Raw genomic sequence first — 72,089 nt, 5'->3', positions numbered from 1 at the left:
ATTGTTCCTTAATTAAATAATAACAGGTGGATAAAAATGGAGGTAAAAAATATAGCCTTTCAAGATTATTTAGAAATCTGAACCTACATGGCATCCTGTAGCTCAGCCAGGAAGTGTGCTGGTTGGTTATTTTAAGGCTCAGGGCTTTAGGCAATGCAGCTACTGACAAAGAGGGATTATATAGCATTGATGGAAATACAGTTGCAAAAATAGGATACAACTTGTTAATAAGAAAGGCCTGTTAAAAATGCTTTATGTTACCCTTCATGGAGTAGATAACCAATTACAAAAAAAGTATAAAAATAAAATATGTCAGACAAGAAATTCACTAAGCTCTTTGACCTGCTATATCTTTTCCACCCCAGAATTAAACATCCTGCTAATTAAACCACAATCTAAAACACTGTACAGCAATAAAGCCTGTCTTCTGCCTTTTAGATAATCATCTGCGTAACTAGCCATTTTGAAATATATTAATCTGTAACTGTCACAATACAAGTGAAAGCTGTGTATGAGTTCTAGGCAAGAAATGACACAGTAATTAATATTGTTGGACATTTTCTAGTGAATTTCTTGTAGGTCAATAGGAGTTTGCTATCAAGCTACAAATGTCAGCAGAATTAATGAACATGCATTTATTTGGAGAAATGCATTCCAAGAGATAGTTAATGATGCCTTGCTTTTGGCCTATGTCAATAAATTGGTGATGGTATATGGATATGTGCCGTTAGTAAAATAATCAGACAGAGGTTATTGGATTGCATATATCAATACATGTCATCCATAACTATTTTGCATTCCTTGTAGCCTTTCCTTAAAAAGATAAAAGACTTTTTTTTTCAAGACACAAATACTGAGATGTATTGAGTCAGTCAGCTGAGGCATAAAAGGCTAACATTCTGTTAGTACAAAATCGAAGGTTTCTTTCTGCTATTTGGAAAGGTTGATGTCAAAATAGGATCTGAAACTTAAAATGTTAATTGGGCTTCAATGGGTTAGTTTAGAAAGTAATTTAAATCATCAAGGGTTAAGAGAATTGTCCCCATCATCATAAATACTGGCATCATGCATGCATTCCCACGTTTTATCTTTTAAGCTGAAACAATCTTTAATGCAAAGACATTACTTCTCTGACACTACAATGAAGCCTATCTCTGCATTACACAGTCAATAGCATGCAGTGGTTTAAAAAGATTTTAAAAGGGAAAATGCACCTTATTATTTTCTGTTTTAGCTTGAATATTCTCTTTTCCCTTTACTTCTGGATACCTCCAATACACTATGACCCACCAACAAGGCATAAACATATTAAATTTTCATACAGAGCAGATCTGTAATCCAATAGTTACCAAAAACAGTCAAAACTATCCAAACCTACGTACATATAGCCAGCTTAAAGTCCTCAACACCCTTCATACAGTAGTAGCCTTCTTTGCTTTAACGGTTGACCATTCTAAACAAAGTATTTGTTTTAAAGCGAACACACATGTAAGATCCCATTAAATTATACGTGGATGTATAAAATACTCTTTCATATTTTGGGGTTTCATACAGCTGAATCCCAGCACTATTTGCAGGATTCGTAATCAGACAAATTATAAAATTACAAAACACAAGCATAATTGTGTCTGGGTGCAGCCACAATTACACTGCAGTTATGGTGAGTATGCTGCATTATGGGTAATAAATATGATGATTTGCGTTGCATGTTGCACACTGCCCTTGCATTTATAAACGGTCCCATATATCTGCATTTATAGTAGCCTCAAGAAACATGCATGATAAAAATACTTAACAAAAGATGATGTTTCAATACAGAGAAAACTATAAATATATATATAATGCCTGCAGCCTAATATATTTTTTACAAGTCATCAACCGGTCCCTTCCTTCATCTATGTTTGCTAAGCCATCTTTCCCTTTTGCCCAATAATCATCTATGTGCCAAAAAGTTCAAGAGACAAATATTGCTTTTTCAAAGACCAAAAAGGAAAACAAATAATAGTCCAGCAAAATGATGTACTGCTTAAACAAGCTCAATAGCTCATCCCTGAAATGCAGTGGCAGAAGTTATATTAGCAAACCAGTACAACAGCCTTTTCACAGAAAATGTGCAAAGCTATAACAAAAAAAAAAAATCCATACTTTTTATAGTTTTCTACGAATGTATTAGATGTAAAGGTCTGAAAGCACTTAAACTTTCTGGGAAAAAAAAGTTTTTTTTTTTACCCTCTCTACTTTGCTTTTGTTCAATTGCAAATGTTGTAACCCCTAGGGAAGGCAGTAAGGACAGAAATGCATTAGTCCGGCTAGCTCTGCACCTCATGCCAGATTATTAATCAAGGGCAAGATGTAGATTATAGATATACACCAAAGTGCTCCCTGAATGAGCATAAAGGGGCATGCTTTTTGCTTTTCATTTGCAGGGGAGGCACTGAAAAATGGCTCCTTGATTATTACTAAAAGGTGTCTTTTAGGTATAGTAGAGGCATGGATAGATCTGGGAAGAAAAAATTATTTGTTGGAACTAAGGCAGAAGCTGCCAAGGATAGTTAGTAGCAGACAGACCAAATCTACTTTTTCTTTCATTTGCCTTTTGTCCTGTAGACAACACGCATTACACATGTTAGAATTTGAACACCTTAATAAGCCAGTTGCATGTACTTGCTGAAGTTGAGTTTCCCCCAGGGTTGAAAAAGATATAAAGTTAGTCTAAAGGCGAGTTAATTTATCTTGTAGGGTGAATGCTTATTTTCTGTCTTATATATTCCTAAAATCCCAGCCTGAACATCAGAAAAGGTGATATTATAATGAGTTTAAAATAAATGGTAAACTATGACCCAAAGGGTCAACATGGGGTTGGGGCTAATAGTTTTCAAAATATGTTTAATAATCCATAACTGTATAAAATCACTTGGGAGGAGCCATCTGCCAAAATGATGTAGACAGAAGACCAACATAACAACAAAGAAGGTGTTGTTAACAAATTAGTAAACCAAAAAACTATGATGGTAAGTAAAATGGAACATTTCTTGGCACCAACAACAAACTGGGACACTGGGGCAGTCTTAAAGGAACAGTAACACAAAAAAATACCTTATAAGTCACAAAACATCTCTAATATTAGGTCTAACCTTCCCCCCCTTGCCTTTTATAAATGCTTTGTGTAGAATTTTAGTGACGAACTGCCCCATAGCAGCAGGGCGAAAAGGCTACGGGTGCTTGAATTCCTGTGTGCACTGACCCGGAAGTTGTCTTCTTGTAGGAGGACCTTCGGCACTTAAGCTTTTTATTAGCTTATGTAGTTTAAATTTATGATCGCAACATTACCTCCCAAACTGTCTGAAGATACAGAAACATAAATTTAAACTGCATACACTGATAAAAAGCTTAAGTGCCGAAGGTCATCCGACAGAAAGACAACTTCCAGGTCAGTGCACACAAGAATTCAAGCACCAGTCGCCTTTTCGCCATGCTGCTATGGAGCAGTTTGTCACTAAAATTCTACACGAAGCATTTAAAATAGGCAAGGGGGGAAAGGCTAGACCTAATGTTAGAGATGTTTTGTGACATAAGGTATTTAAATATTTTTGTGTTACTGTTCCTTTAAAAAGGTTCAAAATCACAACAATAATGGGAAGTACAGGCAAACTAGGCCTGAACTACGAAAAAAAATCCCAGGAAGTTGCAGACATTTCTATTAATTCTGTGGGACTATTGAACTGGCGTATATGTCAAAACAGGAAATTATTTGCTGATAAACATGTGGATTCATTAAACCATGTTCGAGACTGTCAGATGAAAGGCTTATTGAAAGCAATACAGAATGCACCTAGGTAGTATGCAACAGTGATTAAGGTATATCAGGACAAAATTGTACACAGACATTGAAATCAAATAATAAATTAATATTATTTATTAATTATTAATATTATTAATATTATTTAGAAGTGAACTAATGGCAGCTGTGCAGCACATGTGTTTGTCTATTCAGAAAAGGTTAGCATCCAGTGTCTTGTCAGTTGGGAGAAAAACAAACACATTTTTTTTAACGTGGGTGACAATTTTTTTAACACGCAGCAAATTTTGTCACCTGTTTCAGTGAAAAAATCAGCCAATGGTGAAATGTGGGAATTCACTGTGAATCCATGCCTGCCGAATGATTTTGCCCATCACTAATAACAATGTTATAATAGATGTAAAAAAAAGTTTTAATTTCCAGTGTTAATATCTCTTTAAAGTGCAGACTTATCTGATTCCCTATCTCCACAAAGTTCATAATAGAAAAAAGAATTGTTAAGGCATACTTCTGCAATAAAGTATAAACAAAGTAGTGCAAACAAAGCCCCAGAATCAAATGGGGTACTATAACAAAGTTTAAAAAATATATAACACTGTAAGGGGCCGATTCACTAAAGGTTGATAATGCTTATCGCATGCTTTTTTGCGTTAAAAAGCATGCGATAAATAAGTACCGATTCATCAAAGTAATTTTGCATGCGTTAATCCGCATATTGCATGCGCAAAAAAAGTCATCGGTACATAACGCAGGGAACATCGCTTCTTAATTATGACACGTCCTTTTAGTGAATCGAGCGTTGTCGCAAAAAATAAGAAGCGATAACATTTTTAACGCATGCTATAAACAGCGCTCGTTTTATCAACCTTTATTGAATCGGCCCCTAAATGTTTTAGATAAATAATCCTTTTTATCCTTAGGATAATCCTTAGTCCTAATTAATCCATCATCTAAAATAGGGGTCCTCAAACGTTTTAAACAGGGGGCCAGTTCACGGCACCTCAGACTGTTGGGGGGCCAGACTATAGTTAGTCTTCAAATTACGGACCGTAGCGTCGGCAAGTGGGTCACGGTGACATGACTCACTGGGGCCAAGGACCACGCTGATGACCTGGGGGGGCCGTGGTTTGAGGACTCCTTCTCTAAAACATACTAGCCCCATGCTTCTTAGGTTAAGAAGGTGTGGGGCTAAGAAGGGGGAACTAAGGCTGAGAAGCATAGGGCTGATATGTTTTAGATGATGGATTAATAAAGATTTGTTTTATTTTAATATATTTTTGTAGTATTATATATTTTTGATGTAAAAAAGTCTATTAAAAAATCCTTATTCTAGCTTTCAGGGCTTATTTTTTCTCTTCTCTCTTTTGCCACTTCCTTTCTGGACTTAATTAAATCTCTTAACAAATGTAAAAGTTGATATCATATAACAAATATATCTTGCAGAAAAGTTAATCTGGTTCATATATTCATTTGTTTTTGAAAACTACAATTCAAACAAACTGCATTATACAGGGTTTGCAATTCTCAAAGATGGAAAAATTAAATTTAATGAAACTCCCATTTAATATAAAAAAAACCTAATTTTTTATGTGATTCACAGTAGAAATGAATAGGAAAAAATGAAACAAACAAAATTAAACTGCTAAAGTTGCTCACGCTTGCAAATTACTGAAGTGGCTGAATTAAAGAGTGCTCATTATTCATGCTTGCCAGTGAAGTTGTAAATAATGTGTGCACCCACAAACAGCCACATAACTGTTATTAGTCGGATTGCTAATGAGCACATTCCACTATAAGTTAATTGCGCCAGAAATTGATTAATTGAATATTGTGTTGTGCTCAGCTGCATTATATATTTATAAAAGTCCCATAAAATGTAGCTTTTCTTCAAAGTAAGAATAGTTTTCAAGCTAAATATGGTGAAGACATGAAAATACAGGTTGGGTATTTGTGTATGACCTTAAAGAGTTTGGCAAACAAAAATGTAATTTTGTTAAGGAAAGGAAAATGTCATTCTAAACAACTTTCCACTATACATTTTAAGATTTTAAGTTACAGGTATAGGATCTGTTGTTTGGGAACCCGTTATCCAGGAAGTTGTGAATTATGGGAAGGCCATTTCCCATAAGCTCAATTTTAAGCAAGAAATCTAATGTTAAGAAATTATTTCCTTTGTAATATTAAAACAGCACCTTGTACTTGACCCCAACTGAGATATCATTAATCCTCAATGAAGGCAAAACAATTTGATTGGCTTTTATTAATGTTTTAATTATTTTTTAGTGGACTTAAGATATGGGGATCCAAATTATGGAAAAACCCCATGTTCTGAGCATTGTGGATAACAGGTCCAATACCTGTATTTGTAAATGTAATTGCTGTTGAAAACAGTATATGTTTGGCACATGTTTTTCTCTGCACTGCTGGTTCTGGCTACTAAAACAAGGTAGTAGAAGCCATCTGACTAATAGACCTATAAAGAGGAATGCATGCTTCTGTTACAGAACATTGTTTTAATAGTTAGAATCAGCAGTGAGTGCAAAGAATAGCTAAGCAGAAAATAATGAAGATTTAGACAGTTTTTGCCACCATTTGCTATATAATCCTATATACATTCATTTTCAGTTATCCAATTGGAAGTCTTTTTTTGGCAGCCTCCCCAAACCAAAGGTTTTTCATTGATACTATCTAGAAAGTTTCTTATTTACATGAGATCAATTATATACCATTTTTCATGATAGTTGCTGTTTAAATTTGCACTCTTCACAAAACATACTTTGCCTTGTACGTTAGTAGCGGATTAGTAGCTAGACTAGTACCCAGCTAGAAAAAAGTGTCATTCCTTCTTTTTGTACATAATTGGCTAATGAAACCTATTAAGTAACTGCAACTAATTTTCTAGAGTGACATGAGTTCAATGTTTCAAGCCAAGCTTGTGGGGTCATTTATAAAGTTGGCGCAGCGCATCATTTTTACAAATGGTTGTTTGCGCATGTTTTCCCCAAAATGCTTAAATTTTGCATTGCTGTGCCCGTCGTCTTTCCTTTCTTTGCGAATTTCAGTGGAATGTGAATTGCGCACACAAATTTGCAAATAAGATTGCGATTTGCATGAGCATGGCCTCTGTGCATGTTTATTATGCATGAATATATTGCAGATTTTCTCTTTGCGAAAATAAATCTGCAATTTGCGAAAACCATTTAGCCACTAAAGTTTTGGCATAACTCGGACGCAGAGTGTGCACAGAGTATGCCATATTTAAAAAGCTTTAAAGGACAACTAAAGCCTAAAAAAGAATATGGCTAGAAATGCTTAGCTATGTGTTTTGGGCCCTTCTACTAGCCCAAAGTCACCAACACTCTATAGAAATTAAGATCCATGCCCTGAAAGATGCCCACAGTAGTTCTCCATCTTTTGTCTTGCCCAACTACTGCACATGCTCAGTCTGCTCTTGGCTAATGTCAGTGACCTGGGATTAGGGATCGACTCACAATATTCCCCTTTCCTATGTCACTGCCTGTTCCCTATTAAACATGCATACAGGCCAACCAATCACAGTCCTGTCTGGCTGCTCCCTAAAAAACTCAAGTCCTGCTCTGGCACTTTGAGCTTGGGGCGAGACTTTAGCTGAATCCTTATTGGATGTGACTTTTCTTTCCACCTTGTTAGAAAGGATGGACATATTGACTGAACTTAGAGAAACTGAATCCAGCGCAATTATTTTAAAACATAAAAATAGTTTGCTATCACTTATAAACACCCTATACCCCTCCCACATAGGGGACAAACATAACATAAAAACACAACTTATTGTATACAAAGCAAAGTCAATGGAGATTCATGCACTGAGCGGTTATTATATAGAGAACACAAGCTGTGGCTAAAGTTTTAGTCACTTTGCTTATACAGAACAGCCCCTCTGGGAATAAACTGCCCCATTGCAAATGCTTTTCTATAAGTAACATATTGATTCGCAACTTATGATCTCCCCCATGCCCAATGTACAGAGCATTACTGGCTTTAGTTGTGGGGATACAAACCAATAACTTCTCTCAAAGTGTTTATGAAGCAGTTGCATGTGGGTTTGTGTGCATTACACACGGGGAGAGGCCAAACTGTGCCAGTAGGTGTATAGGCAGAACAACATGATATGTACAGGAGAACCTCTGCACAAACACTATGTTCCTTCCCAGGCATGCTGATTTGCATATGCAAAGTGACTGACACTGAGCTCAGAGTTTGTGTCTCACTATTATAAACAGGTTGTGTATGGAACCCCCAGTCTGCTCAGCAAACTCTTACTTTAAAAAGTGCTTTGGTTGAGTTATAACTCTCAGCTTGATATGAATGTCAATGTAAGATATTTGTAGAAGGATAGTATCCAGAAGCTTTTTTTTTGTTTAGAAAGTACAATAATTTTCTGCTAGGTTGAGGAAAGTATGTATATGATGTGCTATAATCCACTGTGTATAATAGGGCAGCGCTAGTTTATATGTACCTGTACCCATGATGCACCTGTGTCTCTGTGCCAATGGGATCATTTGGCCAGTATCATTTATGGGAATCCCCCTAGTACTCTATAGAGGTTGAAGTAAATATTATAGATGTAAGAGAATTGACCAATGAGAATGCTAATTAGGTTCCCAGCACTATATCAGCCATTTTTTATATTAACTTACATATAGAGATAATTATGTCATTTTTCCCGTCATTATATGGCACAGGCATCAGACATGGGGATAAAGGGGCAGACTTGTTCAGTGCTGGGAAACTGTTCTTATTGCTCCCAACTCCAATTGCAGGAACAGAGAACAGGGAGCCGGATTTACTCACATCAGCTGGGATTCTCATTGGAGGATTTTTTTGCATATTTATACAGCCACTGGCTTTGTGCTGTTGTTTTGATAATTTACTACGTTCCCTAAGCTTAGCCTCCCAACAGCAGCCCAGAGCAAACTGAGCATGTGCAGGAGCCAGATCTTATAGAAGATGGTCTAACAAAGTAACAAGATGGCGGCCCCCTGTGGACAACTTTGAAAGCATAAATCATTATTTTAATTAGGCTTCTCAACCTCTGGGCTTGTGCAGTAAGTTCATAATGTTTATGTTTAGTATACAAAATACAGCATTTCTAATTTTAGACTTTAGTTGTCCTTTAAGGACATTTACACTGTGAATAAAAATTTCCCAATTATGTTTGCACATTAAATGCACCAGTCTTGTCCAGCTTTATACACAGGCAGGGCAAATATGTTTACTGTGCGAATAATTCTGCGATGCATGAATTTTATAAATGACCCCCTGTATGTTCTATGACCATCTATACTGCACTGAATGTAATTAGAGGCTGTATAAAGAAAACAAAACGATGATATTTTTGCCAGAACCTTGTTAGGTTTATTGTCAGTATGGAAACAGATAACACACAATATATTTATGAAAATATATATTTCCTACTATCCAGTTATGATTTTTCCAGTATATCTTATCCTTCAGGTATCAACAGGAATCTGAAGTGTAATTGTAAAGCAGCCAGTAATCGTATTTACACAAAAGCTGTCTAGAAAAAAGTTATGACGACAGATTAAACAAGGTATATGGAATAAATCTCTCTGCCGCATAGAAAGAACTGTTTGGTGAGCACAAATAGTTAAGAAAATCTATTGGCAACATTTCCATTGTCATTCATCAAACTATGGTGTTAAGAGGGACAGCAAAGATAAGCCTGCAGAGGATGCAAAATAGAATTTGATGAGCATAATGTACAATACTGTGTGACATCCCAATCTGATATGAACCATCACGGAAATGTTATTCCTGGATACCAGCCAAGTAATTACCACAACGCTACCCTAGATGCATTTACCTAGTAGTAACATCCTCTTCTTTCTTTCTTGTCTTTATACTGAGGACTAAAGGCCTCTTCAAGCATATGGATTGAATGTGACCTTTGCTATGATCTTGCTTTCTCAGCTGACCGTATGTGACTTTACAGAGCAAGCATTGATATAGGTCTGCAGCCAATTAAAAGAAGTAGGGCAATATTAGAGGAAACATGGTCTCAAAGGGAACATTTCCCATTTATAGGTTGCATTGTTATTATTCTTTGTTAATACAGCCACATGCAGGTTCATATCTTTTCAGCATAGACAGTTATACGGGGAATGTATCACAGCCAGACTTTTTTCCCTCTAGACCTATTTAAAGCACTTTTGTATTACATTATACCATTATTGTCATTGTTAAAATCAGCTGACACCCTTTCTTTTGGTTTGCTTAGATGTCATCTTACACCCTCTGATTATTTTGACCACTGCTTAACCAGTCAGGACACTGTACTACAGGCCTGTCTGGTATCTGCTCTTGTAATGCCTTCCAACAGTTTTTTTCACTTTTTTGTAACATACAGTATATTATCGAAGGGTATATTATCGAAGGGTTTCAATGTTTTACAAAACAACATCAATGTAGCTCAGTCTATAAAAGAGAGAAAACATAAACTATCAAAAGCAAACAATAAGAATAATGGGAGGACAATCTTATAGAAAGGAATTAGGCATAAGGAAAAGTCCTTGAATAATGATTCAAAGGGATCAGAACTTTACAAAAAGATATAAGTAAGAAAATACCAAGAGAGATATAAAATAACAACATAGAGATGTAATCTACTTAATAATATAATGTGGTTTAATATACTTAGGGGCACATTTACTAAGCCACGAACGAGTCGAATGCGTCCGATTGCGTTTTTTTTCGTAATGATCGGTATTTTGCGATTTTTTCGGAAAAATGTTGCGACTTTTTCGTTACTAATACGATTTGTGCGAAAAAACGCGAGTTTTTCGTAGCCATTCCGAAAGTTGCGCAAGATCTGGCGATTTTTCGTAGCGTTAAAACTTGCGCAAAAAGTTGCGCTTTTTTCATAGCGTTAAAACTTGCGCGAAACGTTGCACCTTTTAAGTTTTAACGCTACGAAAAAGGCGCAACTTTTCGCGCAAGTTTTAACGCTACGAAAAAATCGGGCGATTTTGCGCAACTTTCGGAATGGCTACGAAAAACTTGCGTCTTTTCGCGCAAATCGTATTGGTAGCGAAAAAGTCGTAAAGACGCAGAAAAATCGCAAAAAATACGAAAAAGTCGCAAAATGTTCGTTTTCAAATCGGAATTTTTCCAATTCGGTTCAGATTCGTGTCTTAGTAAATGTGCCCCTAAGAGAGATCCATATCTTAAACCTTAAATAGCAAGGCATTTTGTGAAGAAAAAATTCAGGTCTTTAAAAATCCTATTTAGCACCTTTAAAATAGTAAATTTAGTAGAGTCAGCTTTTTTCTTCAGATAGATAGATAGATAACAGTCCTACCTAGACTATATTATTCCCCATATAGTTCCCCATGGCCTAGCATTCATGCAATCCATCTCTTTCCTGTCTTTTACCTGATATATGCCTTCTAATATAGCGAGACTCCTGGGGCTTTTCAGTGGTAGGTAATAGGTAAGCCAGAGGCTGTAAGAAATATAATTCTAAAGTCTCTGTTTAAATATGAGATATAATCTGGGTTTGCCCAGAAGGGCAACAAGATTATTTAAAGAAATATATTTCTAAAGAAAATAAAAATCTATGCCTTCTAGTCCAAACTTCTTTTAGCATAAATTAGAGTTATTGGGGCATATTTTGTTTGTTACTATTTCAGAAATATTCCAAGCGCAATCTCAAAGAAAAATATAGTATATGCTCTCTCATTTGAACTATGGATTTACAATGCCATTACCAAATCTGAACATCCATTGGTGAAAACTACTGTTTGTTTTCCTGAAGTGTTGAGCATTCCATGTTTCCTTAGATGACCATAGTAGTCCCTATGAATTTGAAGTTGTATTATATAGTATTTATTATATTGCTGTATATGTTTTTGTACACTTTTTATAAATAAATAAATTACAGGGATTTCATTATGGTAATGAAACATTTAAATTTACAGTTGATACTTGTACAATTATGTACATTAATTGGTTAGATCTCCTCTGAAAATCATTTCAGTAGCTGTAACTTTAGGTTGTACCATGCGTTTAATCAGGCCTGCCCTGAAGTGGGTTCAACCAAATGTTTTACTGTAAAGGTGAGCCTAATGCTGAAAAGGGAAAAATGTCACTCTATGTTTAGTAGAAAACTACTGTTTTTGCTTCTTCCTGTACTCTAGCATTTGTACACTTTTCCCATATAGTTCTTGACAAATTGGATTCAATCTATTTTTTTTCTCAGTAGGAGTGTAGCCAGGACGTTTGCTTTTCCATTAGTTCTAGTCGGTAGGGGGAATGTATTTTTGTAAGCCACCAAGCCAACTGGGCAGAAACAATATTTCTAAGCAGGGCATCGCTAGCCAATGACAAGAATTTATATTAGTAAATATGATTTACACAGATGTGTAGAAAGTAAGGGAATTATTTATTTTGCTTACAATATGTCACTAGATGGAATCTGTGTATTTTAGCAGCTGTGTATCACTTTACATGGCTTCACCCAAAGGCCGTTAAAATTAATTCTGAAATATTTGCGAACGCTAAAACAATCAGATGCAAAATGTGCCTTTATTCTTTTGTAGTGTTATAAAAATGTCCTGTTAATGAATACAAATCGCCATTTTATTGCCTGCTGTTTATTTTATCATTGCTGCTTTGAAAAGGAACTGTGTGATGTAGTCTGAATGATGAACCCAACTGGGAATTTCACAAATCCTAAATTGCTTTAAAAAAACGGGGAGACAAAAAGCAAGCAAAGCAGAATTATTTTACTACCACAAGGTCTGGCTATGAAAAAATACTAGAAAATATTAAATAGCCAGCCTATAAAAAATCAACGAATAATAACATCACTAGAATACAGATGAGGCCACTTGGATTTGTGTGTTAAATGCGTCATGACTCGGGATAAACTGGGTTATCTGAAGTCATGTAAACTCATTTAATGCTTTTAACCTTTCCAAGAGCATAAAATACCATCACTGTCCACATGAGGCCTCAGAAATAAAATTCCTTAATTAGATGGGATGCTGTGACACAATTTTCTGTATTCATTGGGATAAGTGAGTTAAATGAGTTGAATTATTCTTTGTTAAACACATGAACTAAAGTGTCTTCATCTTTAATATATTCTTCTATACAGCATTATAGAAATGCTTAATGACTCTAAACTTTTAGCATTGGTCCTGAAATTCAGCAACTGAAAGCAGCAGAAAATGTGCAGTGATTTAGCAGAAAAGAAGATGGGAAGCTACAGGGGACATTTTTGGAGTAACAGATCTTCACTGCCCAAGGACTGTGGTTGCCTTGGGCTTATATAGAATCCCAAAAGAAAATGTACCACACTCCAACCCTATGGGGCACATTTACTAATCCACGAACATCCGAAAAGCGCAAGAATGCGTTTTTTTCGTAAATTGTTGCGACTATTTTGTAGCCGTTACGACTTTTTCGTAAATTGTCGCAACTTTTTCGTAGCGTTACGACTTGCGCGAATTGTCGCTACTTTTTCGTAGCCATTTCCGAGCGCTCAATACAAAAAAGTCGCGACAATATACGAGCAAATCGTAACAGCTACGAAAAAGTCGCCACAATTCGCGCAAGTCATAATGGCTACGAAAAAGTTGCGACAATTTACGAAAAAGTCGTAACGGTGACGAAAAAATCTAAAAAAATACAAAAAGTTGCAAAATGTTCGTTTCCAATCCAAATTTTTCCCATTCGGATTCGTGGATTAGTAAATGTGCCCCTAAGTCTTTAGTTAAGCTTAAGTTACTCTTTATGGACTCCCATAATATTTATGCTGTCATCTATATTCTCATTACACTAGCCCCTTTGATCTTCCAATGGTGCTGTGCTCCCTTTCTTCACCATTCCTATATGTTCTAATTAAATTTATCACAACACAGATTACATTAATTAGCCTTTAAAACACAGAACTGCAGTAAGTTGCTATACACAGCAAATCTTCCAAATTCTAAATGTAACTGTGGATGTTTAGACAATATAATGACAAAACCATAAGTCAACTCATTTCCCAAAGCATTACACTGGTTTTCCAAGAAATTATTGATTTGTATATTCTTTGGCCTCCCTTTGCTTACTGTTTACATGCATAGGTGGCATTTACTAGAGGAATGAAGACAGTTCAGAAAATAAAAAGGACAGGGATGAAGACAGTTCAGAAAATGAAAAGGGCTAGGTTGAAAGAGGGTTTAATATGAATGACAGATAGCATTGACCGGGACTGTATCAGTGCATAAATCAATTGTGTTTATATAACTTGGTGCATGCACTCTTCCTTAAATGGACAATATTGATCAAAATAAAACACTGTAGGTTACTTAAAAGACAATCACCCAGTTTTGATCATATATTTCTCTTCTTAGTATGCAATTCACCAGAGGTCTATCAGTGATCACTTTCAGTATGAATGTTACATAGAGCAGTTCATATTGAAGGCAAGAAAAAGCAGGACAAAACAGGACAAGAATAGTATTAACCTTTAGCCTTTAAGTGCTAGTTATCCAAATAAATTTTAGTATGATATTCAGAATTAATTGTAAATGTATTTGTAAAGCAAATATGGATAATAAAACACAAATATTTATGGCATAGAAAGTGAGAAACAAATAAACAAGATAAGTTCTTTTATGCTTTACTAATCCTATAAATTGCTGCTATCGTGTATACAGTATAAAAATAATATAACACAGATGTTTGCACCAGATATCATTTATTGGCCAGATCTTTTACAATCAAAGACTATTTTGCTTCCCCTGAATTATTAAACCTGGTGCAGACTTTGTGACTTGTACTATATTACCCTTTTTTATTTAGGTTGTTAGTTCATTTTAATGTGTAAACAAAAAAGAAGGCGGAAGGGAAAGTAGGAGTAACAAATGACTGCCACTAATTTTTCATCCTTCATACAAGATATATAAACGTTATTTTTCATAATGGTTAAAACAAAATCCATAAAAAAATATGAACACATATGGGGTTCTCTTCAGTCAACAGCATAATATATTAATGCTATAACAATAAGTGCATTACACAGTATGAAGCAAATCACCTACTCAACCCATTCATTCACTCATCATTTGCTAAGAGCTGCTTTACATAATAGCTTCAGTATAAGAAATATAAATGTGCTCTTAGGGCATGCATTTGAATCATATTATAATAAATGTGACTGCCTTTAGGAGCTTCCCAGTTCCCTGCTGAAAATGATGACCCCCTCAGGATTAGTATCTATGCAAATGAATTCGGTATAAATCAATATATTTAAACATTCTGGCATTGGGCAATCTGGAAAAATTGTCTTTGTAATCATGTGAACATGCTTATGTATATGCTGTCCAACTATCCAGCTTGGGCTCAAATAAGTTTCTGGCAGTGGGACATGTACAGTACAGTAGGGCCCTTATCTTGTAAGGTGAAGAGCAGACACTTAAAGGAACAGTAACACCAAAAAAAAAGTGTATTAAAGTAATTACAATATAATGTACTGTTGCCCTGCACTGCTACAACTGGTGTGTTTGCCCCAAAAAAACTACTATAGTTTATGTAAACAAAGCTGCTGTTTAGCCATGGGGGCAGCCATTAAAGCTGGAAGAAAGGAGAAAAGGCACAGGCACATAGCAGATAACAGATAAAACTCCAATATATTCTACAGAGCTTATCTGTTATCTGCCTTATAACCTGTGCCTTATTTAAAATATAGTAGCGATTCTGTAGCAAACACCAGTGCAGGGCAGCAGTACAATAAATTGTAATTACTTTAAAACATTTTCATTTTTTGGTTACTATTCCTTTAAACCTACATTTGGATTTTCATTTATAAGAATGCTTCTTTAATTTTTTTTATCCACAAATCCTTTCCTTATTTTTGACAAAATAATTATACCAAGGATATAAAATAGTTCTAGTTTTGCTCCCCCGCCACTTCTGTTCTTTGTTACTTTTTATTGTTCTTTGTTATTTGTGACTTGTTGAATGTCTATCGACTGTCTGTATTGTTATGTCCTTTAAACAAATATCGTTAGATGTCTTCTTAGTCTAAAGCCAAATAGAACTTATAAAGAGCAAATTTTGTTTCATCAAGCCAGTGTAAAATAAAACATTGGAAATTGAAGCAATTCTTATTTTATAGCTCCATGAGAGAATAACAAAATGTTCAGGATTGCCCTTTCACTTAAAGGGAAACTCTGGCTTCCAAACTACAGTAAAATTAGTTAAAGAGCCCCCCACCACACAGAAACCCCTAATAAACCTACCACTGTCATCTGTTCTTTCAAAAATATGAATAAATACTATTTGTATATGCTGAAAACATTGGGACTAAAACATTGATGTTACAGCCAGATCAGCAGGAGAACAGGGGGCTAGGGATAGGTAACAAAACAAGCTTCATTATTTTTTACATTAAAAATAATGAATATAGTGTTTTGATGTGAGTCTTTGTATAAACGTTATATCATATTACCGTTATCATGTATTTTGGGGTATTTATTTTTCTAATGGAGCCATGCAATTGAGTATTTCTATATCACAAAAACTAAAAGCATCCTGTTACAATACTAGGTTTTTAGTCTCACCCTAAACCAGGGATCCCCAACCTTTTTTACCTGTGAGCAACACTCAAATGTAAAACGAGCTGGGGAGCAACACAACCATATTTGGTAGCCCCTACCTCAATTCATCTGTTTTTTGCAACCAAAACTTGACTCCAAGCCAGGAATTCAAAAATAAGCACCTAATTTAAGGCCACTGGGAGCAACATCCAAGGGGTTGGGGAGGACCATGTTGCTCACAAGCCACTGGTTACGGATCACTGCCCCAAATTATTGCAGAAAAGTCTGTGCCAGCAAGCCAGCATCACTGTAAAAATTAGAGTGACACAAAACAGTGTCAGATTTAGGAAATAAGAAGTAAGAGTTTAAATTAGCAGCAAAAACTTCAATACCTTTTATGTCAGCACTAATAGTTTTTGGAGTAGTAGAAGTTTGCTGTACACTTTCTCATGTACAAAAGATCAAATCAGTAAACATTTAAGAGAAGAAAAACAGGGTGAGTAAAAAAGTAGCCCGGGTTTTCAGGAGAACAGAACTTAACCAGGAATCTGTGCAGAAATCATATATAACTTTTGAGAGCATAGTGGTCCATTAAAGGATATCTAATTTGTTGATTGTGTTTAAATATTTTTCACCTCTTTAATTTTTGTACTATGTATTATTAAATAATCATTACTTTCCAAATTAGATTTAGTTAATGCATGAGCTTTTTATGTATAAAGGTACCTCCTTAGCATATAGGCATGCTCAGCATTGTCAGAACAGTCCTAGCAATGGTGTTCCCTTAGCTTGCACTTACAAATATATATATATATCACTGTTAAGGTCTTTTTATTTCCTGGTGTTACTGGCCCTTTAAAGTCCTAAATTTCTTGCATTCCTGCACATAGTTACACAAACACAAAAAATTTCTTCATTGCTGAATATTGATATATTCCCAGATGCATTAATCCAGAGATTTCTGAAGTTGATCAAGCACATAAACCCCTGAGCCAAATCTTTTTATCCATCATTGGATTTACCCACAATGTTGCAGCCCGTAACATTACCTTTTTGAACCCTTATCAGAGTGTCCCGAAGGATCATGTCATACAAAGTTATTATTTTTTTAATTAACAGAAAAATTTCCATTTGGAAAAATAATCATTTTTTTTTCTTCCATCCTCCCTTTTGATCTTATGATCTCCCTTCCCTTTGATTCTGGCTTCCTTTTTTCTTTATAGGACCATCAGCAGAGGAGTCACATGCTTGAATTGATCTTGCCAGAGAATTAAATATGTATTAGAAGAAGGAATGATCTAAGGAAATGATGTAGAAAGGAAAATATGTGTATCTGGAAGGCTTTGCAGAAGGACTAAGCTTATATTTAGTAACAAAAGAGGCATATGCTATTTTTAAATGACGAATACAGTTAGCAAGAACAACAAATGAGTTTAAGAGCTGTAAGGGCAAAAAGGGCATTGTAATTATTATGAGGTTAGGATTCGTGCACATTATATACCAATTTAAATGAATTTAATACAGATTCAATTATGATATGGAAATTAGAGATGTGAAGGGGCATGGTGTGACAGTTGTCAATTTTTTAAGCCAGAAAGAGTTGCAGCATGCACAGTATTGGCACCATGCCACTGCTCATCTCCAGTTCCCGTATTCTGAATGTGTGACAATGCGTTTCAACAATAATATAAATATTAACAAGTTGCATGGAAACCATATTGTGGATAAGTCCTAAGAGAAAAATTACAAAGGGGTAAAAGGACAGCCCTACACAAAATTCCCCAAAGGGAACTTCAAAAGCATATACAAACCCATACCTCCTTTGCTAAGTGTCCTTTTGCCCTTCAATAAACATGGCCCAAATTGTGCCCTAATTGTATTTTTACTTCTATTTATTTGAAAACAGCAATTAAATAGCAGATTGTTCTCTTGCAGTAACAGCATCGTTATACTTTATTGTGCATCGTTATTGCACATCATTATTTTTTACAATAACATTAGTAATTACAGCATCATTCAAAATTGATAACAGCATCATTCATGAAGAGCTATTTTTGAAGAAATATAGTAGTACCTGTAGTAGATCATTTTTAATAGAAAAAATTGCTGCTGCTTTTATCAAGTATGTGTTGTCTAAAATCTAACAGGGCATGGGCTATTTAGCACCTACCTATCTATTTAACTAGGAAACAGTTGTGGTACTAAGCAGTACCCTTTAATATACTCTCTAATATAAATGTTGTCCAGGTGTCCCTGAAATGGCGACCCCATGCCACATGTCCTGAATTGCTTAATTACTTCTAAGGGTACCTGTCTTCCTTTCCTTTCATTTAGAAGGAAATAAACCATGGCTTTTAATAGAGATGTTGCTGCATCATTAGTGATAATTTAGCTTTTTTAATAGAGCTTTCTATTAAAAAATATAGTCTGGCCCAATAAATGTTTGACATTATAGCCAGATTTGATTATTACCTGAAAACTTTTCACCCATTCAGGCCTTGTTTTTTCCATAGACTTCAATGGAGCTTTCAAGTGATAAACAGTGAGAGAGTTTGACGTCTTTGAATCTTGTGTCTTTATTTGGCTTGTAGGAGACATATTTTAGTAAGAATATATCTGCACACAATTTGGCATATCTGAAGTCACTTATAATTAGTTTTTTGTTTCTCCATTGTTTCTTTTTAGAGTTGATTGTATTCCCAAACTTCTAGGGTATGTGGACTGGTCCAGATTTGTTGTATTCTTTTAACTGAAGTAAGTTCTAGGAATTCTGCAAACTTGGTTGGATCTCAGAGTCTTATCCAAGGTTTGTGGTATAATACCAACTGTATTTGAGAATGTTGGTGATTTCTCTGAAGATTACACCTTAGTAATGTATGTTTTATGCGTAATTTGGTCCAGAACTAATCCAGATTAACACAGAACCACTGAGAACCAATTTGTTCCAAATTGTTTTCTGCAAAACTTCACTTTAGGCTGTTTATCAGGCAATCCTTTTAATGATCTGAGGTTGTCACTTTCCAGGTGCTCTTTCACTTTGTTGGTTAGAGAGGAATGCATGTTTCAGGAAGCTAAGCCCCCTTTTCAGGTTGTCCTTTTCTGCTGTGTATAAATGTTTACCATATTTTTAATCTGCGAATAACAGGTGTAAAACCTACAATAGCAGGAAAATTAACTTAAGCTTTAAATAAAAATGCCAAAAGCTCAAGTTGAAAAGTACCAGACCCCTTATCCGGAAACTCTAATAATAAAACAGTACCTTTTACTTGATCCCAACTAAGATATAATGAATCCTTATTGGAGCCAAAACAACTCTATTGTGTTTAATTACTGATTAAATAATTATGGGGATCCAAATTATGAGAAGACCACTTATCCAGAAAACCCCAGTTCCCAGTCATTCTGAATAACAAGTCCCATACCTGTAATACATTTGCCCCTAGATTTTACATGATCATTAACAAAGACTATCTCTATAAGTAGAGGGGAATCTAAAAAAACTGTTGCAGTGGCATGATCATCATCATATTAACATGATTTAAACGCAAAATAAACCTAATACTAAACACATTCTACTCACAAGCAAGGCATTATTGTACTCTTCTCAGCATATACTTGAGTGAAGGGATAAAAATATAGACATACTTCTTGGATCACATTTACTTAGTTTCACCTTGGAGAAGAACCATACATTTATATTATGTTTTTGACATTTAATATGGCCTCTTTAGCTTTAAAAGTGCCAGTGAGTGCATTTTCCTTTTAACTCCAGTATTTTAGTAATATGAAAATGGTACCATGATAAATATATGTCTCACTTGATCTGTTCCTGCTGCCGAATTTAAACCATCTGTCAGAGAGGTGGAAAGTAAAAGTTTAAAAGTAGATGTAGTTTGAGCTACACTGTGACACTTGGGACACTGTCCCAAGGGGCTTAGTTTCATTGGCATTGGTCTTGTCTCATGTAGAGTAGTGTCATAAAGATAGCTGAAAGCAAAATGAAGGATAATGAGAGAAAATGAGGAAATATATAAGAATTTAATATTAGTATCAGCAAAGCATGTGAGGTTCATAGGCACAGAATAATTCTCTAAATTTCAGTTGAAACATTATTGTGGGAATATACGATCTGATCAATTTTACCCTTTTAACAATAAGTTTTTCTTTTGCACATATTTCATACACTAGCCCTTGAGAGAATTTAGGGACCCTCCACCAATAAAAAAGATTGTGCATTTGCACCAGTTCACCAGTGTATGTACTAAAACTTACTGAACATCTATTTTTGGGTCAAAGTATACTTCACCTTAAGAATACTGTCTTTGCTATGTAATACTTGTTTATTGAAGACTATTACATTTAAAAAAAAAATAAAAATATATGCAAATAATTTTAATTTAAGTTGTTACTGTTAATTACATTTCCCCATATCTGTATGTAATTTGTGAAGAGCTAAAAATATCTAATAACTGACCAGTTTGTTGTTTTGAATACTTAAATCTGCCTTTATTTTTTTTACTAAAAAATTTGTTTTTTTCTTATCTGTTTGTAGTCATTTTTAAACCAGGTTTCTTTCCAACTGTTAGACAATCAGGACATTGCAGCCTATGGCTATCATAGATAGCTGTCAGATGCAAGACTGTAAATTAAATATGTGAAGGTTCATAGATATTACTTATTCTGTGTGAAAGCAATACAGCTTATCAGTATAAAAAGATCTGTTTCAAAGAAACAGTAGGGATAAAGTGAAGGAAATTTCACCTGAAGAAACACAAATGAAGGTGAGGTTTTGCAATGACTTAGCAGTAGATGCTGCAATGGCAGTGTCAGGTACCTTTGAGAGGACAATCTCACCATTATAAGAGAGTCAGTAGAGCCTCTCCTACTGAGGGTTGAGACAGGACTGCAATCAGTGGAGGAATGGCAGGAGTGACAGAAATAATCTGAGCATCAAAGCAGAATGAGGAGCCAAAGAAAGAAAGGAGATAGGCAGAGGTTCAATGCTGGCAGCAGAAGCTCAATCACGAGAAGTCAGGCCAAGGTCAGGAGCACAGAAGTAGCTGAAAACAAAAAGCAAAAAGAAAAGTCCAGTTGTTTTTAGACTCAATTCTACTAGATACTGTATATCATGACCTGGATGAATGAGAATCTTCATAGACATAAAAACAAAAAGGCTCGGTGCCTCATGAGTAGCATCAATCACTTTAAAAAGTGAAGATTACTGAGCATCGATCTATCTGCAGTGCGCATGTGCTTGGGTCAATCTGAATGTGGGATTGCATAGAAGCATTCCATGTGTCTGCGACTACCCACTTACATCAGAATGCACTCATTCTGTTGCTTGTCTGCCCCGATCCATGCCTAAGATTGTGTTAATCTGGTGGCTGTCTGGATGGGGAGTGACAGACAGATTCCCTTAATGTTTTTAATATAGTTACATAGTTACATAGGGTTGAAAAAAGACCAGAGTCCATCAAGTTCAACCCATCCAAGTAAACCCAGTACACACAACCCACACCTACCAATCTATACAATCACATACATAAACTATATATATAACCATTAATACTAACTGTAGATATTAGTATCACAATAGCCTTGGATATTCTGATTCTTTGTAGATAGGCTACGTATCCAAGACTACAGTCAGGCCCGGATTTGTGGAGAGGCCACAAAGGCCCGGGCCTAGGGCAGCAGAAACCTGAGGGCGGCATGCCGCACCGCCGCACCAAATTCTAAAAAGTTTTGTACCCATACGGAGCAATGGGGGGACTTCTATCCACTGCTCCGTATCCAAGTTTGGCCCACTGTGCATGCGCGCGCAAGGCCCCCCCCCCCTATTCGCGCATGCGCACGCGCACCCCTCTCCCCCTGTATCGAGCATGCGCACTGGGGGAGGGGGGGGTGTGCGACCGGGGGCGGCCTCGGGGCGGCCAATTTGGAAATCCGGCCCTGACTACAGTGACAATCTCCTGGGCTACAGCACGTCATTTATCTTAATGCATGTATATTTGTGATGAAATTTTAGCACAAAATATTGCCCATGAACTTCAATGTACTTTTATGTGTATATATACTGTATGTATATATGTGTGTGTGTATTTACAGAAAAAAGTAGTCATGTTTTTTCTTTTCTTTTCTAATGTGGGTCATTGATGCTAGGGGATAAAATGGAAGCAATGAACTTGACTTGAATGCATTTGGAGTGAGAAAAAAATTTGAAAAAAACCACAAATAAAAATTTGCAATTATGTTTGCTTTTTAAATGTACCAGTCTTCTCCAGGTTTATAAATATAAACACGGGCAGGGCAAATATGTTCACTGTGCAAATAATTTTGAGCTGTGCGGGCACAGCAAAATTTAAGTAATTATGGGAAAATATGCACAAAACGACTATTTGTGAAAAAATATGCACTGCACACACTTTATAAAAGACCCAAACTGACTTCAGTGTTTTTGGAGTGAGAAAAAACCCCCCATTTACCATAATGCATTCAAAGTGACAAAAAAAAAAGTTCTGCAGCAGCCGCAAAGAAAACCCCTATTGTCTTCAATCACTAGTATAGGCATATCAGTAATTTAACCCGAGCAGACAATAAAATATCTGTCTTTATAAACAGTAGTATGTGTTACATGCTGATTGGTTGCTATGGATTCACTGGAGCACACGTTGCACCTGTCATTACATTATACAGGTTATATCACCTCATCCTAAGGCAGAAATCGCTTGTTTCCTACATAGAATATTGTTAACAATTACCATTTCAATATATTTTAAGTTGTTTGGAATATAATGCATTGATGCATAAAATATAAAGTGAGGGGAACATTTTTTAAATGCTGACAGAATACTATAACATTTCCTTAGATTCTTCTGACATAATGTAGTGTCCAGAACTGTTGTGGGTAATAAAAAGCAAATCTACAAACAGGGTTGACAAGATCATAAATAAGAGTATGTGGGCAATGCGTGTTAAAATAATAGCCTACATATCTCTCTGTTACTGCCACAGCCCAGCCAGATAATGTAATATATGAGATTGTGACATTGTTTTACATAACCCATGGTGACTTTGTGAAAAGCAAGGCATAAATGTAATGAGCTAATTAGTGCACTGAACACTTTTTGGAGCTATCTGCTAAAAGGGGGCACTCAGAAAACAGCATTACAGAAGGCTAAAATGACACTTGTCATGAATTGTTTTCATGGTATATGCATGAAAAATGTGTTTATGAATTAATTTTGATTTTATCTGGTGGTTGAATTGTGCTAAGGGCTTAAAACTGACTAAAGGTTAAGGGGCACATTTACTAACCCACGAATCCGAATCCGAATTGGAAAAATTCAGATTGGAAAACGAACATTTTGCGACTTTTTCGTATTTTTTGCGATTTTTTCGGCGCCTTTACGACTTTTCGGAAATTGTTGCGACTTTTTCGTTACGATACGATTTGCGCGAAAAAACGCGAGTTTATCGTAGCCATTACGATGCGCTCGTATCTTGTTGCGACTTTTTCGTAATGAGTGCTCGTAAGCGGCGGGCGAAACTTTCAGACTTAGCATGATTTTGGGAGCCTCCCATAGGACTCAATGGCACCCTGCAGCTCCAACCTGGCCCAAGAAAAGTCACCATACTGAAGCTTGAATGAATCCGAATCTTTCGTACTCGGCGCGAAGGCTACGAAAAAGTCGCGACTTTTCGCGCAAGTAGTAACGCTACGAAAAAATCGGCAAATTTTGCGCAACATTCGGAATGGCAACGAAAAAGTCGCAACAATTTTCCGAAAAATCGCCAAATACCGTTCATTACGAAAAAAACGCAATCGGACGCATTTGGCCCGTTCGTGGGTAAGTAAATGTGCCCCTAAGTGTTAGTAATTTTGTTCATACTTCAGTATGCCCTCAAATCATATCTTGATAGGAGTGCCACTTGGGCTATGTTGACCAAGTAGGGCACTCCTTGCTTGAGTGATCAAAATAGTCAAGGTGTGTGATGTAATACCTTCAGCAACTGCCTTCAGATGTTTGTTATAGTGGGAAGCATTATTGGCTAGAAAGAGCCCTGAAACTTTTTATGTGTATTTTGTTTTGTTTCTGGTCGGTATATTTAAGGTCCATAGAGTCTACAGGGGCAATAGCTGTGCTTTGATGGGCAGTTTAAGCAGAGAAGGGCAATCCATCTATATATTCAGTGAAGAAATAGAGATGTGGGATTTTGGCTTATATCTTCCAATAGGCTCAATAGCAGACACTTTTTTCTGCTGGAGCTGGGGAGATTGGTTCCTCATCCTGCCTAAATATGGCCACTGTTTCCAGTACAATTAAGGGAACTGCAGATGGGAGCTTCATGTAACGTTCTGCATAAATGTTCATGGTTTGGAGGCCCCCATCCAGCTACTAGATGATTTAAGAAAGCTAAATCTGTGGCAAAGCCCAGCAAACCTACAGCAAAAGGAGATGTTGCCAGTCATCATGGTTACAATGCAACCTTTTCTAAAGATGTATAAAAACTGATGGGCAACTGAGGTTTTGAAGAGAGGGGTTCCACATAGAGAACAGAGGGGTCATCATTTAGAGTCAAAGTAAATAGGGAAAATTTCACAAATTAAAAATACTTTATGTAAAAAGTAATATTTACTGAAACCATTACTATCAACCATTAATTTACCAAAAAAAGTCTGTGAAATTCTTAATAATGAGGGGTGAGTCTATGATGGACTGAAGTATTGTGAAGGAGTTAGAAGAGTTATAAAGGAGGAGGCGACCTCTGGACTTCCCTGACTAATATACCCTGACTTATATTTATCCCTTTTATCTGCCTTGAATTATTTGACAGTTTCCATAAAATGCAGTGCAACAAATCCTATTATTACCCCAAACTAAAACAGCTTCTAATGGCTTCATTCATATTTTGTATGTTTATTATCTGGGGCCACACTGAATCTGATGCAAATAAATTGTATGCTGTGAACTTTAAATATCAATATTTCCAGCAAAATTTATTAAGAAAAGAACATATATCACGTTTGTTAATTCATGTTCTGTGTGGGTGTGCACCTGTTTGCATCAGTGTATGGTTTAATAGAGTATTAAACATTGTTTGGAAAGCAAATTAGTTAACTACCAGGCACAAACTTAGCAATACCTCCAGAGTTATGGTTAAGGTACATCTGCTGATATTATATTTTTGGTATTCGACAAAAATAAGGTTTAATGTTCTGAGATTACTCTGATTTTAAGCCCTAGTGAGTTGAAAACGTAGATGAACAATGACCTATTGATATATTTCTTGACTGCTATGTGACCATCATGTTCAGTTGTTTAAAAAGAGCATGATAAGAAATGGACTGGCAGCTACATGTAATAAAGAGTCCAAGTGTTGCTTTATACCCCCTTTCCTTTTGAAATGAACTGCAGTTAAATGAATAATCAAACAGATTTTCACTACATGATGCTGCAATTATATATGATGTGATGCATTTCCATCTGAAGCTTGACAAATGAATTGTGGGGCTTTCTAATGTGAACGAAATGAACCATGCAGCAAATTAAATCAAGCTTGCCATGAAGGAATCAGGCATGAAGTAAATAAATGAAGCATGCAGGGAAATAATTCTTCATGCACAAAGAAAAGGACTGAGTGTGAAGTACAGTACTGCAGTATAGCATATGGTGAGTATGTTTTAAGGCTGTTCTAAATAACCTACTAATAAACACATCTACACAAATACAACTGTTTGCTTTACTACTTTGTTTTTCCACTGATGATGATAACAGGTATGGGATTCCTTATCCAGAAACCCATCATCCAGAAAGCTCCAAAATATAGAAAGGCCTTCTCCCCTAGAGTCTATTTTAAGCTAGTGTTTTTGAAAATGATTTTCTTTTCGCTGTAATAGTAAAACAGCATCATGTACTAAGCTGCATATTGATGGTAAAACTATACTACTGGGTATATATAATGTTTACATGATTTTTAGAAGACAAGTTATGCTGAGCCAAATTATGGAAACGTCTCTTATTTGGAAAAACCCTGGATACAAGATCCTATACCTGTACTGGATAATGCCTACATTGTCTACCTTAATGCTCTCCCAACTCCAATTATTAGCAAGTTTGAGAATAGCTAATTTTCTTTCACCATTTTCTCACTATCTTTACTTAGTTAAGGTCACATTTTCTGGGAGTATTAATATATTAATAATGCTAACACAATCAACTGAATGCCAGGGGTAAGAGGGGTCTTGTTGCTATTCAGACTGAATCAGCTCTAACTTTTGGAAATTCATTTAATAAACACAGTAGCTAGATATTGCTTTGTTGTTCATTTCTCCTCCTGGTTCTTTAACAAATCTAAGGGGCCGATTCATTAAAACACGAGTTCGAATGGGAAAAATTCGGATTGGTTATGATAATTTCTGACGATCGCAAATATCACGAAAATGCTTACGAAAAAATCGTATTAGTCATGATAATATCGTATTGGCGGTCCAAAAGTAACAAAATTTTCATACCGAATGATTTTAAACAGTGGCAGAACCTTTCCGAATTTTTGCGCACAAGAAGGCATGCAAGCGTACGGAAAAGTTGCGCAAGCGAGAAAAAATCGGCGAAAATACGCTCGGAGCATTCGAATGAACGCTCCAAGCTCTTGTGACTTAATAAATCTCCCCCTTAGTGCGTGTTTCAAAGAGCTTGAGAATTTTTCAAAATCCTCTGTATTCTGTAAATCCTTAGCTTTATGTTTTCCAGATTAGACAGGTGCTCTGTGCTTAAAGTGATACTGACACAAAAAATTACTTTCAGAAGATTAATGTAAATTAAACATCATTTATAGGTCGTGTTGATAATTGTTCACTGATAGAGCTGCTTTTGTAACTGTTACCTGAAGTTCCTAAACTGTTTTGCTAACCTGACTGTCCCTTCTCAGCCTGTCAGTTATAGCTTTTAATGCTAAAGGACTCCTGCTGCACAAATATGGCCGCCCCCTCATAGAGAAACAAAGGGGATCTGACAGGCAATGTAAAAACATCAGGAAGTACTTTTATTTAAATTTTATAAGCTTGTGCAAAGGCAATGTTATGATTTATTTAAAAAAACAGTTTCATTTTAGTCAGTGTAACTTTAAATATCATCACTTTTAATATCATATAACTGATTTAGGTTTTAGGTTGATATGTGCTATTATTTTCATCTAAACAACTATATTTTGTATTCTTTGACACTATTGTTAAAACTCATATTTTTTTAGCTACACATGATGCTATTATTAAAATTAGTGTGCAACAAGTAGAGAAGAAGACACACTTTTCTGGCACACCTGTACGGAATTTTAAAATATAACTTTTAATTCAGTTCATCCGCTAAAACTTAGTTAAAATATAGAGTTACTCTTGTAACTGTGCACCCTGTATTACAAGAGTAGTGCGAGGTTTCCTTTATTGCTAGATAATTATTAAAATTAGGGCATTAGAACTCAGTTTATATTCATGTTTGCAATGGGAAATTATTGACAGCCTAGAGTTGAAATAAGAAATGTATTTGATGCCAGTCATAGTATGGCCTTCTCTTATGTCACCTGGGAAATGTGTATAGATCTTTTGAATAAGTATTTCATTTGTTGTATTTCTGAATTTAAAATGGGTATTGACATCATTAATGCCAAAGTAAGGAATGTAGAGATGTCATATTTTGTTTTTCTTTCAAAAGATTTGTAAGTAGATTTTTTCTTACAAAGCAACAGATCCTTAAAATAATGCCATAAATTATCTACCCATTGTCTAATATACAAGTCATTTGAAGGTACAGCAGATAGGTTACTACATATGATTTGCTATGATCAACATGAAAGATCAACATAAAGGATAGACAGATAAATAATACTAAAACAATAATAATGCCTCACTGTTTGACTGCGGGGTCAGCAACCCACTTTTTAAAAGTTGGAAAGAGCCTAAACTAATATTAAGACTAATAGAAACGTTGCTAAGAATAGGACATTCTCTAACATACAAAACCTTTGCATAATGTTGAACTACTTCTTCAAAGGAGAACTACACCCCCCCAGCTATAAAAGCACCCTTAACTCACCTCTCCCTTATCACATACTCTGTGTCTTAAAAAACTGCCCCCGTCGTGAACCCCAACCTAAAAATGCAGAGCAGCACAGCTGCGTACCTGGGTGCCATCTTCTGTTCAATTGAAGAAGCTTTGGGTCTCACTGCCGACACAGACCCTGCTTGTGCACGCGCAGTTGGGGCGATCAAGAAATCTGCTTCAACTGTACATGGTCAAGCAGGGTCCACGTCGGGGTGAGACCCGAAGCTTCTACAATTGAACAGAAAATGGCGCCCAGGTACACTGCTGTACTGCTCTGCATTTTTACATTGGAGTTTGTGATAGGGGCAGTTTTTTAACTGAGTATGTGATAAGGGAGAGGTGAGGGGGGTCAAGGCAGGCCAATTAATGGGGCTTTTACAGCTGGGATAGTTCTCCTTTAACATGCAAACTGGCCATGAAACCAGGACTGCTATATGGGATTACTTCTAGACAGCTTTACAGAGATTTAGCAACACATTTCTTAGGTTAAATTGTTGCATATCACCATTTGGAGAGTCAACGCCAATAACTGGTTTTCTGAACGTCTATCTTTGTATTGAAGGGCCAGATATGAGTGTCCTTGACGTATCAGCCTATACCAAAAGCTAATGCTTATTATAATTCTGTTAAAATTCTATATATATATATATATATATCTATTATAAGTCTATAATATGTCAACACAGTTCCAGAAGAACTGGATAATTGTGGTTTGGTGACATCAAGTGGTCTGGTGTGACCAAAGTAATTTTTCTCTATCCAATACCAAAATAAGGGAAGATTTTCAGGGTTGATCCACCTGGAACCTGATGTTTTGCAGGGTTTTCTTTGTTCATATTATCCTGTACAAAAACAAATCCTTTTCAGTTGCTAACTCTGTTTATGTTGCTTTTCACCACAGATAATGAACAACACTGGACATAATAACAGAATAAGCAAAGGCAAACAACATACCAACTTATTGGAATTCTGGTCTTGTCACTTTGAATTATATATAAATGTGGCATGAGCAGATTGCTGATTTAGCTTGTACTTTTAATGTGAGTGGTTTGTTTGAGAATCTTAAAACTTCCATTATGTAAGTTATATTTACTTGCCAATGAGGCATATGTAAGATCTTGCTTATAGAATGCAGAGAAAATGAGCACGCATCTCCCATTGTATTTCCTGGAAGTAACTCAGTAACAAATGCATGCAGCACTTTTAAATTGAACAAACTTTTAATACTAAAGATTGCATTTAAATTAAAAAAAACGTGTATATGTGGGGAAACTCAAATGTCCTATACAGAGAGGAAATGTGCATTAAATACTGCTGCACTTTTTAAAGATTATTTCTCTTTCACCTACAATATTCAAAATATAATTGACGAATGCTTATGCCCAAAAGTGTATTTACCAAATACATATGATTTAGTGAATATTCAGCTTGTACCTTAATCATTAATATAGTCAAATATATACTTGCTGAGTTACACTGTGAGATAACGTTGATGTTACATTTTTAAACTATCAGAATAGTTTTATAAAAAGCATTCTGCATTAAAAACTTTGTGCTGCTGAGTAGTTTTCCAGTACTATGGTATACCATACTATGGTCAGATAGTTAGACAGGCCTGTACCAACTTTTAAAAAAAAAAGGAGAAAGATTGCCAGCACTCAATTTTCCATTTCACTTGAGGGTACAGTGTTTATAAAAACTGATGAAATGAGAGGATGATCCCAGAGAGAATCTTCTTTCTTTTTAAAACTGACTTTAAGTTTTATAATTTGCCAAAGTGAATAATGACTGTGTGATCCTTTAGTAGGTTGGAATACTACTCATGCATGTACTCCAGCCCATGGAATAATCCCACAGCTCCTGGCCCATGGTTATCTTAGAAAACAACTTCACTCCACTAAGTGCTATCTGCCAGTTGGGAGGGGTGAGTACCATTGGACTGGGGGCAGATTAAGGGCAGTTATTTAAAGAAAGGTTTCAGCACTTGATTACTAGTAATACTGACATGCTTCTACCAATTATGCTGTAGGAACATGTCAGTATCACTTTAATAAATTGTTTTAAAAGGTTCTTGTGTTTAAAAGGTTCTACATCCCCTAGATACATTAATATGGTTATCATAAAAAATGAATAACAATTGCTTTGGCTTTTGCTATTATCCTTATCCATAACCTTATCCACATCTGCATCCAGCTATATATATGATATAAAATGCTATAGGATTGTTAACATCCCCCTAACCCCTGCCCTCCCACACTCACAAATGCAAAAGCTTTTATACATTTACTTGAGGAAAAAATTACATTTCTGTAAGTAAACATATATATTATATTTCTATAGTCTGTAGTTGTTCTGGGTCTAAATGTTCTTCTTTTTAATTCCATGTTTTAAAGTGTCACAATTTATTTTTTTTTAGCAGGGCAACTAATTGTTATACAAGACTTTAAATTTTGAAAGTTATATTAATAGCTCTATTTCCAGGAATACACTCAAGATGACTGTGTGTGATGTCACTTCCAGTGGTGCATAACATCACTTCTGGCGGAGTTTGACATTACTTCCACTGCCGACACTCAGGATGCCCATCACCCCATCAGCTCCAACACCAGATTTACAAGGCAAGTTTCCAGTGGTGGCTGGGGAGAATTTGTTTTGTTATATAGGCAGCCAAGAACTGTCACCCTAAAGCTGCCACCGTAAGCACAGGCACTTACCTAACAATACCTAATTCTCCCTTGATCTCTAATGGAATGAATCAGACACTAAGAAATTAATCGAACATTTATTCTTTACCAAGTGCTGTCGCCCTCACTGTCTTTGTGAGAAGAGTGCATCTGGCAACCCAAAGTTGTTATTGTCTTTTGAGATGGAGACTGGATATGTGTTTGTCTTTTTATGTTATAGAAATGATTGAGACCCTAAAAAATGGAGGTCATTTAAATCCATAGCCTGTGGTATCATGAGTTAAACACAGACTCTGATCTCTATCACTTTTTATATTTAAATGTGTTTTTCTTATATTGCAGTGTTTTTTAATTATTTATGAATGAGATAATTCTATGATATGTCAATATGTTTGGCCAAAGGAATACAGTCTGTGAATCTGTACATAAATGTAAATTTGTCTACTTCCCTGGTTGCTAAGAATAAGATGGCTGAGATTTTTTGGCTTGCTGATCTGTGACTCACACCTCGGTCTTCTGATTTTCTATCCACTAAACTGTGACAATTTTCAATTCTGTTTGTTCCGTTAAGCTATAAAATGCCTTTTCTATTTTTTCTTTTCCATTTCTTTTTTTAGTGCTTCCATTTCCATATGATAAGTGCATAGTTATTGTGCTTATATACGCACTTTAAATGGTTATGCAAATACATTGTTATATGTAAGTGTTAAATGGTTCATTCTATTTTCCTTCCCAAAATGTACCTGCCAGAATATGTAGTGCAATAATAATTGTGCTAAATAACATGGCGACTCTATATAAATAAATAATGATGAGAATAAAGATGATTCGCTCTACTTACTGTTTGTTTAATAAATTGTTTAATAAAATAAACAGTTCTTCTTAGAAATAAAAAAAAGCTTGGGGCTATTATTTAGATTGGCGTTCGCTGCCGAGAAACGCTGTGTACTGACACCCACTGGAAATAAATGTCTTTGATTGCTGAAAGCACTTGAACACCAATGCACACATTTACATCTATCAGTTTTGATAACTGTGTCAATAATGTAACACCTTCGTAACCTATGGATTCCACTGCAATACACTAGATACCCCCTTGTACCCATGTTAAGGTGCTTTGAAGAACCAGGGGAAAGTAACTGTGGAAGATGAATGATTTCATGAGAAAACAAATGAAGAAGAACAAATGAGAATAGAAAATGAAGTCAAGGCTGAGAAACAGATCTGCAATCAGGATGATGGTCAGGGCAGGTGGCAAACAACAAATATGTTTATACTAGGGATGCACCAAATCCACTATTTTGGTATTTGGCCAAACCCTGAATCCTTCGTGAAAGATTTGGGCGAATACCGAACCGAATTCTAATTTGCACATGCAAACTAAAGCATAGAAGTTGTTTATGTGGCGAAAAGTCACATGATGTTAAGGATTCGGATTTGGTTCAGTCAGGACCATGGATTTAGCTGAATCCGAATCCTTCCAAAAAAGGCAGAATATTGGATGAATTTCGAACTGAATCACTGAATTATAGTCAGGCAAGGGGTCAATACTGGAAGATCAAGTTTGAGGGAAAAGGATAAGCGGGAAGAGACTTACTCAAGAACTCTGAAAGCGACACAAGAATCAAGCAAGGAGCAAGGGTCCAGACCAAGGAAATGCATCAATGATCCAGCAATGGGGAATAGAAAGAGACTGGCTTAAATAGGCCCTTGGTGATGGAATAGGCTGGAGTTGGAGACTGTGGAGACAGGGGAGGTAGCATATGTTTGTTTGGATAAACAGCAGAAATGATCTCCAAAAGTGGCAGCAACATGTTGATCAACACACAGACCAGTGTTGAGACACAACAAAAGGCTTTCTCAGTCTGCAGGGCAGACACCATATGCCTTTACATCCAGGATTTCTTTTCCTAAGGGAGCGTTACAATGTTTAAGCAAACAATGAAATATCTGCCATACAGTATTTTGACATTTAGGCAAAATACTAATTGTTCAATTTAAATTTCAAATATGTCCTTCGAGGGGTATCTTAAGCCAAAAAATGAATTGGTCTAAACTTAATGAGAATGGTCCTCTGAGTACTTTTGCAATTTCCTTTAATTGTCTTTGGTGTCTATTTGGGTTTGAGCAAACTTTTGTAGCTGATACATATTTGTGGCAAAATTCATGTTGTCATGAGGAATTTGTTCTGAATGTATGCTAAAAATGTTGCCATGTGTTTAGTTCTGTTAGAAAGAAAAAGTGTTTTTCTTGCGTTTTGTGTGAAAAACCTTGATTTTTTCCCCAGCTTAACAAAACAAATGGTGAAATTCTATAGCAGATTTGCAAAAATGTTCACTATTAATGAAAATATGATTTTCGCCTCAAATCAATATCCAGAGAAAAAACACTGATTGACTCCAATGCATTTAGTGCAAATAAAAAAAGGTGAAAAAACACAATTGTTTTGGCAATTTATTTATTCAAACACTTATTGCTAGTTTCTATGATTGCTCTTTTTGAAAGCCCAGAGTGTCAGAGTGTCTATGCACTTCCTGCATTCATTTAACCCTTAGATTGCTAACTCACTTGGTAAAAAGCCTGGTATTATCAGTCTAAAATGACTTACAATATCCTTACAGTTAACAAGAGTATATAACAGGGGACACTGTTCACTATATAATCTCCAGTATGAAGTTTGTAAGAGTTGTATTATGTAAATAAATGTATTAGGTATGATTTGAAATTGTTTATAGTGTATAAATTGCTTGGGAGCAAAAAGAAACAAAAAAAATTGCAGTTATTTTATGGCATTAACAGTAGCATACATTTGGTTCATCAGTAATTTGTGTGTTTTTAATGTTTCATAATGGGGCTTCAACTAAGCAGGGTAGTTTATGAAAAAGAAAGCTTGACTGGTGCTAGGAAAGGGCAATAAGGGGTTAATGAGAAGGAGCCAGGGTAGACCACACTGAGCAGGTAGTTGGGTTTAGTTAGGTTAGAGAAAGGTTAGGAGAAAGCGAGTAACATGGAATACTAAGGGGGCTGAAGACCAGGTCTCTTACTGTATTGGTGGCACAGCAAGTAGCTTTTCAACTACCCCTTGTGATAAGAGCTTGGTTATGTTCAAGTTGAAGAATGCTTGCCATTGGTGGGGGGCCTAAGCCCAACGTTATGCACAAGGGTGCTAAGGATGAGTTGTGATATACTCGCCAAAGCACACAGAAGGGAGATATGGTTGCTCCCTCTTACTTGTTCTCCAGTTTGCCAGAAAGTGGCTGGCATGGCAATAGCCCAGTTAGTGCAAGCACTAACAAGTTATTATTTACTGCAGTACTATTTCTTTTTTATTTATATCTTCCAAGTTTTTATTAATAAAGTTGTTGATTTCTTCTACCCCAACCTGGATATCTTTTTGTCTCCTGGAGGAGATAATATGAAGGGATGGGGCTGAGAGAGAAGTCTGTTTCAGAAATGTAGCAGGGACAGTCTGCTAGCTTGATACTGTACAGTGAGGTACTTTAAGGCAATGGACCCTGAAAACATTTTTGCACTTTTTTTTGTATAAATGTGACTACATATTCTAAAAATTAGCCATGCAAATTTGTCTGTGGGCAAAAACCCAAATCAATTTTTGTTTTCACTGTTTTAGTTGCAAAAGAGACCAGGTGATGGGTAATGAGCCAAAATGTCTATCCTGCAGAAACCTCAAGATTTCAGAGATCTTGGAGACATTTTTGCACTCGTAATGCCTGGAACTATTGCTTCTCAGGTCTCTTAAAACAATTAAGAAAAAGCATAAACCAGTTCTCCTCAGCCAACACTCCATTTCCCAAAATACCTTTCATATTTCTTCACTTGTCTACTAATCATAAAGCATGAAAGAAACTGGAGTCTTGCTATATTGTTGCAGGAGTCAGAAGCAGCAGTGCAGTGGCCAGAAATAGCCGGATGGATTCTGCTTTCAGTAGCAAAAATGTGTATACATAACTTTAAATTAATTACCCAGAGTTTTTTTGTATTCATTATTTGAATATAGTTCCCCTTTATAATATTTTTTAGTTGTGCTAGACCAACAAAACAAAGTCAGCCCGTGTTCAGCCTGCCCTGGTTTATGTTTTTGAATGTAGCTGTAATGACTGCTCTCATGTAAAAGTGGATCCAAAGGCCCATAGGTAGTGAAAAGTAAGTCTGTCCCGTTTTGATTCGCCAACAAATTAGCAAAACTTTAAAAAGATTCGCAAAATTGTGAAAAATTTGCAAAACATGGAAAATGATGTGCGTCAGAAAAATGATGCGCACAACAATTTTTTTATGCATGTGTCATGGGTTTTTACTTGTGCGACATGTTGACATGTGTAATTTTTTTTTGCAGTGTGGCGAATCCATGCCTTGCAAAAAATTTCACTTATCACTACTCATAGGGAATCACATGACATGAGATATATGTGATTCATGACAGTTTGATTGCCCAAATTTCCACTTTCTTTATCACACCAATATTGTGATATTCAGCAACTTGGTCCCATTGTCTGTAATCTAACGCCCACTTCACTGCCAAAAGGATCTGAATTTTGAGATGCTCTAAGTCATTTTTACTGCAATCAGCTACAAACCAAAGTCATCAGGCCTTCTATAGGGGCTTCAAACTTGCTGCAATTTCATACCATCCAATACTGGGAAATTTGAAAATCACTAGGCCATGCCTTGATTTGACTACTTATATACTAAAACACTTAACCATGAGAGTTGGTCATGCCACCCAGAATAATAACTGCATAACAGTATGCATTCATGGATGGCTCTGGTACTAAAGGAATTTTACTAATTATTTTGATGGTGACGTTTTGAATACTAAAGTATATGACACTGGGTGCCTTGCTAATAAAGTGTTATTTCTTTTTTTAGTTGTAATAGTGGTGTGTAGGCAGATATCTCATTTCATTATACATGCTCATGTACTTTTAGAAATTGTCAGTATGGCACCATGCAAGTCATGAGTGCTCCTTTTCCTTCTAATTTTGTACTATTGTCATATCTCACGTGGAAGCATGTTTAGCAATGCTGACATCTTCTCCAGCCTTTAGGTAACAAGTTTTTGAAAAGATTAAAAGGGGATCTAGGGTGTCAGGATCCATTGCTTTTCACTGCATATAATGTATTTGGGGCTAAAGTTCCTCTGCCTTTATCTGTAATTAGTATTATCTATTTGGGGTGTTAATTTTCTCTGTCTTTTACTTGATAATATATTTAAGATACCAGTTTCAGGTAGCTGAATTGTGGTCTCACCGAGGCATAGACCTTTGCATATAACTCCAAGCTCTAAATTCAGAGGCACCACAATTCAATGCAGCATAAGTGGCCCTTCATTATTTTATTTAAGGCTTCCCCAAAGAAAATAAAACCCTAAACCTGTCCAACTCAACCTAATACACAGGTGATGTCCATATTTACAAGTCTATGTAACTCACAGTTTCTTGGGTTTCTGATTAGGCAAATAATTCAAAGACTATAATAAATAAATAATGAAGACCAATTGCAAAGTTACTACGAACAGGAACTTCTATAACATATTAAAATTTAACTTAAGGGTGAACCACCTCTTAAAGTGCAGTATTTTCTGGTCAGGTTTGAAAACAAACATCTGATTAATTACTATTGGTTGCTAGATGCGGGCAAAGATCCTTCTGTGACCAGGAGACAGAGTTTAAAAGAAAATTAGCTATGAGTTGTGGGGGCAGGAGCAAATAATTTTACAGTATTTAGCAAAAAATATTTATTGCTCCAAGAATCTAATTCCGCAGTTGTGGAAAATATCTCACATCACACTGAAAAAAGTTAATTACTTGCAAATTTTGACAGCAATAGAATAAGAAACTTTGCAGGAAGTGCTTTTTTCAGCAAATAACTCATGTTGACACATGAAATAAATTCCTACAAATAAAAGAACGGAGCCCTTGGAGAGTTATTTAGCAGAGTAGAGCAGATAAAAAATAAACTCAAATAAATCAAAAGTCAAACCGCCACATACTTTAAATGCAATCTTATTTGCAGCATCTGTGTCTTTGTATAAAGCAGTAAATATAGCAAGGTAAAGAAGTATTATAAAAATGTAATGACATTTTTCCTTTCGCAGTTGATATATGCTAAAGAAAGTATTATGTGCTATGGGAAAATAATACCTAGAAAGAATACTTATGGATGCTAATATAAGAGACAGTACAAAATGAAATGACAGTAATGGTAACGGGGCGGACAGGCATGGATCAGTACAGCAAATAATGTGATCAACCAGGCATAAATGTGATAGTTTTACTACAGATGATTGATCTGAGCTAATTGTAGATTGGTTGCTACTGGCTACAACTCTGGAATAAGAAGCTGCTATTTTCTGAAGTCTCCCACCAAGTGCACCATCCTAGCAATATGAATACCTGAACCACTAATGGCCATCTGTGGTCCTGCATGTATTATCTAGCAAACAGCTGGAGGTTTGCAACTTGGGTGTCTTTAATAGACAGATACATATAAACAAATTACAAGTGGAGCAGTAATAGCACATAATAGGTAAAGTGCCATTTACTACACAGCAGTTGCATGTAAAATCCCATTTATTAATCAACATATGGCTCTTGCATTAACATATGCTTCTTGCACTTCTGTAAAGTTATACTCTTGCTTTCCTTCTGCCTTCTGAATTGAGCTCAGTTGCACCTAACGCTGGAAACGACACCAGCCAGTCAATGTTGATACATTAACTGTAGTGATAAGCAATTTTTTTCACAAGACATGGATTCTGCCTTTCACCACTGGCTAATTTTTTTCACAAAACTGCAACAAAAAAATTGCCAAAAGAACACAAGAGAAATGTAGCAAAGAAAAAAAATGCCCATCAAAGGAGGTAATGTAATAAAATGCACTAAGATTACCCAGGAGCAGTAGACCCATAGCAACCCATCAGCGGGTAGCATTTACTGGTCACCTGCTTAACAGCTAACATTTTATTGGTTGCTATGAGTTACTGCTCCTGTGAAACTTAGTGGCATTTATGAAATATGGGGGATAGACTTGAATGTGTTTGGAGTGAGAAAACATTTATGAAAAACAGCCATTGACTTTAATGCATTTGGAGTAAGAAAAACCTGAGAAAAAAACACTTAACTTCAGTGTACTTGGAGTGAGAAGTATATGGTGATTTTTTTCTGTTGCGTGAATCTTTCAGTGAAGCAAAACGGGACAGATTAACTTATCCCTAATCAGTCACAACTCCACCTAGCGACCACAGTGATGCTGGAATTATGGGGAAACGCTTTTGGGTGATTGTATCCAAAATTGCACTTTGCACACTGCACTTGCAGGAGTAAATTACCCCATACCATTTATACCAAATGTAGATGGTACTATCGGGTTTTCCTTAATATATATAATAATATAATTTTTTGTTAAAAGGATAAAACAAGATTTTTAATTACTGTTAGTATAGGTATGGGACCTGTTACCCAGAATGCTCAGGACCTGGCGTTTTCCGGATAAGGGGTCTTTCTGTGTCTCCATACCTTAAGCCTACTAAAAAATCATTTAAACATTAAGTAAACCCAAGAAGATTGTTTTCCTCCAATAAGGATTAATTACATCTTAGATAGGATTAAGTACAAGGTACTGTTTTATTATTACAGAGAAAAACATTTTTAAAATTAGAATTATTAGGTTAAAATGGAATCTATGGGAGATAAATTGAAGCTTTCTGTATAACAGGTTTCTAGGTAACGGATCCCATAGTTGGTAGAAGGGGCAGAATAAATAATAATAATAATAATTAAGACAGATTAGGCCAGGTGCAATGCCCTGCCAGAAGCACGACAGCTCACATAATTAAACAGAATTATTGACAGGTGTTTCTTCTGGGGCACACACCTGCCCTCGTGCCCTAACTGCCCCCTATACCCCTGCCTCATTAAAGCACTGTAGTTGAAAAAGCTGTCTCTTTCAATTAATAACCCCTTCTTGAAACTATAAGCAAAATTATTTATTTTCTATTTTAAGCCTAAGAGAATTTGAGACTCATCAACTAGAGTTTCCTTTTTGTTATAAAACATTTTTTAAGGCATGCCATTTTTTTCTTTATCTTGTCAAGAATTCGTTAATACTATTATTTACACAAAATTCTCAGTCACGACAAGATCAACAGTTTTTAATTGAGTTCCAGTTTATAAATGAAAAAATGATGATTGGAGTTGGAGCTCTCTGTTATATAAAACAGAAGAATACTAATTAAGAACGTGTAATATTTTCCCTGCATAATGCAAAGCGTATAGAAATAATAGTAGTTCAACATGACAACAGCAGCATCAATTCATACCCCTCTTAAACAAACCATCACCTTTGCTACTTTACTATGTCCCTGACCATGTTATATACACTCACATGACAACCTTTAGTGGGTAGAAACAGGCCGCAGCCCATTTATTTGTCACGTTATCAAATTTGCCATTTAACAATAACATATTAATATCACTTAACTTCATAACATAATAACAATAAGCCGCATTGAAGGCTGCATTTGTGGCAGCTATACCTGCCCCCACCCTCAATCAGGTCCCTGAGACTAGTAATTCCCTTTCTCTAACCACCGCCTCCACTTATCACTGGCCTGTGGCTGTAATCCATAGCCTCAGACCTAACCTTCCACCCCATGAACCCCCATTTAACTCCATAATCCTTGGCCGTGACTTTGTTCTTACATCTTCATCAGTATAACCCAATTTAGCTCTTTAAGTAGGGGAGGGCGGGTGGGAGCTGCTGATGTAAAATGGTGGGCAGAGTGACCATCAGGCAATAGGACAAATTGGCATTAAACATTGACATTAGTGGATTTAAAGTTTTGAATTTGGGCTAGAAGCAGATGCTGATGTCACCCCTGGAATAGTTGAGAAATCACTTTCATTTAGTGGGCATGTGTTGATTATCAGCATATCAGCACTGATGTCACAGAGCCCTGTTGATTCAATGATGCCATCACCAAGAGTCCACCCAATGAGTACATGACCAGACGTGTACCCCACACAAGTCCTATCTGGTCAATTGCTGGTTTCCAGGATTAGGGAGTCCAAGTAGGATAAATTAAAACATTTTAGTGGCAATAATGATTAATTGTGTAACTACATACCATACAAAGACTTTGTGCACTACAAACTTTAAGAAGATGAATTTAATATCATTTGAAAGCACATTCAAGATATATAATACGCCTAATAACATTGTCATAAACTACACAAAAAGATTCAAATTGAAATTTGTAGTGAAAGGGGCAGAACAAATAATAATAGACAGTAAACATTAATGCCAGTGGATTTAAAGTTTTGAATTTGGGCTAGAAGCACATGCTGATGAGACCTCAGGAATCGCTGAGAGATCCCTGGCATCTAGTGGGCATGTTTTGATACTCAGCGTGTCACCACTGATGTCTCAGAGCCGTATCAACTCAATGACACCATCATCAAGAGTCCACCCAATGAGTACATGACCAGATCAGACCAGACTTAACTATGTGGTCATATGCTGGTTTCCAGGATTTTGGAGTCCAAGTAGGATAAATTAACATATTTTTTGGCAGCTGTGATTAATTGTGTTATTACATAACATACAAAGACTGTCCAAGGGATTTTTGCACTACAAACTTTAAGAAACCATATCATATTAAACCACATTTAGGCTATATTATATACCCAATAACATTGAATTTGGGCTAGAGGCACATGGAGAAATCCTTGGCATCTAGTGGGCATGTGTTGGTACTTAGTGAGTCAGCACTGATGTCACAGAAACTTATTGACTCAATGACTCCATCATCAAGAGTCCACCAAATAAGCACATGACCAGATGGGTACTCCACACCAGTACAAACTATCTGGTCATATGCTGGTTTCATGGAGCCCAAGTAGGAAAAATTAAAATATTTAGGTTATTCAAAGATTCAAAGTGACATTTCTACGTAACTTTGCATTTTGATTTAAATAACAAATAAAGATTATAATCTCATTAGAATAGGAATACAATACAATACAATAGGAATACAAGCTTTTGTTGCTGGTTATTTTAGTGACACAGAACTGATTTTATTCTAAAAATATTTACAGTTTTTATATCTTTTGAAGAGCTTGGATTATGGAACCAAAGCATGCATTTTAAAATATTTTAAAGCGTATAATACCTAGACCCCAGCCTACTAGTGATACTGTAGCCCAAAGGATTAATACAAGTGTGTGTAAAAGGTACATACATACTGTATTAGAAATAAACAAATGATTCCCATAGCTGTGTTACTTTATGCTTCAAGAGTACTTCTGATTTATTTTTTTACACTTGTGGGCATTGTTTTTTTTATAGAAAATACAGCACTGTCAATAAAGGTAATCTTTAGAAGATGTTAGAAGGGAAAAAATAACACTTGTGACACGATGGAATAATGGGAAATCAATCAAGTGATGGACATCATAAACTTAACATTACCCGCTGGATAAAAATCTCCCATTCTGAACAACACAAGCAAAAGTGAAATATAAGCGTCTGCATTAATCCAGGCATCAAACCGCAGGCATTTCAGAGAGAAGACTTTGTACTGGGTTGATGCACCAAGTCCCCCAAGTCAATCAGATTAAAGTGGACAAGCATCACAGCTTTAATGGTGTGTGCTTAAAAGTATAGAAGCTGTGTTTGACTGCTTTATGTTCTCTCGTTACAGAAACTCCTCAAACCATTCAGCAAGCCTGTGCACATTAGCGATTTCATTGTTTTTGTTTAATTGCTGGTCAGTCATTTTGAGTTTAGCAGCTTTATTGCAGTGTCGGCATGTGAGAGGAGAGGCAATCAAGTACTCCTTTCTTGTTCACTTTGCAATATTTTGCACATTTATCTATGTAGTTATTTCACTGATCCAGAATATAATACTGTTCTATATATTTTTTTCTTGTATGACTTTCCTAGGGTCATCTTTAAAATGTATGTAATTAACAATATTTATTATTATTAGCAAGTATTTATAAAATGTAAAGGTTTTCTGCAGCACTGTTGAATAGAAGGGTAAATTCATCAAACACACAGATTAAATAAAAAATTCTTGGGGATACAGGTGATAATTAGAGCTCACAATCTAAAATGAGAAAGGGTATGAAACAAAAGGTATGGGGTTGGAATGGTCCGGAGTCATAGAAGTGGGATATATGTTATTGAACAGGTAGAAGAAGCTTTTGGTGCATAATGAAGGATAGTGACACCAGACATGGGTAGACTTCTTTAAAAATATGCATTTTAAAGGAGAAGGAAAGGTAAAAACTAAGTAAGCTTTATCAGAAAGGTCTATGTAAATACAGCCATAAGCACTCACAAAAACACTGCACTGAGTTCAAAAGAAACAGGATTTCTTTCTCTTTGTTTTCCTGTGCCAGAGACACCCAGCTCTCTCCTCTCTCCCCTCTCCTGCTCCCCCCCTCCCTCAAGAATGCTAAGAACCCCCTAAGGAATGTGGATCTGAGCCAATCAGCAGAAAGCTTCCTCATAGTATTACTAACTGAGCATGTACACCAGTCTTGGTCATGGTGCAGGAGTGAGGCATTATGGGGACATTCTTTACAGAGCTCAGCGTTTTTTTTCCTATGAGGCTTCTGATCATCTGAATGGGAGAAATATGGAGACTTAAGGGCAGTATTGAGAGAACTGAAGGTATGCTTGCAGCTTAAGATTAACTTTATTGGCCTTTCCTTCTCATTTAAGAGATAATTGAAAGGTTGAAAGAAAGGGACATATGGTACCAGGAAGGAAATTCCATAGCAAGTGTCCAGGGCACAAAACATATCAGGTCAGCTGCTGTCCCCTGTGAACCTTCCTTCCATATTGATCCTTATGTGATGTTTTTTATGAAATAAATATTTTGATACTTTAATCTTAATGCTCCTTAAACACGGGAAGGCCTATTTATCAAAATACACAAATAATTTTAAAAAAAATGTGAAAACTCACCAAACACAAACGTGTTTTTGAATATCCAATCACTTAAAAACAGGAAAGAAAAAAAACTCTACTACTCTTCAGCTATGCACAAATTAACCTTTGTCAGGGTTTGTAGTGTTTTGCATATGTAATTGCTACTCAGTTCTTACTCTTGACATTATACAAAGTTAATTCTGCTCCAGGTCAGATAACTTGTGCTACATTGGGCCAGTTCCAATTTGATTAGAAAATGTATATAAATTAATCCCAGATTTTCCCCGACTTCTATTGAGTTTTTGGGAGATAACCATAAGATACTTTTCCTCACGGAATTTAATCTGACCCATTATTTCATAATCAGTACCAGCAGTCTAAAGAATGGAAATTCTGGGAGAAACACTGTTATCTGGGTAAAAAGGTTTTGCACTAAGCACTTGCTTTATAAATGAACCCAGATGTGTTTTAGGTAGCTATGTGCCAATCACACAATAGAGGGGATCAAGGGACACACCAAGGTCAAGTTAAATTATTTTGCTGTGTGGCCTTTAATAATTTCTTCTGTGATTCATGCCACTTCCACTATTACAATAAATGTACAACCATAGATATATGTGTTATGTCCATGACTGCTGATCAACATAAATGAAATGCTACAGAACTGTAAGACATGTAAAATATTTTCCCTAGGCTACAAGAAATATGAATCTTGTGATGCTGCTGTCGTTCGTGTATATACATGTTTGTGTCTTAGCGGCACACGGGACATATTTCAAACAGCTAAGAAGCGCCAGACACTGCTCTTGCTACTTCCTACAGACTTCAGAGAATACCGATTGAGACCACTGGTTCAGGTGGTCTTAACCCAACAAAGGTTATCAGAGTGTTTTCAGGCTTTAACTCTGCAGGCTAGAAACATCACATGACTCCTATACCTTAAGGACCTTTATCCTTATTGATATTGTCTAAAAACATGGTAGCCCCAGCAACCTAATGCAACTTCCAATTTTTCATTAAATGAAAGGTCACACTGTGCTTTTATAACTTCAGAGCACAGGGCCTTCATTAGAAATATTATATAAAACACAGCAGCAATAGAAAAACCTATCAAATTATACAGTGAACAAATAAAGTTATCACAGCACATATAAGAGCATATTTGTAAGTGTTAATGCAGAAATCCACTTAATTCAAAAAAGGACATAATCAACAATATATGAAAATGTAAAAAATGTTAGATATGATAATATGCATATTATTTAATCATAAGTATTTAGTTTGTTATTGTGACTTGCATGAGGCTATTTTATCACAATAGTCAGGTTATATAATAAAAAAATACAAAGTTTGCCCAGGTGTGTTTACCCATAGCAGCCAATCAGCAGGTAGCATTTACTGGTCACCTGTATCAAAGCAACCATCTTACTAGGAGGGGTTATTGCACCTAGGCAATTATTGCCTTTTATTACATATGGGAATTGATGCCTTTTCTCAGTTCTTGGTTTTAGATTGAATTATAAGGAAAATGAATTAAGGAGGTCTCACATTTCATTTTAATAAAAATTTAGCATTTGGTCTATTTTCTTAACAGATAACAGAAAATGTAATTGTATTATAAACACAAATATAGGATGATGTGGTTTTAATTAAAGGGCATGTCAACCCAAAAAATAAACTTTTGCCTAAGAAAAGAAAACACAATTCTAAGTAAGTTTACTTACTATACATGTATTACAAATTTTCAGTGATTCGATAGCTATTTGTAAATGTAATTGTTATTAAAAGCAGCATTGCTTAACTGCTGGTTATGGCTTTCTAAACAATGGTCTAAATTCAATTTTGATGATAAAGACTTCAGGTCCAGATTTTCCTATAAAGCCAGATAGAATTCAATGAAGAAAATATATCTCACTGTTTATCAAATGGGAACTGACTTGGGAGAAAAAAAATTCTCCTTGAATTGAGCCTCGTCTGTAAGTTGTGTGTTAAATCATAAAATGTTTTCTTATTGGTTTGAAACTGAGCCATTTTTTCAAAAGTCAGAGGGGGGAAGGGACAAACAGCATCAATTAGGCAAAACTTCTAATTGAGTTTACTATCTATAAAATCCTTTAGAGGCCTACAGCTTGACAACCCAGAACAGAATACTGGCTTTTTTATTTAAATTCTGTAGTCCAGCCTAAAACTTTCAGTATTAGTCAGTCAAGATGAAACAATGCCCACAGTCCCAGAGCTGTCAGTTAAATATTGGGACCCTGGGTTCTTTTCAGTCCAATATACGATAAGATCATTAATGTTTATTTTATTTTTTCATTTGCTTTTGCAAAACATTTTTCTAGCAAGTGAAAATCATGTAACAACAATTTGTTGTAATATGACTTTATTGCATGTTGAATAAAGGGAAACTATCTTGAAGATTCAGTACAGTTGCTGTAATAATCAAGTTACTCCTCAAGTTGCTGTTATTTTTTCTTTTTCTATAGCCATTTTTGTGTTGTACTTGCTTAGTAATGTTAAACAATATATAAAAAATAAAGTCTTACTTTATTTTACTTTTACTTTATTTTATTTTACTTTTTGGATAATTTAATATTTTTATATTTAGTTAGTTTGAAAAGTCCCGTATGTTATCCTAACGCTCTTCATTTTGACTTTTTCCTTAGATCTTGATGATAATTTAAATGTCTTCTGAGGTTAAAAAAAAAAATAAAACAGCAACAGGAGAAACAGAGGATTACACATACAAAGTAATACACAGAACTGAGGTCAAGAGGAAGAAGTGGGAGAGAAAACTGACTGTGTAGTAACCTGACTTAGATGCCAGGATTAGCACTGAAATGCACTGGATTAAATCAGAAGAACCTTCCATTTCTGGGGTGATAAGCCATCCAACAAATCTTTCTAAATCCAGCTTTATATCTTAATTTTACATTTTGTTTAGCAGCTATTACACACATGCTTATTAAAATACAGACTCTTTTCTGAAAATTGTATACAACAATAGGAGAGGATGATCCAAAACATTATGTACTATAGATATGGGATCCCTTATCTGAAAACCCATTATCCAGAAAGTTTCCAATTACAGGAAGGCCATCTCCTATAGACTCCATTATAAGCAAATAATTCTAATTTTTAAACATGGTTTCCTTTTTCTCTGTAATAATAAAACAGTACCTTGTACTTGATCCCAACTAAGATATAATTAATCCTTATTGGAGCCAAAACAATCCTACTTGGTTTATTTAATGTTTAAGTTACTTTTTAGTACACTTAAGGTATGAAGATCCAAATTACAGAAAGATCCCTTATCCAGAAAACCCCATGTCCCAAACATTCTGGATAATGGATACAAAACCTGTATATTTTAGAAAAGTGCTACAGGAACCGACAATTAGATTTTAGATCTTTAGAACCAAGTATCCTGAGCCAGTTAACTAGTTATCTGATAATAAAATCAAAAATATAATAATAATAATAGAATTATAACAATCTACAAGAAAATAATAAAGAAGAAGGAAAAGAAACCATGCCTTCCATGTCACTAATTCATGCATTAGTATTTACATTACAATCTCTTCCACTTACCTACTACAATTTACAAGCTGCTGTAATGCGGAATCAGTATTGTTTTTGTTAAAGAATATGTTATACTGTATTTTAAACAACAATGTTGGGGGATGTTAACTAAACAGAAAGCTATATTCAATTTTTGTATGTGAATATTTTGGGGTGTTAACCCTACTGCAGGAGGGAATGTAAGGTTAAGATTCAGAAATTTTTATTCATACTGCTATATTTACATTCTTTATATGTAGTATATATTAACAAGGACCAGCACTCCATAAGTATCATGCCTACATGCATTTGCAATGCTGTCTCGCGGTGGGGGTCATTGCCCCAGCCATACAATGACAATTGGCGGGGGCAATGATAAGGGAGCAAAGACTAGGGGTAGGCAGGAAGTTACCTGTCTGGCACCCCCTGTACTGTTGTGCCCTAGGCAGGTGCCTCTTCTGCCTAACCCTAGTTCCAGCCCTGGTCATGATAAAAACCCAAGTGAACACATGTATTTAAAAAAAACTCAAACCCTGCCTCCCCTTCCCTGAGTCCCTCATTGTTCAATCAATTGGAAGGTATAATCCTCTATGATTTATACCTTATGTTTTATTTTCCATAAATACTTAATGTGTACAGCATTTCTTTTACTATCCCTACTATAGACAGTACATTGAGCTAATGAAATCACTGCTTACATCATGATAAAAGGCAAGTTTTTAGCAAGTTAAAAGTTGCCATATTTTCTCTAATATTATATCTATTTTTTGTTTAAATACTTAATTTTGTTATTCTAAAAAGTAACATTATTTTTTATAAAAGTTACCAAATAACTATGTATTGTGGGAATTCACTCAAATGGTAACCTTGACAACAACTTCCAATAGTAAAAGACAGAAGTTCTACATCAAAAAGGAGTATTTGTTGTTTTAAGGATCTTTAATTCAGTTCACTTCAAATTCAGTGTTTCAGGTTTTAGTTATGACACAGAAGAATATATTTTCTGTGCAGTTAATGGTATGGTTCCAAATCAGGTCATTGTTAGGAAGCTTTCTGTTACAGCACTGGGTCATTGCCTCCTAAGATATTTATTTTGATAAGTGTGAATACATGGTTTTGAGTCATTAGCATTAAGTTCCATATAACATGTACCTTTGTTTTAAGAATATGTAAATAATGGGTAGGTTAGAACGTAACAGCGTTTCCCACACTGTCACTGCTAATAGGCAGTACTGGCCATTGTGACATCATCGCTTACATCACAATGCAAGTCTGTCTCTTTAGCAAAGCGAAGCTTGTAGAGTTAACAGTACTGCTGTGTCTCACGCGAGAGTAGCACGTACTGTCAGGAGCTTTGGCATTTTTTGCATTTGAGCAAAACTTGTCAATTCTGATATTCTAATTTTTTATTCTTGATTTTAAATTATCTAAACTATAAAAAAAGAAGCAAGTTTAGTAACATCAAAAGATCAACAGTCAACAGTAACAGCTTACAGCTGAACTGTAGCTGAGGCTTACAGCTTCAGCAACTGTAATCAAGCCAGCTTATAAAAGCCCTATGGCTGGAGGGCAGGTAAGATTAAGAGAAATACTGTTTATACTGCTTTTTAAATATAAATTAAACTCTCCTTTATGCCATATATATAAACTGGACAGGAGTCCTGCCAATCCTAATGCAGGGATTTGTGCATTATCCTGCACTGGTTTGCAATACTAAACAATATGCTGCTAAAGCCACACCAAACTGCTTTTATTTGCCAAGTTTTTTTTTCAATTAATCCGAACTATTCAAGGTTTAAAAAAATGCCAACTCAACTTTTGATAAATCTGCCCCATAGTGTATTAAATAAATGTATTGGGTGCTGTCATGTATGAAACACAAAGTAAGTCATGGCCTGGCCAGTGTGCGTACACTTTAGTTGGACGTTATATAAAGTAAATTCTTATTTTATGCAAAGTTCCATACTGCACTTGTTATGTTGTGCATAACTGATGGAGAGTGGTAAAAAAAAGTCCCATAGGTGATTTACAACATATATAGAGGGGTACTTAAAACAGTAACTTTGGGCAGGATTCAATTCCGTGAGAAAAAGGTTTATCTTGGGAAAATTAATGGACGATATTTAATTTGAGTAAAGTTATCTCAATGTTCACCATATGAAAACTCTATTATATTCTATGAGAAAAAACTGGAACTGAATTTGGAGATGTTTTTTCTCCTTGAACTGAATCTCGTCTAAGTTTTCACGTGATAAACCATATGATAACTCTCATTGAAATAAATCTGTCCCTGTGTCTGATATAATGTACTGCACTATAAAGGACATTTATTATAAAAACTTTACTGTTTAAAGCAGGAAAAATGAAGTTTTTCTATTGTTTTACTGGTGTTTTGTTTTATGAAAGGGATCACAAGATCCAGGAGGCACTAGTAGTGTCCCACTCAGAAGGTCATCCAGAAATAGGAGAAGACCAAATCATTTCTCTGAGTTCCATCTTTCTGCCAGTGAAGGTAGGCACAATGATTTTAGAACCTAACTATGGATGAGGCAGCCCATGCTGCTGCTGGTTCTACTTTTAATTGTATTCATTAAAGTGATAGTGAAACCCATGATACAGTTTGTATGTCACTAATTAACACTACATTTTGAATATTGTTCTATATATGTTTTAATATCATTTTTGTCTGTGTTTGTATAGAACCATCATATTCTAATGAATGGATGGATCAAATGGCTGAAGCAGAAATAGAAGAGCATACTTTAAATGTGTAAGGACCTATATAATATTTTTTAATACATTCATTACTTACATTAGGGGAAGAAATTACTTTTATGGAACCTTCCTGATATTATTTTCTTGTAAATATCAAAAAAAAAAACCATATTGTATATGTATTCACTTTTTTTTCCAGATGCATTGGCTCAGACTATCAGGCAGAGATACCTGCTTTGAGAAAGAAATCTTTGGCCGTCTTTGACCAAGATGGAGCAGATTTCATCTCAGACCCCCTTGAGCAAGAAGGGGCTAGTAAAGGTAAGGATGAGACCAAGCACTAATGGGACATAGTATAAGTAACTTTAAATGGTTCCTCTATTAAAGGGGTTGTTCACCTTTAAATTCATTTTTAGTATGTTGCAGTCTTCATTTTTGTTGTTTGTATTTTTTTTTTATTATTTTGACCCTAGCAACCAGGCAGTGGTTTGAATGAGAATCTGCAATATGAATAGGAGTGAGTCTGAAGTATTTAGGAACTGGACATTCTATAACATACTAAAAGTTAACTTAAAAGTGAACCAACCCTTTAAGTAAAACTGTATTTGTAGTTACATGTTTGTCTGTGCACTTTTAATGGACGTGGTAGTGTCTGTAGAATAATGGACATTATAGTCTTTTTCTGCAGGATCTCTTGTTGTATCTCCTATCCTATCCTATACTGTTATGTAATGTTAACTTGTCATTTGGTCCCCATTTTTGTTTATGAGAATCTTCAGGACCTAATATTCTTTCCATTTAATATTTTGCTTCTCTAGAACATGATAATTGGACACTGGATGAAAAAGTTCTATTATCGAGAGGAATGTCGAGATATGGAAAGAACTTTTTTAAAATACACAAAATGGTATGTAAATGTTGCAAAACAAAATGACATGATGAGGGTATATCCTACTTATTGGGGTAACACTGAATTATTAGTCGATAACAACATTTTTAGAATATTACAGTTTAGCTACCTTTGAAAACAAAATGATTCACACTAGTAGAGTTACTATGGGGCTTTAGCAACTTTAGTCCTAAAGCTTCTATATAATTTTATTGTACTTCCATGGATAAAGGCCTGTACATATCTACAATATACAGTATATATATGTTATAAGTATATGAAAAGTAATTTACAGATATGAAGTCATTTGTATAACTGAGTATCTTCTCTTGATTCACACAGATCAAAACAAAAACCACTGCCCAGTGTGTAACATTCTATTATGCTAACAAAAAGCATACCAAAATCGGCCGCAGGAAGAATCTTATATTCTCTTCCGAAACCCCCAAGGAGGGTACGTGTAGCTAAAATATATTAAGAAAAATAGTTTCTAATGTGATGCCCAGTGTAAATTTCATTTATTAAAATGTTCCCATTACATTTCACAGCTAAAACATCTAGAAAGAGAAAGATCCAAAGCGGCGAAGAACATGAGGAAAATGGCAACAAAAAGTAAGATTTTCTCACCAATTTCAGACAAAAAACTAAGCGGTAGATATATGAACCATCAGACTTTTATGATCAGTGGTAGCAACTGTAATACTGATTGGCTCACTGTGGAGCTGCAGAAAAGTTTACAGAATCAAAAGCAGAATGGTTTAGTGTTACATTTAGCCTTAATTATAAGACAAGGAAAATATTTCACTTTACAGTTAATTCAGACTTTTAGGGGCAGATTTATCAAAACCCGAGTTCGAATCCCGAATGGGAAAAATTCGGATTGGAAACGAAAATTTCTGAAGATCGCAAATATCCCAAAAATGCTTACGAAAAAATCGTATTAGTCACGAAAAAATCGTATTAGTCACGAAAAAATCGTATTAGTCACGAAAAAATCGTATTGGCGATCCGAAAGTCACGTAATTTTCGTACCAAACCATTGCAAACAGCGGCAGTCTTTCCGAATTTTTCGCGCGGGCGCACGACTTTTCGCACGACTTTTCCGTGCGCCCGCGCGAAAACGCCGCGGCCGCTCGAAAAAATCGGGCGCGAATCCGCTCGGCGCGTTCGGACCCGTTCGGGTCTTAATAAATCTCCCCCAATGTGTCAGCCATGACTGAGGGATGTTTACTCATGCCATATCATCACAATTTTGCATTATCAATTGGCACACTTGTTTTTCTCTCATTTGTGTGTAGGATAAGTTTCCTCATTTATTCATTTTCATTTCTTTTCCATTTTAGGCCAAAACATTCTCCTAGCAAGTGAATGTATTCCTCATGAAGAGATCCCAAACCCTCCCTACAATCTTCCCTTTACCCATGTTTTGTACCCCCCTCCCCTATGTTTTTTCTTTTTTTTTCTTTTATGTTTTTCTTATTAAAAATAAAAAATATATTTTTATAAAAAAAATAACTTTTGTAGAGAAATAGAGTTTGGGAAGTTCAGTTTTTTTGTTTACATCTGAAATAAAATGTGAGGGTGAGAATGAATAGTATATACCGCTGACTCAATTTTGATGCCCCCAGAATTTGTAGAGATTTCTTACTTTAAATGAAAACAGAAAGTAGAAAAATGAAAAGTAGAAGACAATAAGCCAACAGAATATACAGAAAAGGGGCCATGTGCTAGTGATGGGGCTTTAAAATGAATGTGATATAACTGGACTCAGTTGCCAGAAAGAGCATTTAACTGAACTGGAATAAATCAGAAGAGCCTTCCATTTTAGTAGGGAAATGGGCTTTTTATTTTACATAGTTACATAGTTACATAGGGTTGAAAAAAGACCAGAGTCCATCAAGTTCAACCCATCCAAGTAAACCCAGCATACACAACCCACTCCTACCAATCTATACACTCACATACATAAACTATATATACAACCACTAATACTAACTGTAGATATTAATATCACAATAGCCTTGGATATTCTGATTGTTCAAGAACTCATCCAGGCCCCTCTTAAAGGCATTAACGGAGTCTGCCATTACCACATCTGTAGGAAGGGCATTCCACACCCTCACTGCCCTCACCACCTACGCTGCTTCAAATGGAAGCTCCGTTCCTCTAATCTAAAGGGGTGACCTCTGGTGCGTTGATTGTTTTTATAGGAAAAAAGAACACCCCCTATCTGCCTATTATCCCCTCTAATGTACTTGTACAGAGTAATCATGTCCCCTCGCAAGCGCCTATTTTCCAGAGAAAACAACCCTCAACCTCTAACCTCATAGCTTAAATCTTCCATCCCCTTAACCAGTTTAGTTGCACGTCTCTGCACTCTCTCCAGCTCATTAATATCCTTCTTAAGGACTGGAGTCTAAAACTTCACTGCAGGCCTTACCAAGGACCTATAAAGGGGCAAAATTATGTTCTCATCCCTTGAGTCAATGCCTTTTTTATACAAGACAGCACTTTATTTGCTTTAGTAGCCACAGAATGACACTGCCTGGAATTAGACAACTTGCTATCTACAAAAACCCCTAGATCCTTCTCCATTAAGGATACCCCCAACACACTACCATTCAGTAGATAGTTTATATTATTTCTACCAAAATGCATAACTTTGCACTTATCAATATTGAACCTCATTTTCCAGTTTGCTGCCCAGTTTTCCAATTTTGTCAAATCGCTCTGCAAAGCGGCAGCATCCTGCATGGAACTTATAGTTTTGCACAATTTTGTGTCATCAGCAAAAATGGAAACAGTACTCTCTATGCCCACCTCCAGATTTAGTTATCAGCATTGGTTGATTTTTATTAAAAAGTTGACACTTTTGCCAACTGAAAACATTACATATGATGATAAATAACCCAAAATGGTTAACTGCAGATGGATCAGTAGATCCAAGGAACTTGGAATATTTAAGTATAATATTATTTTAGGAACTTCATCATGGTGACTTTAAATCCTCATAACTACTAATCTACTTTGAAGCGTACTGAATAGAGATTTTATAGGACTTAGCTTTTAAACATAATGAACTCCAAGATCAACTTGACACCTCTCAACCACGATGGCTTTTGGCTCAAATGGCTCATGGGTAATTAGCTGCACGCGACACTTTATGGAAAACGGAGCAGATCCCACAAGCAATGTATAGCAGACTATTTGAATAGACATTTATGAGAGCTATTCACAAAGGTAAAGTGGAAAAAAAATTAATGAGGTAAATTGTTATAAAAAAAGTCAAATTAGCAAAAGCTGCACTTCAACCTTATATTTGTACTATCTCCATTAAATTGTCATTCTGCCACCATTTTTATGAATTTGGACTATCAATAAAGAATCACACTAATATCAGAACTTATTATAGAATTGCAATAATCGACAATAAATCTACAATAAAATAACTAGAAAGGGAAGTTTGAGAACAAACTTCATGTTGGGTTGAAAAACGTGAAATCACTGAATGAAATCTGATTGACTGTTTTTGGCTTTGCTCACTTTTTCTAACCTTGGGCAACAGTTATGTAGTAAAACCACTGTATAAAGTTTGGGGACCCTGGTTTTAACAGTGTCTGAATGGCAGCATTTTAAATTTCCCCACTCAATGAGTGAGATCTGATTGGCGGTTGGTGGTTCTGCCCACTTATTCTAATCTGGAACTGCAGTTATCCAGTGATTATCTCTGAAAAGTTTAGGGACCCTAGGATTAATAGTTAAAGAATGGCAGCAGCTTAAATTTAAACCAATAAAAGTCAATAGGTAAATTGTGAGTGGTGGGTGTGCCCACTTTTTCTAACCTTGAGTCGAAGTCCCCCAGTGACAAACAGTGGGCACCCTGGCACAAAATAGTGTGACAATGACAGCATTTAAAATTTAAACCAATAAAATTAATTGGATGAAATCTGATTGGCTGTTAGTGGCCCAACCCACTTTTCCTATTTTTGAACTGCAGTCCCCCAGTAACGAACTTTGCAAAGTTTGGGGACTCAGGCATAAAAATTGTGAGACTGACAGCACTTTACACTTCACCATTGAAAGTAAATAGGTGAAATGTGATTGGCTGTTGGTGGCCATAATTAAATAATGGCATCAGTTTAAATATAAACCAATGAAATTTAATGGGTGGAAATGTATTGGCTGTTGGTGTCTCCGCCCACTTGTTCTAACCCTAAATACATAGTCAGCCAGTGACTGACTGTGCAAAGTTTGGGAACCCAGACATAAATAGTGTGAGAAAGGCAGCATTTTAAATTTAAACCAAAAAAGTTCAATAAAGGCGTCTGATTGGCTGTTGGTGCCACTTTTGAAAACCCAATTTTTCTAAATCTGAAACGCAGTTACCTAGTGATTAGCTTTGCAAAGTTTGGGTACCTTGGTATTAATATTTGAAGAATGGCAGCAGTTTAAATTTAAACATAGGAAGTCTATAGGTGAAATCTGATTGGCCGTTGTTGGCCCCGCCCACTTCTCTAAACTTTAAAAAAAAAAAACAGTGACCCAGTGACAAACTGTGCAAAGTTTGGGGACCCTGACATTAAACATGTGAGATTGGCAGCAGTTAAAATTTTCTCACTGAAAACAAAGAAAGAAATGTGATTGGCTTTTGGCAGCCCCGCCCACTTGAGTATGTAGTCACCCAGTGACTGACTATACAAAGTTTGGGAACCCTGGCATCAAACCAATAAATTTCAATAGGTGAAATCTGATTGGCTGTTGGTGGCTCCACCCACTTTTTCAAAACAAAAACTGCAGTCCCCTAGTGACCAACTGTGAATAGTTTGGGGACCCTGGGGTTAATACTGTGAGAATAGCAGCAGGTTGAATTTACCCATTAAAAGTCAATAGGTAAAATCTGATTGGCTCTTGGTGGCTGCGCCCAACTGTGAAAAGTTTGGGGACCCTGGTGTTAATACTGTAAGAATGGCAGCAGGTTGAATTTCCCCATTTAAAGTCAATAGGTAAAATCTGATTGGCTGCTGGTGGCTCCGCCCACTTTTTCTAACCTTGAACTGCAGTTACCTGGTGCCTAACCCTGCAAAGTTTGGGGACCCTGGCGTTATATTACTGTGAGAATGGCAGCAGGTTGGATTTCTGCCAAGTCAATAGGTAAAATCTGATTGGCTGTTCACAGCTCCGCCCACTATTGGGAATCCAACAATCATCATATTTTCATTCAGTCTGACCCCATGACTATGTGATTCAAGTTTGGGGAGTGTAGCCTCAAAGCTGTAAGTGTGGCAGCAGTTTCAATTTCCCTATAAAAGTCAATGGGTAAAATTTGATTGGCTGTTGTTGGCCCCTCCCACTTTGGGGGTCACCCAAAAAATGTTGTTGTTTCATTTGGGGTGACTCCATTATTATGTTATTTAAGTTTGGGGGGTGTAGCTTCAAAGCTGTAACTGTGGCAGCAGTTTGAAAATCTTCCCTGTCAAAGTCAATGGGAAAATTGGGGGGTTCAGAGCCACAAAAAGATGGGGGGCGGGATCGCTTAGAAAAGCAAAAGCAACCTGCTGCGCTATAGGGCGAAGAAGTGTGGAGAGTTTGGGTGTTGTACCCCTAAAACTGTAGGAGGCGTTTAGAAAATGGGGGGCGCTAAGAAGAAGAAGCGGAAGAATAAGCTAAAGTCGAAGAACAGTATGTTGGGGTTTTCAACCCAACATAATAAAGAAACTTAAAGAAAAGAAACCATGGCTTCCATGTCACTAATTCATGCAGCAGTATCTAACTTAAAGTCCCCTGCAATTGTTACCTCTTTCTATTTAAAAACTGCTCTTGTATTAAATCAAATTTTTTTTGTTAATTAATATATTAAACTATATTTAATATATTTTTTGCAGGGGGTATTTACAAAACAGGAAGCAGAGTAAAAAAACTGTATTAAATATTTTTATTTAAATATTTTGGGGTTTTTAGCCCTATTGCAAATGGAAGATTTTATTCATACTGCTATATTTAAATTATGTATCTGTGTATGTATTAAGGACCAGCACTCCATAAGTATCACTCATAAACTAAAAAAATTATAAAGCTGCTGTTGCCATGGGGTTGATGCACAACTATAACTACATATCTATGAATTCATATAGACAAAATACAAATTAGTTATTATCTCTGTAAAATTCTGGGAAATATTTTGTCACTATCAAATTTAAAAATAAAAATAAAATATTTATAAAGCATTGCTGCATAAAAAAAACATTGCTAGAGCCAAATTACTTCTAGTTATATGTTTGAATCCATTCATTAAATTGATGGTGAAAGCCATGATACAGTTTACATGTAACTAGAGATGAGCGAATCCGCTCCGTTTAACGCCATCAAAAAATTTGTGAAACTGCTGAAAACTTTGTGAAGCCAATAAATGTGGCTGCCGTGCAACTTTTTACATGCATAACTTTTTATGACACGACTGCGAGTTTTCTGATGTGGCCACAAAGTTGCTGCCACGACTGTGACTTTTTTGATGCTACCATGCCATTTTTTACTCCAAATACATTAAAGTTAATGGGCCCTTTTCTCTTTTTGAAGCAGTTTCGTAAAAATTTTTGCAATTGGCGAAATAGAATTTTGCAGCGAATCATTGCCTGGCAAACACAAAAATGTGCTCACCACCATATCTCACTAATCATCAGTGAATGTAATATTGTTGGCTTTTACAATAGGAGTTACATTATATTTTTATATAGGTATGCATAGGATCTGTTATATGGAGACTCATTATCCAGAAAAGTAAGAATTATAAAAGGCATCTTCTATACAGTCCAGTATAAGCAATTCACTCAGTTTTTTGTAAATGATTCCCTTTTTCTCTGTAATAATAAAACAGTGCCTTGTACTGAATCCTATCTAAGCTGCATGAACCCATATTGGCAGGCCCAGATTTATGGCGAGGCAACAAAGGCCCGGACCTATAACAATGTACATTTATTATTAATACACAAGTTTAAATATGTTTTTTGACACAAGCGACAGCTCTAGGCACCAATTCAGAAAAGTATAATCATGGTTTTTGTGTAATATATACATATTTTTATTTCAACTTCACATGCAGATAAAACTATTATCATGCATATTGTTTGCTTTCATGTATGGTTCACAATCAGGTCATTGTTAGGAGACTTTGCATGTTTTCTGTTGCAGCACAGGGCCATTGCCTCCTAAGATATTGATTTTGAATACATGGTTTTGAGTCATTAGCATTAGGTTCCATATAACATGTACCTTTGTTTTAAGAATACTTTGTTTTTAGTATACTAACAGTAATTAATGGGTAGGTTAGAATGTAACAGCGTTTCCCACACTGTCACTGCTAATAGGCAGTACTGGCCATTGTGACATCATCGCTTACATCACAATGCAAGTCTGCCTCTTTAGCAAAGCAAAGCTTGTAGAGTTAACAGTACTGCTGTGTCTCACGCGAGAGTAGCACGTACTGTCAGGAGCTTTGGCGTTTTTTGCATTTGAGCAAAACTAGTCAATTCTAATATTCTGATTTTTTATTCTTGATTTTAAATTATCTAAACTATAAAAAAGAAGCAAGTTTAGTAACATCAAAAGATCAACAGTCAACAGTAACAGCTTACAGCTGAACTGTAGCTGAGGCTTACAGCTTCAGCAACTGTAATCAAGCCAGCTTATAAAAGCCCTATGGCTGGAGGGCAGGTAAGATTAAGAGAAATACTGTTTATACTGCTAATTTAAAATATAAATGAAACTCTCCTTCATGCCATATACTGTATATAAACTGGACAGGACTCCTGCCAATCCTAATGCAGGGATTTGTGCATTATCCTGCACTGGTTGGCAATACTGAACAATATGCTGCTACAGCCACACCAAACTGCTTTTATTTGCCAAGTTTTTTTTTATTTAATCCGACCTATTCAAGATTTTAAAAAATGCCAACTCAACTTTTGATAAATCTGCCCCATAGTGTATTAAATAAATGTATTGGGTGCTGTCATGTATGAAACACAAAGTAAGGCATGGCCTGGCCAGTGTGCGTACACTTTAGTTGGACATTATATATAAAGTAAATTCTTATTTTATGCAAAGGTCCATACTGCACTTGTTATGTTGTGCATAACTGATGGAGAGTGGTAAAAAAAAGTCCCATAGGTGATTTACAACATATATAGAAGGGTACTTAAAACAGTAACTTTGGGCAGGATTCAATTCCGTGAGAAAAAGGTTTATCTTGGGAAAATTCATGGACGATATTTAATTTAAGTAAAGTTATCTCAATGTTCACCATATGAAAACTCTATTATATTCTATGAGAAAAAACTGGAACTGAATTTGGAGATGTTTTTTCTCCTTGAACTGAATCTCGTCCATAAGTTTTCATGTGATAAACCATATAATGACTCTCATTGAAATAAATCTGTCCCTTTGTCTGATATAATGTACTGCACTATAAAGGACATTTATGATAAAAACTTTACTGTTTAAAGCAGGAAAAATGAAGTTTTTCTATTGTTTTACTGGTGTTTTGTTTTATGAAAGGGATCACAAGATCCAGGAGGCACTAGTAGTGTCCCACTCAGAAGGTCATCCAGAAATAGGAGAAGACCAAATCATTTCTCTGAGTTCCATCTTTCAGCCAGTGAAGGTAGGCACAATGATTTTAGAACCTAACTATGGATGAGGCAGCCCATGCTGCTGCTGGTTCTACATTTAATTGTATTCATTAAAGTGATAGTGAAACCCATGATACAGTTTGTATGTCACTAATTAACACTACATTTTGAATATTGTTCTATATATGTTTTAATATCATTTTTGTCTGTGTTTGTATAGAACCATCATATTCTAATGAATGGATGGATCAAATGGCTGAAGCAGAAATAGAAGAGCATACTTTAAATGTGTAAGGACCTATATAATATTTTTTAATACATTCATTACTTACATTAGGGGAAGAAATTACTTTTATGGAACCTTCCTGATATTATTTTCTTGTAAATATAAAAAAAAAAAACCATATTGTATATGTATTCACTTTTTTTTCCAGATGCATTGGCTCAGACTATCAGGCAGAGATACCTGCTTTGAGAAAGAAATCTTTGGCCGTCTTTGACCAAGATGGAGCAGATTTCATCTCAGACCCCCTTGAGCAAGAAGGGGCTAGTAAAGGTAAGGATGAGACCAAGCACTAATGGGACATAGTATAAGTAACTTTAAATGATTCCTCTATTAAAGGGGTTGTTCACCTTTAAATTCATTTTTAGTATGTTGCAGTTGGTCTTCATTTTTGTTGTTTGTGTGGTTTTTTTTTATTATTTCGACCCTAGCAACCAGGCAGTGGTTTGAATGAGAATCTGCAATATGAATAGGAGTGAGTCTGAAGTTTTTAGGAACTGGACATTCTATAACATACTAAAAGTTAACTTAAAAGTGAACCAACCCTTTAAGTAAAACTGTATTTGTAGTTACACGTTTTTCCATGCACTTTTAATGGACGTGGTAGTGTCTGTAGAATAATGGACATTATAGTCTTTTTCTGCAGGATCTCTTGTTGTATCTCCTATCCTATACTGTATATAACATTAAACTATATTTATATATTATGTAACTTGGCATTGTTGGTTGTCATTTGGTCCCCATTTTTGTTTATAAGAATCTTCAGAACCTAATAATCTTTTCATTTAATATTTTGCTTCTCTAGAACATGATGATTGGACACTGGATGAAAAAGTTCTATTATCAAGAGGAATGTCGAGATATGGAAAGAACTTTTTTAAAATACACAAAATGGTATGTAAATGTTGCAAAACAAAATGACATGATGAGGGTATATCCTACTTATTGGGGTAACATTGAATTATAAGTCAATAACAATATTTTTTGAATATTAAAGTTTAGCTACATTTGAAAACAAATTGACTCACACTAGCAGCGTAACTATGGGGCTTTAGCAACTTTAGTCCTAAAGCTTCTATATCATGTTATTGTACTTCCATGGATAAAGGCCTGTACATATCTACAATATACAGTATATATATGTTATATGTATATGAAAAGTAATTTACGGATATGATGTCCTTTGTATAACTGAGTATCTTCTCTTGATTCTCACAGATCAAAACAAAAACAACTGCCCAGTGTATAACATTCTATTATGCTAACAAAAAGCATGCCAAGATCGGCCGCAAGAAGAATCTTATATTCTCTTCTGAAACCCCCAAGGAGGGTATGTGTAGCTAAAATAAATTAAGAAAAACAAATAATTTCTAATGCGATGCCCAGTGTAAATGTCATTTATTAAAATGTTCCCATTACATTTCACAGCTAAAACATCTAGAAAGAGAAAGATCCAAAGCGGCGAGGAACATGAGGAAAATGGCAACAAAAAGTAAGTTTTTCTCACCAATTTCAGACAAAAAACTAAGCGGTAGATATATGAACCATCAGACTTTTATAATCAGTGGTAGCAACTGTAATTCTGATTGGCTCACTGTGGAGCTGCAGAAAAGTTTACAGAATCAAAAGCAGAATGGTTTAGTGTTACATTTAGCCTTAATTATAAGACAAGGAAAATATTTCACTTTACAGTTAACTCAGACTTTCAGTGTCAGCCATGACTGAGGGATGTTTACTCATGCCATATCATCACAATTTTGCATTATCAATTGGCGCACTTGTTTTTCTCTCATTTGCGTGTAGGATAAGTTCCCTCATTTATTCATTTTCATTTCTTTTCCATTTTAGGCCAAAACATTCTCCTAGCAAGTGAATGTATTCCTCATGAAGAGATCTCAAACCCTCCCTACAATCTTCCCTTTACCCATGTTTTGTACCCCCCTCCCCTATGTTTTTTCTTTTTCTTTCTTTTATGTTTTTTTTAATTAAAATAAAAAATATATTTTTATAAAAAAAATAACTTTTGTAGAGAGAGAGAGTTTGGGAAGTTCAGTTGTTTGTTTACATCTGAAATAAAATGTGAGGGTGAGAATGAATGGTATATACCGCTGACTCGATTTTGACTCCAATTCCCCCAGAATTTGTAGAGAATTCTTACTTTAAATGAAAACAGAAAGTAGAAAAATGAAAAATAGAAGACAAAAAGCCAACAAAATATACAGAAAAGGGGCCATGTGCTATTGGTGGGGCTTTAAAATGAATGTGATATAACTGGACTCAGTTGCCAGAAAGAGCATTTAACTGAACTGGGATAAATCAGAAGAGCCTTCCATTTTAGTAGGGAAATGGGCTTTTTATTTTAGATTTAGTTATCAGCATTGGTTGATTTTTATTAAAAAGTTGACACTTTTGCCAACTGAAAACATTACATATGATGTTAAATAACCCAAAATGGTTAACTGCAGATGGATCAGTAGATCCAAGGAACTTGGCATATTTAAGTATAATAATATTTTAGGAACTTCATCATGGTGACTTTACATCCTCATAACTACTAATCCACTTTGAAGCGTACTAAATAGAGGTTTTATAGGATTTAGCTTTTAAACATAATGAACTCCAAGATCAACTTGACACCTCTCAACCACGATGGCTTCGGCTCAAATGGGTAATTAGCTGCACGCGACACTTTATGGCAAACTGAGCAGATCCCACAAGCTATGTATAGTGGACTATTTGAATAGACATTAATTGGGAAGCAGTCTGGAGTACAAATAACAGACAATGCAACTTACATAAACATAAAACAAAAATGTTTTATTTGATGAAAGTATTGTAGTCAGTTGCAACCCACTGAGACCCACTTAAGGCTCATATAAAATGTATTTGATAGGTCACCAATGATTTTGTAAATATCTATTGCAGGTTAAAGTGATGATAAAGCTAGCATTTTATTGGTGTCCCATTTTGATAGTAAAGATGACTCCAATAAAATCCAAACCAATCATGTTTTGCTGCAGCTAATTTCAATTACTTTCCTGTAAAGCAAAACTCATATAAGTGAAAATTAATTTATCAACTCTTCATCACACAATACTGTTAATAACTGCATTCTTTAGGTATGCTGATAATTACATTTCTTAATAAAGTACAGACACATTTTGCAACAATAAAAACAAACTAATTGGATATATGCTAAACAAGCAACCCTTGGCGTAAACAAACATTTTAGTCCACTCGTTAAACTCAAGTTTAATTCCATGAGGGCTATTCACAAAGGTAAAGTAGAACTGGAGTGAAAAAGATTAATGAGGTAAATTGTTAAAAATAAAGTCAAATTAATAAAAGCCTCACTTCACCCTTATTATTGTACTATCTCACGTTAAATTGTCATTCTGCCACAACTTTTATGAATTTGGAGTACAAGGTATGGGATCTATTATCCGAAAAACCTGTTATCCAGAAAGTTCCGAATTACAGAAAGGCCATCTCCCATAGACTCCATTATAAGCAAATAATTCTAATTTTGAATTAAATGATTTCCTTTTTCAATGTAATAATAAAACTGTATCTTGTACTTGATCCCAACTAAGATATAATTAATCTTTAATTGGCAATACAAGCCTATTGGGTTTATTCAATATTTAAATGATTTTTAGCAGACTTAAGTTACGATCCAAATTACGGACCCCTTATCTGGAAAACCCCAGGTCCCGAGCATTCTGGATAATACGTCCCATACCTGTGCCAATAAAGAATCACACACTTTTTTGACAGTTTCAAGATTTTAGCATACGTCAATTTTACTTGTGTTTATAACATCATATTTAGAAATATCATGATCTTTTTTTATATAATCAAAAAAAAATATATATATATAATGGCTTTGATTGAAACACCCATGCTCCAACTCTTTTTGACATTAAAAACCTTGGCACAGAGTAGTAGAGAAAATCTGGCACTTTGTGCATTTTGTGTTCGATGATCTGTTATAAATGTACATGTAACTCCATTTGTATCAAGCCTACTCCATTACTGTGGCTTCCTCCCAAGTTTGCAAATCTCAGAATCATTTGTTCTATGATTCTAGTCAGACATATACCTCTTATTTATATGATTTGGGTTTTTTTGCACTCAAATATTTTGTGTAAAAAAGAAACACAAATTTTTTATGATTTTTAATTTTTAATACAAAACTTTACTCTTCTTAAAGCTGTCGAGCTCATGTTGAAGTTAGTGGGAATTGTTCTAGGCAAATTGTACCAATCTTTATTTAATGCAAGATTATAGAGGTGTTTCATTTTTTTTTCATAGTTGCACAGTCACGTAGTTAAGTTGGGTTGAAAAAAGACCAAAGTCCATCAATTTCAACCCTTCCAAGCAAGGCCCAGTGAAGGAGCAGTAGAAGAGCAATTATTGTTTGAATGCAGGACTTAATGACAGCTTCTTCTATCATCGGTTATAAGTAGTTTAATACATTGTGAAAAGTTGGGGAGCAATATGTGAACCCTGTTATTTCTGAAGGAATGTTTAGTAGTGTATAACCAACAGCTGATTCCAGAAACTGCTAAATAATCAGACACTAATTCAGAGCTATTAATCTGATAAATTATAAGGACAGTGACCATGTATGATGGAATAAATATTGGGTTAGCAGTTTTAAAGTGCCAGAATTTGGTTAATGCAATAAATGCTGTAGCTTAGTAGCCTTAGGGGCTGATTTACTAACCCACGAATCCGACCCGAATTGGAAAAGTTCCGACTTGAAAACGAACATTTTGCGACTTTTTCGTATGTTTTGCGATTTTTTCGGCGTCTTTACGAATTTTTCGTTACCAATACGATTTTTGCGTAAAAACGCGAGTTTTTCGTAGCCTTTACGAAAGTTGCGTAAAATCTTGCGATTTTTCCGCAGCGTTAAAACTTACGCGAAAAGTTGCGCCTTTTTCGTAGCGTTAAAACTTAAAAGGTGCGAAGTTTCGCGTAAGTTTTAACGCTACGAAAAAAGCACAACTTTTTGCGCAAGTTTTAACGCTACGAAAAATCGCAAGATTTTACGCAACTTTCGTAATGGCTACGAAAAACTCGCGTTTTTACGCAAAAATCGTATTGGTAACGAAAAATTCGTAAAGACGCCGAAAAAATCGCAAAACATACGAAAAAATCGCAAAATACCGATCTTTACGAAAAAAACGCAATCGGACTCATTTCGACCCGTTCGTGGGTTAGTAAATCAGCCCCTTAGAGTGAGATCAAAAGGAAGCAATCTGTGCCTCTGAAATAACTGCTTCAGCATTTAATTTTTTAAGGAATAGGATTAAAGAAATGGATCTTTTTGTGATTAGATAAACTGTACATTATCTTCAAAGTGAGCAGGAAAACTCCTCATCCAGAGCTTAAAGGCTTGATAGGGACCCCAAGCTTGGATTTCTATTTCAGAGCCTATGCTTTAATTTTTACTATACAATAATGAGCAATATGGCCACAGCACCAAGTATACAAAAGACATCTATGATGTCTAGATTGCAGAGAATAACAGTTACTATTGTATAACCACAAAAACAATACCCATAGTGGATAGTGTTATATAAAAGTGACATGTTTGCTTTTTATTTAGTAGCCATAGTAACCACTTTTAAACAGCTAACTAAATGTTGCCTACTGATTGGTTGCTTTGGGAAAACAAAACTTGTTTTGAATCTGTTTATAGATTGTCCTCTCCCATGTGTTAAAGGGGACTCTTTGCCCTAGGCCAACCCTTTGTGAAGGCATTACTATTGTATTGCTCTTTACCTAAAATTCACTTGCTAGTTCTGTGCAAGGGTTCAATTTTTTACATTGCACCAAACAAAAAATATTTAGAGTTGTTCTGTTTCACTATAGCTGTCATTTTGGGATTATTTTTAAATAAGGCTGATTCAGTTTTTGTAGCTGGTCAGCAGGATATATTTATATATACTGTAGATATATGGATATAGTGTATACTGCAGTCTTTGAGAAAATAAATACACTTCTTGCTGCATACTTGAGATATTAACTGAAACCTGAGCTAACAAATGTTTCACTTCCCATCTGAGCGGCACTAGAAAAGAGTGAATCAATCAATATATAAAAGTAACGGATGAAGCTATTATCATAAATTGCTGGTGTGGGGGCAAATGAGCCTTGCATCATGCTGGTCTGCTTTGTTTTATGTGGGCAGGCTTTTACCAAACAACGTACCAAGTAATATTGTGCTTGGAGTCCAGCCATAAACATTTATCCAACAGCATTTTAAAGGAGATCAATTTGTTCCTGCGGTTTCTGCTTTGAAGAAATCATCCATGTCAATATGCCGTATAGATGTGTTAATGAGTATTTAAACAGTGTTTCCTCCACAATTAATATTATCGTTGTTGTTACCAACTTTTCTTCGAAAAAATGTTTGCTAATTCTATATTAAAATTATAATTTTCAAGTAGGAAAGTATTTTGGGTGTATTTAATAAATGTCATAGTAAGTCAATTAGAAGTGAATTTTTCCTGGATATATTTTTCCCCAAATAATTTGATAATTACTTGAGAACTGCAGCATTGATATAACATAGGTTACTTGAGAACTGCAGCATTGATATAACATAGGCCCCCAGAGAGTGCAACAAAATCCTTTTCATTGTACCTGGGGAGACATAATGGGTTTAGCATAGAGACCCAAGGAAATATCTTCTATTTTTTGGATCAAAAACCAGCCACTATACATGCACATAGAAGTGCTGTCCATGGTACATACCAGCGCTGTATTTCAAATCCAGGCGCCCCTAGGCCACCCCCCATTCGCGCCCCGCCCCCTCCCCCCGCGCAGCCTCCACACCGCTCCGATACAATCGCGCATGCGCGGGCATTTGAACTCCCACACGGAGCAGTGGGGAGAAGTCGCCATTGCTCCGTATGGGAGCAAAATGTCAAAATCTTGTTGCAGCGGGGCGGCATGCAACAAATCCGGGCCTGGTACATACTGTGAATCCTCCCTAGGCCCTGGCTAGTCCTGAAACAAACAAAATAGCAATGCAGATAAAGTGGTGTATACTTAATTAAACCCTGGGTGGCTGCTAGTTTGTGCAGTCTGTAAGTAGTTTCAGGCACACACTAGACTAAAGAAAGCCCATTGAGACTAGGAGCCACTGGGATATCCCCTTGCATCCAGATGAGCCAGTCTGACCTTAAGTAACAGCACATAAGAGATCTTTCATTCATACAAAGGCACTTTAATTATATTCTCTCTTCAACCCATTTAAGGTGTAAAAAGATACTGAAGTCTGCTGCTCCCATGGCAAAGTGAAAGCATAGGATCTATATCCAGAAATCCCAGTTAGGCTTTTGAATGATTGAAAACGTTCAACCTGCACTGATCATATTGATCATAAAATATGTGCTACATGTGTAGTGCCCTTGTACAAGGATGTTGAACCACCAGCCCTTGGACAAATGGAACTCATTTCCGGTGTTAATGACAGTTCACTTACATTAGGTGATTGACTAATAATTTGCTGAAATATAATTTTTTTTTCATTATTTCCTCTATTTCCTCATTATTTGAACACCAGCAACCATCTCATTGTTCCATTCATTTTCAGGTTAGGAAGCTCAAATGTTTTAGTAAACTGGCAAAATAACTAAAGTTGTTAAAGACTTTTTTTGTTGTTTACTTTTTTCCATCTATTTGAGGTTTCTGAAAATACTTGCACATTTTTTATCTGTTTTTTTTATATCTCAATTCAAGAAAATTACTAACTTAAATTTTGATAAATGACCCCCCCCCCCCGGTCTAAGCTTCTGTGAACTGGTGTAGCATGAGTTCCTTTTTTGACCGTGTATGACCTGGTCTGCTATTGACCCACTTATTCAGTCAGCCCTTATGCGGTCTGCCAAAGCCTGCAATATAAAGTAAGAGACTCTAATGGTCACCTACCAGTTTACCTTGTGACTCACTTGTTTTTCCAGCTCTATTGCCCTTGGTGTTGCTTTTAAGTCTATAGACAGTTCTTAGGAATGTGAGAGAAGGAGATCACAATAAGTGACTTTCTCTATTCTTTATGACACTTAAGAAGACCTTGTTAGGATGTGCCAAGTTAGATAGCATGTGCTATCAAGGGGGTAGCTTGGAGTTAGCTTTTAGTATGTTATGGAACCTCTTGTTCTTAGCGACTTTTCAGTTTTTTTTGGGGGGGGGTTATTTCTTATAGTTTTTTTTTTATATTATTATGTGTATCTGGTTCTGCTTCTTTTCAACTTACAAATTAGGATAACTGACTTAGCAGCCAAAAAGCTGCCAGTTTATTTTTAAACTCAAAAGGCTTTCCAGAAGCAGCAAATGGTAACAGAAAGTGGCTTGTATTCAGCATCAAAAGGACAATATATCAGAAATCACACAGAAAGCAATACAGAGTCCACTACAGGCTGGTCTCTCAGGGAGATCCAGGAGGAGAACATAAAAGCTACTAAAAACATTTCAACATTAGAAATCTAAATGTGCTGCCATGAACATGCATTTATGCTAGCGCAACATGAAGTACAAGGTTATTGTTATAAGAAAAAAATGAGTAACTGCAACGAAGAATTGTTCATTTAAATAGGACACTGTATTTCTACCTGTGTACCCTATAAAATGTTTACAGATTTTATACCTCTGTACACAGAACCTTACATAAATACTGTCTTAAAAATATATAGATAGAGAAATGGACAGTTATCTCCTATTGTGTTTATTTTAAGGAGAACTCCTGAGAAAGTGGATAAATGGTATTGGACAAATGTTAGTATTTCAGAGCTCCATAACTGTTTGCTGAATCTGTTATTCAAACTATTTTTAGCCAAATAAGTTCAGAATAAGGGATATAACTGGATTTAACATTGTACTTTTGAATTGTACTTTGGAAAGAGTGCAAATTATGAGTATGTGGGTGCACTATGCCAGACCTGTCACTTTTGCAGTACTTGTCCATATGAATAATGGATTTATTTTTTTAGAGAACACAGTACTCATTTAACTCTTTAAGGTTCTTTGGCTTTGGTTTCCCACTCATATATGCTCTTACCATTATGCTTTTTTTTATCATATTTCTTCATTGATATGTATTTACCAGCTATTAAGCACAGCCAGATACATGCTAAGTGCTCCTCCAAGATACCTCCTTCCTTACTTGATGTTACATCCAATTAAGTACATTTGACCCTTTTAGAATCTTCTTTATCATTACTTCCTGTAAAGCATCAATCAAAACATTTCACAGAGAGAGCATAAAAATGGCAATAACTACATTTCCAGATCAACAATTGACATATATTTATAGCTATTTTATCTGTAACTCTTTTGATGCCAAAAAGACAAGGGTCAGTATTTGGTGGATGTGTGTACAAAGGTCTTTAATTGTCTGCCATCTCTGCCCCTTATGGTGAATCCCTAGTCTTGCTATATCTATGGGAAGGCATAGTTGCATGTAGAAATGCTTAATAAAAGCAGTATACCTTCTAACTTTTCTAAACTGAAAATCACAGCTTTGACCTAATCTTCTCCATTACATATGGCCATAACCTAATCCACCCAGTTATACTTTCTTGTAACCTGTTCCCCTTTTGGAAAGTAAATTAGGAATGTCTTATAGGTTTGATAAAGGAAGTTAAGCAAAGTGTCCATATTGTCTTGCTTAAAATGATGACACCAATGATCGTGCCACGCTCATGTTTTTTTTTTTAATTTTACAAAATACCTAAGCTCTGTGCCAAGTAGTTTAATATTCCATTTAACAAAAAGAGACTTCAGTTTCTAGCACAACTCTCTATAGCACCACTAGTATGAGGGTAATTAAATCTAATGGAGAGTTGATGCAAAGAAAGTTAGAAAACCCTCATCTGCAAAGGGAAAAATGTACTCTTAATTCCCATAAATCATTCCTGTTGCTAAATAAACATTGTACTAATACTCAAAATCGGTAACCTTGATCTTTTCACATTCTAAAAAAGGAATCCATAATTTTTTTGAAAATATCTAATGTATAGGTCTCATTTCATCTTAAAGAACAACGAAAGGTAAAAATATAATGCCTGCCCCTATAGTAGGTTTCTGATAGTACTAGCAGATTGCTAGGTTTTTAGTCCATAAAATCCTTTTATTAAAAAGTTATACCTGTTCCTAATCTGCATCCTGTCTGTAGTAACACCGCCGGCATCTTAGTAAAGGAAGTGCTGACCACAAATCACTAATGCGCATGCGCAAAAAATCCATCCACTTGTCACACGCTGCACGTTATTGCTGAGAGGAGAACTTAGTTTTACAGGCATGCGCAATAGATAGAAATGGGCTAATGCGACTTAAGGCTGCCGGCGGCAGCAGGGAGGAAATAGAAAGTTAACTCTGTGACAGCCAACTCCTGGACTCACTATCTTCAAGCAGCGCATTTCCTTCTGAATGACAGAACACACACAAGAATAAGCCAGCACTGTAAGTTATACAAAAGGATGCCTTTATAATAAGAGTTTTATTTTTTAACCTTTCATTGTCCTTTAAAAGGAGACCTCCTTTTTTTCTAATTTCAAGGGACGGTAGGGTTCTTACCCATGGGCATTTTTACATGAATTTAAAAAAAAAACCTATGCTGAGTGTGTATAAACACATAATTGCATTTCTATACTTTTTTTCAAAGAAAAAAGTAAATTATTGTGCAACCCTTTGTTGTACTGTCTTTTCAATACTCAAGTTCTAGACAGTGCAGCATGTTGCATTTTAAACAATGCAATCAAACATGAATGCAACTCTGAACAATCATGAGCACAGTTTGGCAGATCAATTAGCAGATATATTTAGGCAATCTCAAATGTAAAACTTTGCTATCTAAAAGCTTGCAAGTTTATATAGAAGTCAGTGGGAGCTGTCCTAGGCAAAGTCAAACCTGAGACTGGAGTTTTTTTCAAGTTTCAAAATTTAGGTATTCAAGGTTTTTTTTCTTATTAATAAATAACATGCATTTAGCTTGAAGGCGGCATAATCTTTTGGAGCAAAAACAACTGCTTTTTAGTAGGAAGTTTTATTACATACACTGCACACTGGTGCAAACTATAACACTTAAAATCTTTCTTCCACTACTGGAAGCAGTTTCAAGGTGTGCAAAAGAAAATACTAAATTTGCACAAAGAAAGAATTATTTGTTTTAAATGTTGTCCAATTTGTTAATGACTTTTATTACATTCCCCCATTAGATACATGAGCACCTTTAATATGCATCCCTTTTATGTGAATTTTGAGAAAACTAGCCCAAATTTTTCAAATGATCGGGTAACCTTAATTTATTCTACTTTCTCTCCATCATGGCTGTTCTGTATGCTGATTAATCTAGCTAGGATTACTCAACATATATTACAGATTTTTACCTAGAAGATAATGTTAGTGGCATTTTAAAAGGTAATGGTTACTCTTAAAATAATGCTAAAGCATCCTGGGTAAGTGCTAAAAAAATTCACTGAGGAAAAAATAAAGCAAAATGCCAAGCAAAGTATATTGAGCAATTTTTTTCATACATAATTGTCTGCCTTTTTAATGTAACAAGTTTGAAGGTGTGGTTATAAATCATGTAAAAGCATATAATGGCTCTTCAAAATAGCTCCAAGCAACTATTTATTTTTTTAACTATGCAGTTTGGATAAAAAATGGAATGTAAAAAGGTAATCTGTAAAATATATTTTTACCAAGTAATTGGGCCGGTGTTTTATGCACTGACTGCATGTAAAGCAATTGTTTGCTATGAATTATTTATTTAGTCTGAATCAATTTCAATCTTGGTTTTTAGCTAAGTAGCAGACTAATATAGTTATGGAACTTTAGGCTTATGCAGTCTGTGGTATAGTCCCTGCTTGCCCTATAATACCAAAATGGTATTGGGTTTCTTAAATCTTGCCCTAAATGTAATGGTTATAATAATAATAATAATGTTATGCAAGAAAATATACAGTTAAATAGCTCTTGTTGTTGAGTTGGTGAATCTCTTCTTTCATGTTTAAGTTTCATCTAGTCTGGCAAAGCTGGCTTGTCCATGTTAAGCAAACTTACTACAGTGTACTGGGTCCATTCTTTTAGCAAGGCTACATTAAATATTCTATTGCTCTTGAGAAAGAGCAAGACTATTTCCTTAGCTCTTGCCAACTTTAGATAAGAAGAAACCTAATGCAACCAAGGGAATCCAAAATTGCCTTATTATGCAGATATAGCCTTATCATTGTGAAGCCCTTTGCTTTTCCTTAGGAGATACCTATATTCTTATAGGACAACCAAACTATACTTGTAAGCATAGGGCCCCTGAGTAATCACACTTCTCCAACTAGAGCTGTTCAAACATTCCTGCTCCCCTGTATTTGTTCCAAAGAAACGTAACATGAATGAAGCCCAGTTACTATTACAAACAGAAGATGCCTTGTCATAATGGGTGACTTCACTTATCCAGACATTAACTAGGTAATGGGGTGGCCAAGCCAGTAAAAGCTAACAGGTTTGTAAATCTGCTAAATGACAACTTTTTATTTCAGGTAGGTCAGAAAACTACTGGAAAAGACTCCTTTCGATCTGGTACCTAATACCTAATACCTAATAATACCAAATGCTAGCATTCATAACAGTTTAGCACAAAGATATTTCAAATGAGATAATCCTGGGTAATTACTCAAAAATGTCTCCATTCGCATTTTCAGGTGATTACTATAGGTTGCTGCATGTAGTTTTTTTAGGGGATCTTAAAGGTGACCTGTTAACCTAAGAAATAATTCCAAATTGTTACCTATTGTATTCGTCAAGCAAAATAAACTTCACTTACACTATATAAACGAATTTAATCCTATTTTCTTCAGCCTTGGAATTGCA

At 35.6% G+C, this 72,089-nt stretch overlaps 2 protein-coding genes across 2 annotated transcripts; both read left to right on the top strand.

The window, feature by feature from the left end:
* The first annotated feature begins 48,043 nt into the window (after positions 1–48,043).
* On the top strand, positions 48,044–51,731 carry LOC116408696 (myb-like protein P). Its single transcript, XM_031896363.1, has 7 exons — positions 48,044–48,269; positions 49,103–49,208; positions 49,397–49,466; positions 49,611–49,732; positions 50,230–50,318; positions 50,643–50,912; positions 51,644–51,731. The coding sequence occupies exons 1-6, from the start codon at positions 48,255–48,257 to the stop codon at positions 50,766–50,768; spliced, it is 528 nt and encodes a 175-aa protein (XP_031752223.1). The 5' UTR covers positions 48,044–48,254; the 3' UTR covers positions 50,769–50,912; positions 51,644–51,731.
* Positions 51,732–59,103: 7,372 nt separating this feature from the next.
* Positions 59,104–61,201, top strand: LOC116408695 (REST corepressor 1-like). The gene is made up of 6 exons (XM_031896362.1): positions 59,104–59,214; positions 59,359–59,480; positions 60,013–60,101; positions 60,426–60,537; positions 60,636–60,699; positions 61,056–61,201. The coding sequence occupies exons 1-6, from the start codon at positions 59,168–59,170 to the stop codon at positions 61,078–61,080; spliced, it is 459 nt and encodes a 152-aa protein (XP_031752222.1). The 5' UTR covers positions 59,104–59,167; the 3' UTR covers positions 61,081–61,201.
* The last annotated feature ends 10,888 nt before the right edge of the window (positions 61,202–72,089 follow it).

The sequence above is a fragment of the Xenopus tropicalis genome, chromosome 2, assembly GCF_000004195.4.
Source record: "Xenopus tropicalis strain Nigerian chromosome 2, UCB_Xtro_10.0, whole genome shotgun sequence".
Taxonomy (NCBI): Eukaryota; Metazoa; Chordata; class Amphibia; order Anura; family Pipidae; genus Xenopus; species Xenopus tropicalis.
The sequence above is the reverse complement of the archived record's forward strand: the minus strand, read 5'-3'. Positions and strand labels throughout refer to the sequence as shown.

What these genes read in the sequence shown, in the direction of transcription:
- LOC116408696 (XM_031896363.1), top strand. An exon ending in GAAGAGCATACTTTAAATGT is followed by an intron (nt 49,467 to 49,610) that starts GTAAGGACCTAT and finishes TTTTTTTTCCAG; the next exon opens with ATGCATTGGCTCAGACTATC. An exon ending in GCAAGAAGGGGCTAGTAAAG is followed by an intron (nt 49,733 to 50,229) that starts GTAAGGATGAGA and finishes TTGCTTCTCTAG; the next exon opens with AACATGATAATTGGACACTG.
- LOC116408695 (XM_031896362.1), top strand. Translation starts at nt 59,168, where the DNA reads ATGGATCAAATGGCTGAAGCAGAAATAGAAGAGCATACTTTAAATGT. An exon ending in GCAAGAAGGGGCTAGTAAAG is followed by an intron (nt 59,481 to 60,012) that starts GTAAGGATGAGA and finishes TTGCTTCTCTAG; the next exon opens with AACATGATGATTGGACACTG. An exon ending in TTTTTAAAATACACAAAATG is followed by an intron (nt 60,102 to 60,425) that starts GTATGTAAATGT and finishes TGATTCTCACAG; the next exon opens with ATCAAAACAAAAACAACTGC.